Source organism: Natator depressus, chromosome 9 (genome assembly GCF_965152275.1).
Source record: "Natator depressus isolate rNatDep1 chromosome 9, rNatDep2.hap1, whole genome shotgun sequence".
Classification (NCBI taxonomy): domain Eukaryota; kingdom Metazoa; phylum Chordata; order Testudines; family Cheloniidae; genus Natator; species Natator depressus.
The window spans coordinates 75,060,233-75,132,321 of record NC_134242.1 but is presented as its reverse complement, the minus strand read 5'-3'; the positions used below and the strand labels follow the sequence as shown (position 1 = coordinate 75,132,321).

At 41.7% G+C, this 72,089-nt stretch overlaps 1 protein-coding gene across 2 annotated transcripts; it reads left to right on the top strand.

Annotated features, from left to right (window-relative positions):
• Positions 1-28,930: 28,930 nt before the first annotated feature.
• TBX22 (T-box transcription factor 22) lies at positions 28,931-41,451 on the top strand. 2 transcript variants are annotated; one of them, XM_074963120.1, is made up of 9 exons: positions 28,931-28,997; positions 29,292-29,417; positions 30,154-30,307; positions 31,164-31,265; positions 32,834-33,008; positions 34,201-34,365; positions 35,211-35,275; positions 35,539-35,624; positions 40,642-41,451. In XM_074963120.1, exons 1-9 carry the CDS (start codon positions 28,931-28,933, stop codon positions 41,250-41,252), a joined length of 1,551 nt encoding a protein of 516 aa, XP_074819221.1. In that variant the 3' UTR covers positions 41,253-41,451. The 2 variants fall into 2 exon arrangements, with proteins under 2 accessions (XP_074819221.1, XP_074819222.1); XM_074963121.1 differs by lacking the exon at positions 28,931-28,997 and having other exon boundaries at positions 29,252-29,417.
• The last annotated feature ends 30,638 nt before the right edge of the window (positions 41,452-72,089 follow it).

Genomic DNA, 72,089 nt, shown 5'->3' with positions numbered 1-72,089 from the left:
TCATTTGTCTGACCCCCCACATGTCCAAAGGTTACTCACATCTCTGTCCGCTTTATGACAGCTAAACCTTCTGATAAAGAGCTGCTGCCACCAGTCTAATTGAGGTCATCCAGCAGCCCATCCAGTTGCCACTGAAGTCCCAAAGGAAGGCTTTCCATTGACTTTAATAGGAGTTGAATCAAACCCACCTAGACACCAGTCCCCATGAGCCATACTCAACGAAGATTGGTTTCTTCCTATCCCGCAGGTCTTTTCCTGGTCTGGATTAGGTTTAAGTCTGTTGTACATTTGTATTTAACCAATCAGTCAGTTAGACATGGACTAAAAATTCTCCATGCTATGGTCAAAATAATTATCAATGTAGGGCATCTGAAGAACACAAAGTGTAGAATAGAACTCAATGTCCATGAGTTGAATGCATCTGGTCATATTAGAGACATCGCATAAAAATTGTAAATATTGGAGAGATGGACATGAGCCATAAAGTTTGGTTTTGGATCCAAACATCCCGAGATTTGGGAGTTTTCAACACCATTCTGGCTTGCCCTGTTATAGAGAACAGGGTCAGCAGTGAAATGTGAGCCAGAGTTTTGTGGGAGGGAGAGATTAATTTGGATCTGGGGATTTGGTCAGAGACCATCTGAAAATAAAATAAAATGAAAAGAACTTTAGTAACTTTAAATTTCTGGATGTATAATAAAATAAGAGTTATTGCCACTGACAAGAATAATTTTCTGATCTCCAAAGCAAAATCTTGACTATACAGTGAAAGTCATACAGGCCAACCCACTAGAGATTTAAAGAGTTACAAGCATCACACATCATGTCCCAGAGGTCTCAAAAGATAAATGAGATATTCCAGAAAACAGGCAAGGGCATGAGAAGGGACAACACGCTAACCATTTGCCAGATAGATTCCAGAAAGCATAGAATATCAGGGTTGGAAGGGACCTCAGGAGATCACCTAGTCCAACCCCCTGACCTAGTCCAACCCCCTGCTCAAAGAAGGACCAATCCCCAATTTTTGCCCCAGATCCCTAAATGGCCCCCTCAAAGATTGAACTCACAACCCTGGGTTTAGCAGGCCAATGCTCAAACCACTAAGCTATCCTTCCCCTGCATCCCAGGTGTTATTTCCCAGTTAAAGTGAAATTCTGGAAGTGCTGGCAGCGTAAGCAACACGAATCTTCCACAAAAATCTTCCTCCTAGCAATTCTGAAAAAGTACCAAAGCACCAAAGCCGCAGCAGAAGAAATAGCTCCCTCTCAGCGTTACCCTTTTATTGGCTCCCATGGAAATCACAGCACGTTGGTCTCCCAAAGAAACAACATCAGCTGTCAAATTCTGTGATGAGTTAGTCTAACTTTCATGATGTCAAGGAACACGGACTCTGTGTTCATCATTACCCACAAAGGGCCTCATTACATTTGTGTAAATCAGGAGTGATTCTGCATCAATAAATGGAGCTATATTAGTGTAAAAGTGGTGTCAGTATTGAGAAGAAGAGGCATGAACTGAACACACCAATGAATTAAACTCACCAATTGAACAGTATGAATTGAACATACCACGTCAGATATTAATTTCTTTATTAACTCATTCTACATTGAATTAATGTACAATGAATGAACCCATTGAAAATGAATAGAAAACCTGTCTCCCACACCGGGTGGAAATTATTTTTCTCACTGCAAACCTTGAATAGCTGGAGAGTAATTCTAGACAAAATGTTTCCCTTTGGCCTCCATTAGGTGCTAAACCTTGATGGTTATGGTGCCTTCTCATGCCATAGGTTCCATGCATATGAATTCCTATTGTGTGCTATATTTATAGTTGCCTTGCATGCATTTCTCCCTATCTGCAGAAGGACACAAAATGACAGACCCAGCCATTGTTTCTTTAATACCAACTGCCAGGATTCAAAAGACACATACAAAAATGTCAGTCCTGTTCAGTGCCAGACCACATCAGTGACATTTTGATCCTGTTTTCCTTACTGTCTCATGAAACTGTTCCTGTTTGAGTCAGGAGCACCAGGATGATCATTTCTTTTGATTCACAAATACTCTGAAGTATTGTTGAACTATGGTAAAAAAATAAAATAAAAAATATCACCACCACCTAAACACTAAATATCATGGTCTATTAACAAATAGCAAAACGTATCTGAGTCTCCCCTAAGTGGTACACCAGGGTCCTACAAGCAATCAGATAAAGGCTAAGGGCTAGGTGGTGGCTTTACCAATCACTGTGTGTGTGGAGTTGAGTTGCAGCAGCAGGTCAGAGGCAGGCAGAATAAGGGAGCGCACACAGAAGAAACAGCTACGGCACCCTTTTCAGTGGTGCTGTCCCCAGATCATCAGCCAATGCCGGCAGGAGCAGAGAGGTCTTCAGCCACTCAGACCCCCCTTAAAATGCCTAGCACCATGGCAGTGCTCTAACTGCCATTCACCTTGTGCCTGGCGGGTGTACGCACCAAGAATTCTGCTGCCCCTGTGGAATCTCTGAAGGGCAAAGGGGCTCCCTACGCTTTCTCTTGCCCTTGTGCACTCATGCAAGAGCAGCCAGAATCTGGCCCAAAGACTCCAAAAACTAACCTACAGGACACATTGGTCTTCTCCTGGAGGAAGAGTTAAGCTTTCCTTCCCAGGGCTGGCCCCAAGTCAAAGATGGGAGTAGGCTCCTCATCCCCATTATTCCATACTCGCTTCTTTTCATAAACCCACCTCTCCATGCTGCTGCTTCCTCTCACAGGCATCTCTGTTTGCATAGCTGAGCCAAATATGCTCCAGAATCCTTTGCAATGACCACGATGGTGCCTCACAGTTGTTGCTGTTGCAGCTGATGCTCACAGTTCTGGGCACATTCCTGACAACCATGGGTGCCCATCACCGCGCATAGCGGTGCTGAAAGAGCCCTTTTGCATGAGGGAATAGGTGTGGAGAAACTTTGCAGATCAAAATGCAGCAGCTCAGGTAGTCATGTGAATGAAACAGGCGGTGCCAGGGCTGGTCTGGAAACATTCCCTTAGACCTGGTGACAGGTGGTTAGGGCCACAGAAAGCCTGAGGGCATAAGCAGCCTCCTATATTCTAAGTACATTAAAAACTAACCAAACAAATTGGCCCCTTCAGTATCTGGGGCCCATCTGTGAGACTGCAGACTTGTTTAGTTTTTACTTGAAAAGCTGAAATAACGGTTCACCTGATCAACTTTCCTTTAATCCGGTGTCAGATCAATAGAATTCAATTTGGTGGTGAGCACATCTAAACCCAGGTTGGAAGTGTAACAGGGAGTGCTCCCCTGCTCCTGTTTTCTCCCACAAGTTACTCTGACACCTCCAGTTTGTAGGTATCATCGTGCAGTTTATTTATAATGCTCTACCCTACCACCTTTACATACTAGTGCAGCAATGCTATTTACAGTCTGCTCAGCTTTCCATAGCAGGGGAGGGAAGAGATTTCTCCACCCAGACATCTCTCTCACTGGAGCACCTTTCCCTCTCTCTCCTGCTTCACTTTCTCTCTTTCTCTCACTTCCTTCCTGTGTGCTCATTAGCTCTCCTCAGCCAAGGCTGATTTGGAAATTAGCCACTCCTTTCCTCAATCAGGCCCTCACCAAGAGAACTAATTGGAGTTACAGGGACCAATGTGCTGACTCAACTACTGGTTCTCAGCACTTTGTCACTGGGAACCTGCGTGCCCAAAGTAAATGGCATATTTCTGGTGCATTATCCCATTTTGAGTGGTTTTCCGCTGGGCAGGGTGTGAGACAAGAGTATATTCTGTCCAAAAGCCTTTTCAACATCTACACAGAATTTATTATGAAACAAGCCCTGGAATGTTTTGACAAAATGCAAGGAGATGGGATTTCTATTAGTGGACACATCTTAACTGACCTCAGACCCACCACTGACACAATGCTTTTTTCTACAGGTACCAATGCAATGCAGCAAGTGTTGGAGATTGTAAAAAGAGTAATGGAGCAACATGGATTCCCCTCTGAATGTGGCAAAAATTGAATGCATGCACGTTAGCAGGAACAACAAAAAGAGGAAGCAGGTAGACATCATGATTAACAGTCAAGTTGTAGATGCAGTCGATGAATTCAGTTAACAGGGATCACACATATCCAACCAAGAAGGCTTTTCCAATGAAATCGGAAGATAGGTAGGGATGGTTTGCTTATCCATGGCCTCCCTTATGAAAGTTTGGAAATCCTGAAATATACAAAGGTCCAGCTGGTGAAAACTTATTTTTTTCCACAGGGACTTATTGATGTGAATCATGGGAAAATAGTGCTCTTGGCAAGAAAAAAAGCTGAAACCTTTAAAATGTGGTGCTGGTGAAGATTCTTGGGTAACTCCTAGATAGAAAAGAAGACCAATGCTTCTATTAGGAATATTGTTGGAGAGAAGCAGACCCTGCAGTCAGAACTCAACAGGAGCAAAGTTACATACTTTTGTCACAGCAGGCTTAGAGATGGAAATAACCTGGAGAAATGGATGAATGGTGGAGGGTCATTGTACCGGGGGATGACCAGCAAGGAGGTGCACACAGAGTGTGGCAGCTCAAAGGGAGGTCCAGCTGCTGCACGTGCAAATTTAGCGATGGATCAAGAGAGCTTCAGAAAATTCTGCTGTGATGTCACCAATATTCAGACAGGAATAAATGGATTTTCCTTATTTACTTATCTCATTTGGAGTCAGTGATAATCTCGCAGATCCTCAGCAACAAATACCTGTAAAAAATGCATCAGGTAAACTGCTTATCTGACATGTGTGCCTGGATCTTATGGAAGAATTTGTCCCCCTTTATATGCACAATGCAAATGATCTGTGGTTAACAATAACTGAGAAAGACACTTCACCTCTGTATTAACTACAGTTGGAGAGAGACTTGCTGAGGTATCTGATTACTACTTGAAGTGAACAAAATCAGAGCATATGCTATGTTCTGTGAACAGAGCATCATCTTTCCCTTTAAAATAGCCCTTACTCTCAGGTTTCCTAGTGTGAAAATATCAACTAATTTTAAACAATTATTTGAATTTAATGGAACATCCCAAATGGAAAATTAGAGTCATCAAGCCAAATTCTGATGTCACTTACACTTGTGTAAATCCAGAGTAATTCCACTGAAGCCAAGGAAGGTACTCTGGATTTATACACGGGTAACTTGGAGGAAAAACTGGCCTCAGGCCTGCTCTGTATCTCTCAGTTGGTGGGTATACAGAGTTACTTAAGATGGCTTTTTCTGGAACTGTATTTTTAATTTCACTTGCGCTAGGCAGTTTCTCTGGCAGCTAACTGGAGAAATGATAGATTTTTTTCCTCATTACATGTGACAGGTAAGAAAACCATCAAATGCCCTTAAAAATATTTTTCACTTTCAAAAATGGGGGATTAGGTTCATTTTTATTACACACATACACACAATGCCCTGCAGCATTGTCTGTCATTCCCAGCTTCACAACTCATCCCTGAGGTAATTCTGGACAGGATACAGTTTGGTGCCATTCAAAAAGTTTTTCCACTTTATCCCTGTGGTTAATTTTACGCCCTCTAAATCCCCTATTATTACACATTCTTTAAGTATTTTCTTTAAGAATTATGAGAAAAGTTCAACATATGTTGGAAATTTTTTCCTTTACTTAGTGAAGGAAGGGGAGTTTCTTATGTCTATTTTCTGCACTACAGAGAAATCTCTGTGAAAGAAAGGGTCTTTTATATGTGCTTTCAAATTGTCTCCCAGTAAAGGTTAGTGGGGTAGCTGCAAAAAGGTTGAGATTTGCTTCTGAGAGAGGCCAAACCGAAGAGGAATCGGGAGAATATTTGCATTAGAAATCGAGGCCCAAATTCAGCATTACTGTTAGCAGCTGCAGCTCCCATTGAAGCCAAAATGTAAAACACCCACTTGTGCCAAGGATGAATTTCCCCCTAAAGGGCTCATGGAGGTGACTTTAATTGAAGTAAAAGGACCTTAGTTTATGGCAAAGCTCCTCGAAGATCATGACCCATCCATTATTAATCATATCTGCCAGCATCAAGATGAACAATCTTTAATAAAGTTACTGTTTAGTCACACTAAGATTCAAGACACTTTTGCCTTTCATGACTATTTGGGCAAATAAAAATATTCACAAATAATAGTGAATAAAAGAAGCCACAAATATTAGTAAGTGAATCAGCAGGATTTATTTCTAAGAATATTCTCAAATACTCCTTTGCTGTATTTGTCCAGCTGTAGCGTGCAGTATGCAGACTAAAATCTTATTTAGATACAGAAGCACTGAATTGTTCTGTAATTTAGTAGTAGTGGAAAAGAATGGATGCTTGTTAGTCACAAGCAGTGCATATTCTACTCATGTACTTCTTGTTTGAGTTCCCCTCAAATATAAACTAGAATCAAGGAGCTAGTTCATGAAAGGAAATCTGGTAAAATGTATCAAGGTACTAATGGAGGTACTAACAGTATATGTATATAATAGTGACACAGTTCAATTTCGGTAGTCATATAAGATGTCTTGTGAAACCTCACAGTGGACTGAATTACTATAGTCAAGGGATGTTGTAAAGAGACACTTTAATGACACTGCATTATGGCTTGATAATGGCACCATTAATGTATGTACTTGGTGCGTCATTAACCTACCAACAGGTGTTGATTCTGGTCTTTACAATAATAAGTGACCTTCTCGATGTAATGGAGAACAGAAACACCAGTCTGATGAACTCTCCTTCCACAAAAATCAGGTTTTCTGAGTCACCTAATTTGATTTAGCTACCTCCAAATACTGTATACAACTGTTTTTGTTTCATTGAATCATTTCCTTAGAGTTTTATCCTATTCCCTGTATAGGCTTTTGTGTGCCTATGCATAAAATAACATAGTTGAGATTTATTTTAATATAATGTTAATATCATGCATCTGGCAGGTAACGGCACCCAAGAATCTCTTAAGAATCTTTGGACGTAATGAAGCTAATTAAAAACGAATTATCAGTGGTTTCTGTGGGAACTCTCAGGCCTAACTTTGAATATTCTTGATGTTAGGCCTCACAGTCTTGCCAGTGAAATCACTTGGGCTTTGCCATTTACATGTAAAGAAAGAACAAATACTCTAACCATTGCGGGTATGTACACGTACACACACACACACACACACACACACACACACACACACACACACACACACACACACACACACACACACACACACACACACACACACACCTAGTGCTTAATTTTAATGAAAGAGGTGCCGGGGCTCAAGCAGTTAGGTATCAGGACTCAAGCAATGTTTTTACTTTCATAACTGATGTGGCAAGCCCAGAGGTGCTGGGGCTATGAACTGCCAAGCTTAGAGGTGCCGGGGCTCCGCCCTGGCAAGCCCTGGCACAAATTAAGACTGCACTCCCCCCTTCAGTGTCCCCTGCCTACATTGGCCTATTTTGCTTGTTCAGTTACTCCTTGGGCACTTCAGACTGTATTTTCACATGCCAGTCTGGCTGTCTCTTATAGTCCAAGTTTGTGACATCAAAGTCCCTGCTAACAACTTGCCAGGAAACCAGTGGCTGCACCTGATTTGCAAAGGGATTTTTACATTTTTTTCCAATTAAAAATAAACTTACATAACCATGAGATTTGCCTCCAATTGTATCACTGTTGTGGAAGAACAGAAATTGCTTCTTTGGGTTAACCATTAACAAAAACCTACAGTCGATCAGTTTGGGCCTCATGATGCAGTTACAGAATGAGAAGAGCAGGGGAACATGTGCTCATTTTATGGCTGCAGTTGTGTTATGCTGTGTTATGGCTTTGAAAAGAAACCATTAACAAGTGTTAACTCAACTTTTTAGCTTGTTGTATATCCTACTACTTGTGGACTGAAGAATCCTGAGACATACACATTTGGGATTTCTTACTTAACTTCCATTTAAAGACAGACAGGTTTCCAAGTAACAGTCTAACAAGCTTAGACACCAACATCCTTCTACTAACAGCTCTGAAGCTGCTCTTCTGTCTAGTTCTAAATACTGGGGCGAGCTAGGACGTTAGAGGAAACAATGTGGCACCTTTTGCTGTTCCCATGCTTTTCAGGCCAAGAAGAGCGCGTGTGCAGTTCCTCTGAGTAATGGCCATGTAGGAACACTGCCATTAGGTATCTTGGTCCCTGCCTCTCGCTCCCAAGACCAGAGGCGGCTGCATTTGCTGCAGAGCGAGCTGGAACAGAATGAAAGAGAGAACCTCCTTCTGCTCCACAGCGATCCCTCTGTCTAATTAAGAAATCACATGGCTATGTTATGATTATCCTTGGCAGAATTCTAATTTTTTTTATATAATTTCAACAGATGATTATTGATGTTTATCTTTCAGCATCTTTTCCTGTTATTTAAAATGTCACAGTTGCACAAAATTATGAGTTTTAAGCATTTTTAAAATTATTTTTACATAAATTTTCAAGCTGTGGGAAATTAGAGGGAGTCAGACAATTATTTGATGACAGTGGATACTGAGAGTCACAAAATTAAAGCTTTATAACCATTAAAGGGTACGCTGTCAACATCACATGTCAAAATATACAAAGTAAATATCCTTAAACTCTAAGAAGGTCTCAAGCAGCATTTTTCTTACTTTGCCTATCTGTAAATTTCAACTATGATCGAGGGAAATATTTTTTCGGGGTGTGTGTGGGTGTGGGTGTGTGTGTGTGTGTGTACGGTGAAATTGATGTTTACCGACATTTATTGATAAAAGTCCAATCCTTCCAAGCCTAACTATGAGTAATGGAAATCCTATCCAGCTTTCCTCAGCTAGCAGGATGGTGATTCCAACACAAGGCCTCAACGCAGAGGAGAGGATTGAAGCAAGATTCTCTGGGATGAAGATCTGAACTAGAGAGGAACCCTGGGAAAAAGGAAATCTCATTTTAAAACCCAAGGTAGGACTCCCTTCTATAGTGTAAATAGCTAGAAGTATAATAAAACTTTGGGAACTTAATTCACTGGGGCCCAATTCCTGGTCCCTTAAAGTCAAGAGCAAAACTCCCTTTGTCTTCAATAAAACACATTGGCCATATACACAATCATTTTATGTGCATCAACACATGATTTCCACTTGCTTTCCAGGACAGAGTTCATCACAGTTTTTTATCTTGGTTTTGCTAAGTGCTACAGTACAGCCTTAGGGTACATTATACTGTACTTGAATAGAAGACCAGAGGTTTATAGAAGTTCATTATGGGCCAGATAAGACTGAGAATGAAATTCAAGCTATGTGGTGGGACTTGACATTTGAGAACATATGGGAAAATAAGCTTGTAAATACTGGAATAGGCTACTATGGCTGTTGTCTGCCAAGCTTTACTCAGTCTTTGGGGCTTTTTATGAAAAAAATGCTTTTTGAAAAAGAAACTTTTCATAGAATATCAGGGGTAGAAGGGAAAAGAAACATTTCATAGAATATCAGGGATAGAAGGGACCTCAGGAGGTCATCTAGTCCAACCCCCTACTCAAAGCAGGGCCAATCCCCAATTTTTTCCCCAGATCCCTAAATGGCCCCCTCAAGGATTGAGCTCACAACCCTGGGTTTAGCAGGCCAATGCTCAAACCACTGAGCTATCCCTTGTTAATGGGTTAATAAGCAATCAGTTAATAGTCCAGATAAACTGGTAGCAACATTTAGCAAAATAAAGGATTGGTATTTTCAAATTAAAGTCCCCCAAACTCTCCAAAGAATCCAGACTATAAGTGAGTTATACCAAGGCCTTTCACCACATAGAAGCGTTGTTCTGTTGCTTACTCTCACTTCAGTTGCACTCTGCCAACCATCTGAAAAGTTTAAAGGATATTCTTATTACCTTACAGCTCTAAAATTCCCTTGCATCAAACTTTCTGTCCCTCTGTTGATAGCGGCAGATATGCAAACTGTGTTGGATCATTTGTAACATTTATGTTTTATCAGCGAAAGGCCATTTGGTCCATGACAATAGCTTTTTCATTTATATTTCTTACAGTTATTAGGTTTAATCTTATCAATATTGAGGAATCACAACAAGTTGTATTAATTCAAAATCATTGCAAGTGAATGTACAGAATCTCTGAAAACATGTAGCTGAGTTATATTATTATTATTGAGTTTAGGAAGTTTGACAAATCGCAGTACATTGTGGAAATGATAAGAAAGGTCAAGTAAAATGTATAAATATGGTAGTATGAATAGACAGATTTGAAAATACTTTTTTTTTTTATTTTTTTTACAGAGACGGATATGTTTAACAGAAAATATTTTGAATAAATAACCTCTTCTTCATGGTGAGATTATTTTATTTCCAATTCCTCTAGCCATACTTTCGATTGTAAGAGTCCTTCACCAATTTAACCCAACAGCTACCAAAAACAAAAACCAAGAACTCTGCAAATCGCAGAGAAACATAGACCATTATCCCCAACGTGTCATCATCATTTATGTTCTGAAATTACATAATTCTGTGTAAAAAATGCATTTTCAAACCAAGACAGAAAATCTGTCCCCATGCAGGTTCCTAAACGCCAGTACTATTACAGAATTGCCTTATGTGTAATACTAACTGTGCGATTGGGTACCTCAGTCACATGGTATTGTTTCTGCCCCATCACTTCCTGGCTCCCAAAACCACAAAGACCTTTCAACATGGCTGCATGAACACATCTGGTACAAACACTGGTAAGAAATACATTTTGCATGCACGCTCGCACACTTCCTCTCCTCCAAACATGTTAGGTGAGGGAGAGGGTACATGGTTAGTGAATGGTGACCATTGAGTAATGGAGTCCCTAATGCCGTTGAAGTGAAGGTGTACTTACGTAGTCTATTATTGTTAGTTATTTAATCCTTACATAGTGTCAGTGATGGGCTTGCTGTTGTACAAGACACAAAATAAAGATATTCCCTCCCTGCCCTGAAGATCGTTCAATCTAAAAGACAGGCACAGTGAAGACAGGATGCACAGGAACCTCAAGTATGAAGGATCATTTTGGCGGGGCGGGGGAGGGAGGAGGTGTGTGACTGTTGTAGAGGTGAACACACACCTTGCAGGTGATGTGGTAGAAGTGTGTGTTTTAGTAGGGAGTTGAGTAAGAAGGTGATGACTTGATGAAGTGGGAACGGGGAGTTATTCTGCATGTAGGGCAGCATGACAAAAGGCAAGAAGATGGCAGTGTAAGGAGGAAATGAATGGGGCTTTGTGGCTTGCATCACTGATACAGCGGAGGGGCAGAGGAAAGTGATAAGAGATCAGAGAAATAGTCTGCAAGACCTTGAAGGCATGGCTAATATGTTGAAATAGTACCAGTGTGCCAGGGAAGCTAGTGGAGGGATACAAAGAGTGAGGTGACAGGGTCAGATCAACAGGTGAAGATGATAATTTTAGTGGCCATATTTTGGATGGGCCATGGGGGGGGATGCACCTACTTAAACAAGCGTTCATGGATTTTATTTATTTTTTGGTAGCATTTGCCCAGTTTCAGTCAAGGCTGTTTTTCTTGTATTAAATTCACCTTTTATGAGTTGTCAGTGGCTTCTCATGGCCCCAGTAAAGCAGAGCACTTAAGCTTGTACTTAGTCTTGAGCGTATGCCTAAGACTCATAGAAGTTAATGTTTAAACTTAAGCATGTGCTTAAGTGCTTTGCTGAATCGGGGCCCCTATCCTCAGTGGGACGCTTAAGAAAGAATTAAAACACTGGAACAAATTCCTCAGAGTGTCTCCCACATTACTGTGAACCCAATGAGCACCAATGATGGGTAATCACGGATTTGTAAGCCTACGAGGTCTGTTGCCAGGGTTTGAATATCTGGCAGACCGATTACTGATGCACTATTTATACACATCACAGCTAGTTTTTAATCTCTGATATACAGTGGACATCAGCACATATCTTGGAAAAGTCTCTGCTCCACTTGAGCACACAGTGCAATAGCAGATGTTTTAAAAGATACATGCTATTCCAGTGCCATGTATTTGTGATTAGAATCTGTCTGTAAGGATGCATCTAGTTGCACACAGAAAAGCAGAAAAGGATGCACCAGAGCTTTTTACTATAGGAAACAGCATCCATTGCCTATGAATACCAAAGGTATAAGTTTGAAATGATTAAAGAGACTATTTTGAAAAGGCTCATTTGTTATGATTAACCCAGAAGAGCAATATAATGTGGGGGCTGTAGTCTCCGAATATAGTCAAGATTAACTGAATTTGGACTCTCTTGTTTTTGTTGTCATGTCAAAAGATAGCAATATTTTATTTTGGTTTATATCCTGAAATATAATTTAAAATTTCTGATTCAGGCAAAGCTGTTTTTAGCTGAAAACATCTTTCTAATTAAGAGTATTGTAATCATATGGTATAAATTCTGCTGCATTAGGAAATCTTTCTGAAATGCTAAAAAAAGCGTTTCTTTGCTAACAAGTCTTCAAGCATGCAACAGTGTATGGACGTTACATCTTAGAACTAAAAATGTGTTAGTATCAAATTTATAACTGCAGCTTTGTATAAATCGATGACATTATATCAGATGTAGATATAAAAGATAAAAGTATTAGGTGCCTAATTGAGTGCAGGTGAATTGTAAATCTGAAGTATTAGCCATAAGCCGTAAATCTTTTTTTTTTAATGCAAAGTACTCTTGGCAGAACCAAATGCGGCTTGAACAAAATTAAATCTTCCAAGGGCTGGCTGGCAAATGTGCAGTAAAGCCTGTGTTTTAGACTTACCTGCATGCTTTAAGAGATCAATCAACAGTATTAACAGATCATTTTCAAGGTAAACAAAAAGTATGTGACTCTCTGGGCATAAATATAGAATTCGCTTTAAAATTAAGTTAGTTATTCCACACTTTAAGTCAATGATTATTTGTTCTACTTTCCGATGACGAGAGCACATATATACCCTCAAATAATTTGTTAAAGACAATAAAATTACCAACCCCAACAATGGTTTGAGTCAGTCTGACAAATTAAAGTTCCTCAAATCCATTGAAAAAAAAACTACACTAATGTATTAATTGGACCTAAACCTCCAAAATGTTCCTGATTATATCATCCCAATTGTGCTATATTTTTGTTTTATTTTTCACCCTAGGAAATTAAAAGGGTTTGGTTGATCCTTGTCCAAGTTTTTGAAATGTATGGCAATGGTAAGGAAATAAAAGATTACTTGAAATACTTTTTAATAATATGTCATCTCAACAAAGATAAAAGTTCATATGTAATGCCCTCAGCTGTCTTCTATCAGTATTGACACGAGAACAAAAAGTCAATCTTGTATTCACTGAGAGAAGGACCTATAGTTCACCATACTGTTAACTCGTGAGCTAATGTCATACTTATGACTGTGTTTCACTAAATTGGTTTAATTTCTGATTTTTAGGGAGAAATAAAGGATCATTGGCCCCACTGAAATTAATGGGAGTGCTCCCATTGGGGCACATCCTCAGTTGGTATAACAGAAGTCAGTGGAGCTGTGACAATTTACATTGCCAACGATCTGCCCTGTCAACTTTAATAGGGCAGGATTTCACCTCTAGACTTCAAAACTGGATCAACACTAAAACACAAGGGGGCTAGGACTTTCAAAAGTGCCTAAAGGATTTAGGTACCTAGCTCCCAATGCAAATAAGAATGCAACTCCTTCAGGAGCCTTTGAAAATCCCAGACTACATTAAGGTAGACTGTGTAAAAAGGAGCTGGGGGCTCTGCAGGTCCAGTTCCCACTGAACTCCAGGGCAGATGAGGATCCCAGAATAGAACTAAAGCAAATAAAGGAAACCAAAAAATGAAGAATTCTGATAAGAATACAAAACTTTCCATTCCTAGCTCTCAAGGTATGTTGCAAAGAAAGGAAAGTATCACTGTCCCCATATTACAGAGGGGGAAACCGAGGCACATAATCCCAACAGAAACAATCTCTCAATCAGACAGTTTAGAAATATTTGAAGAAAAGCCTCCAGGGGAAGAGTCTTTAAGGAATCTTTCTTTTTTTCTACTCAGGCAACTTATTTAGGGCCTGACCCAACTCCCATTGACATCACATTATTTCAAGAGGAGTTGGATTGAGCCTTTAAAACCAACATTTCCAAACCCGAATGCCTAATTTTTGGCACCTAAATCTATTTTCAGGCACCTAAATAAAAGTAGCCTGCCCGTCCGAGGTGATGAGCTCCCGAAACTAACTCCAGTGTGAATGGGAGCTGCGAGTGCTTAGCACCCATAGAAATCAGGCCACTTATATTCAGGTGCCTAATGGATTTAGGAGACTAACTTTAGATACCCAGGTCTGAAAATGTTGGCCTGTCAGTCTCACTCAGGGCCGTTTTGTCCATATGAATATGGACTTTTATAACTTGGTTAGCTATCTCAAGCTCACTGAGGTATGGCCAGCTTGTTTGTTGGATAATAAAAATCAATTTATTTAAAGTGAATTAACAGAGATGTAAACAATAGGAAACCTATTTGAAGCTGGGTAAGGAATTTCTTTTGCGTGCTCGATTTAAAAAGCCAGCAGCATGATACTGCAACATGTAAAATAGACATTATCAATAATAGCAACATTTCACCGAAACGTAAATATTTCACATACATGTCTGGGTCTCAAACTATATCATGGATTTCAATCTGCTGCCAGTGAACAATTACCTCTCATGTCTTACATACGACACTCCTGTTTATATGCCCCAGAATATTAGCCGTTTTCACAAGTTCATCACATTGTTGGCTCATATTCAATTTGTGATCCACTTTAACCCTCAGATCCATTCAGCAGTCCTACTGCCTAGCTAGTCATTCCCCATTTTGTAGTTGTGCCTTTGATTTTGCCTTCCTAAGTGAAGTACTTTGCACTTGTCTTTATTGGGTTTCTTCTTGTAGATTTCAGACCAATTCTCTAATTTCTCAAGGTTGCCTTGAATTCTAATCCTGTCCTTTAAGGTGTTTGCAACCCCTTCTACCTTGGTGTCAGGTGCAAATTTTATAAGTATATTCTCCAATCCATTATCCAAGTCATTAATGAAAATGTTAAATAGTACCATGCCTCGTACTAGGGTCCTGTGGGACCCTACTAGATACATCCTCCCAATTTGATGGCAAACCATTCGTAACTACTCTTTGAGTAGCCTTTCAACCACTTATGCACCCACTTTATAGTAATTTCATCTAGACCACGTCTCCCTAGTTTGTTTATGAGAATGCCATGTGAGAGTGTGTTAAAAGCCTTACTAAAAATCAAGATATATCACTTCTACAGCTTTCACCCGATCCACTACAAGAGTAACCCTGTCAAAGATGGAAATTGGTTTGGTTTGGCCTGATTTTTTCTTGACAGATCCATTCTGGCTATTTCTTATTACTGTATCATCCTCTAGGTGTTTACAAATTGATTGTTTAATAACTTGTTCCAGTCTCTTTCCAGGTATTGAAGTTAGGCTATCTGGTCTATAATTTCCTGGGTCCTCATTGTTCCCCTTTTTAAATGTAGATACAATGTTTGCCCTTCTCCAGTCCTCTGGGACCTCGCCCATCCTCCATGAGTTCTTGAAGATAATTGCTAGCGGTTCTGAGATTGCATCAGCTAGTTCCTTAAGTACCTAGGATGAATTTCATCAGGCCTTGCCGATCTGCATATCCTTAACTTATCTAAATATTGTTTAACCCGTTCTTTCCTAATTTTGGCTTGCCTTCTTCCCCCTTTTCGTTAATATTAATCGTGTTGAGTATCTGCTCACCATTAACTTTTTTAGTGAAGACTAAAGCTAATAGGCATTAAACACCCCAGCCTGCTTGATGTCATCAGCTATTAGCTCTTCTTCCCTGCTATGCAGAGTCTACTTGCCTTCATCTTTCTCTTGCTCCTAATGTATTTAAAGAGCCTCTTCTTCTTGCTTTTTATGTCCCTTACGATGTGTAATTCATTTTGTGCCATAGCCCTTCTAATTTTGTCTCCACATGCTTGTCCTGTTCTTGTATATTCCTCCTTAGAAATTCATCCATGTTTCCATTTTTTATAGAATTCTTTTTTGATTTTCAGGTCATTAAGGGTGATGGAGCCATACTGCCCTCTGACTATTCTTCCTGTCTTAGTGAACATTGAAATAAACCCTGAAATGTAAAGCACTTCTATAAATTAAATGATTCATCAGAAATTGTAGGTTTGCTTGGACATTTAGCATAAAGGAAAGACAACATAAGATTCAGCATAAAAGAAGTTCCACCTTTCCAAAATGTATCAGCAGCAAACAGTGCACAAAAAGGCCATTCCTGTATCCTACATCTTAACCATGCTTTTAGCTTAGCTGACCAGTGAACTTCATTCTCTCTTACCTTTGATTAAACTTCATCTAGTCTATCCAGATCCTGCTCCGTATTAGTGGTTTTAAATGGATAAAATATACTCTCATTTCAAAACAACATATTGGTCAACATCATAACTATTGGAATACATATCACCACTAGAAAATGCCACGTTTGCCAGTGTTAACAGATTGAGGGCCTAACTGACTTCAATTGGATTAATCTCCTGAATAAAGAGAGTAGGATTTTGCCATGTATGTTAATAACAACAGTGTTACCATCCTTTTGTTATAATGAAAGCCTACTTCAGCCTCCTTTGGACAGGAACAGGTGGGATGAAGGAGAGTGACTCAAATGATCAAAACAGGATATTTTTGCAGGTCCATTTAAACTAACTAATGCATTTAAAATTCAGCAGAAACACTATTAAACTCCACTGGGTTTTGTGACTGGCTCACAACCATCACTCAGCTTTCCTGGATTAAGCAGGAATCTGTAGTCTCCTGAGGACATAATCGTACACAATAGGATCAAAGGGAATTCTCAGTTGGGCTTGGAAAACCATACAAATGTACCAGCAATTCCAAATGTGAGTTCTGAGCTTCCACTCCTTATTCGGGCAAAATTGCCAGTGATTTTTAGGTCCCTAACTCCCACTGAAAATAATAGGAGTTAGGTGCCTAAATATCGTTGGGGATCTGGGCCTTCCTGTCTGGAACTGCTCCAAAGACTGGACAGTACAGTCACTGCCAGGCTCACATATTGTAATGTAAAATATAGTTATAAATAAATAGTAATAATACATCATAAAGTATTGATGGGAATTAATCATTTTACCTCCTGCTCCACACCCACCTATTCACAGCCATGGGCTGACATTGTTTTCAAAGGTTATTTGCCAGGGCCTCAGGTGCTGTGTCCTCTCAAGATGATCAGACAGAGTTTCTCTGAGAGCAGTAGCTCAATAGGGTCCTGTAAGCCCCAGTAGGCAGAGCAGAGCGGAGCCCTCTGTCTTTTCTGATCATTCTCTTTTCAGTTTGATTTTTATGTTGTTTTGAAATTATTGCCTGATTATTCTGCATCTCTAAGTATTAATAGGGAAAAATCCAGACAATTAGCAAATCTAGAATTCTCCCAGTAGTTATCATATCAGAATATTGTTAATATTTATTATGTAACCATGTACCTGCAGTAAGTAACATCTCCTATATGTAAAACCAAATAAAAATTCTCTTTCTCTCTGTCTGTGTGTGTATACAGATTATGTGTATGTGAACCACAGCCATGGTGTATATGTGAAAATCAAACACACCAGAGAAGGAAAGGGAAAAGAAGTGAAAGGAGATATTTTTTCACAAAAGTCCATTCTACTGCCATCTTAGATTCAGAAAATTGTGTTCCAAATGACAGAAAGCACAGACCAAATCAAAAGCCAGGGACTTTTAATTGCAAGGATAACCATACAGCCAGAGCTTCAGTAGAAAAAAATGAATCACTGATTGATTTCAACCTCAGGTCTGGTGATTAAATCGTGGGAGTGGGGAATGGGTGACAACATGGAAGTTCCGTTCGCCCATCAGCAACAGAAAGGGTCTCCTAAAATACTCCCAGGACTTCTGCTATTTGCATGGGCTGAGGAGTGTCCAATGAAACTTTGGGCTTCCTTTGTCTGCAGTCCTGAGGCCCACTCAGCACCATCAGCTGAGGACAGTGGTTGATTTCTCTCTCTAATGTTTTGGCTGGTAAAACTTTTCTCTGCAGATTTGATGTTTCATGCTCCAGCTTTGATCTTGCTTCTCTTGCCCAGCTGCCAGGAAGCTTTGCTATACCTCAGTAGGCCTCTGTGTTCCTCCTCTGATTGACTGAATAGGGGGATTGTCAGTTTCTTTCCAAAGCCATCTCAGGCCCCTTTTCTGCTTGGTAAGTGAGAACAGAATAGTGTCCTTTAAGGGGAAATTGAGCTATCTGATTGCTTCTGTATAGTTCCGGGATATTGCAGGTTTTCAGGAAACCTCCTTCCTGAAACAGAAATGGCTTGTGATTTGCTTGCCATTTAAAATAAAGAAGCAACCAGAAGATGTGGATGATACTCTTAATGGGACAAATCACAAAATAAAAATGGACAAGGGTTCAGATCACAAACCACCAGTCAAGCCAGGGAGCTCCTCCAGAAGTCTGCAGGGCCTCCTCTAGCCCCATTAAAGCCATGGCCTCTGGGTTCTTGTTGTTAATATTGTCGTTTGTGTTAACTCATTTCTTTTCCTTCTTCTGTCTCCTGCACTGGTCAGGCCTGGAAAAGTGGAGCTTTGAGAATGAGCCATAAGGAGAGACGGAGGGATGGCCCTGCACCCATGATGACTAACAGTTGGAAATTGTTTGCCACCAAATGCTCACCTTTAGGCCTAGGATCAACCTCACAGCTGCAGGATCGTGTCTCTGAAGTTACACGCCCAAAACATTACCGGGCAATGGCGCCTCTCCAGTTCTTCGCCCGTTTCTTTGGTAGCTGTTCTCATGCGCGGGCCGCCCCCGATGGAAATAATGCACAAACCATTGCCAGACGCGTTCCCACAGCAGGCCAGGGACGCGAGCCGATGTCTGGGGCAATCGCCTGGCTCTGCTCAGAAGCCGCTTCCTTCCCGGTGAACCAACCCGCCACCCGCTCCGCTTCTAAACCGCACCAAGCAGGGCGCAGCCCCAATGAGGACAGGAAACACATCGCCCACACGAAAGGGTGGGACTGACCCGGCCCGCTCCGCTGCCTTGTTCCACACTCGGCCGCACAACAGACCCCGCACATTGTTCCCTTTTGCAAATGTACCTGCTTCTGCCCCCTTTCTCCCCTCCCCCCCCCCCCCCCAGGCTTTCACTGGTTGATGACAGTCCCTTTGCTGACTTCTCGCCAAACCCCCATTGCAACCAGTACATTCAACTGGAGCTTTAAGACTCGGGGTTGGAAGTAAAGTGAAAAAGAAGCGTCTGACTTGGATAAAAACGAAACCCTTCTCCTCTGCTTTATGTTTAAGCAACGGAGGGCAACATGTTGCTGGTAGGGGAGAACGGACTCACTCCTGCCCCCCATTTACACTAACGCTGCTCCAGACGGACTCGGTGCAACCGAGGGAAGCAGCCGGCCCGTTTTCATGTGCAATGATTGTCCTTTGTCGGATCCGTTTGAACAAACCTCCTTGCAAACACCCCCTGGCTCCTACCTTCCCCTGGAATAAAATCCAGCAGCGGGGTGTCCAAATGCCGCTATCCAAAAGGCGAGGCAAGAGGCCTCTTGAGAGGTGCTGGCGATTTCTGGGGGCAAATAACCCCCCCTCCCGGCCACCCACGCGTACCGACCGATGGCGGGGGCGATGTCTTTGCTGGCATCCCAGCTCCTGCACCAAGCCATTAAACCATCCTTTAATTTAGAGTCCCTCCGGGTAAGATACCTGCATCCATTTCTTGTGGCAGGAGGCCGCTCTGTGTTTGTTCCATTCCCTCGGCTTCCAAACCGAGCAAGGGCTGAGAACTTGTTTCCACTTGTGGCTGGCTGGCGCTGGCCGGAGAACCGAAGGCGCCTGTTAACTCCTAGCGGTCGAGTTCCGCTCGGACAGGCACGGGAGGTTCGGTTTGCGCCCGTGCAGACGCGGCTCGATTGCGTTCATGCCAGTTCCGATCGCTCAGAGCTCGTCAGGACGAGTCACTGTGTAAATCAGCGTTTCCTTTACAGATTGGCTTGAAGCACGGGGCAATATTTCCACACCCAGGGATTATAACCCGACACAACGGTGACACCAGGAGGGAAAATGATTGGTAATTGGGTGGCTGTAGATCTGGAACTCTGGACCTGGCTGTGGACTAATTTTTGACCATTTGGGGGGGTTGGATGATGTGAGGTTGGTCTGTGAAATGAAAGTGTGTGTGTGTGTGTGTGTGTGTGTGTGTGTGTGTGTGTGTGTGTCGCATCGGGCCTGAGACAATGGGGGCTGAAATGAGGGAAAGCAACGGAGAGGTAATCAAATATCCGAAACAAGTGAAAATAAAAAGATCTGATACATAATCCCCCCATCCCAATAACTTCTTTGTAAAGAGTCTTGCAAACAGAACTTCTCCAGGACCCCAGAAGATTTCGGGGCGAGCCTGCAATGTCCTCCTGGGAGAAATGGCTTTGAGTTCAGTTTAAGAGTCTCGTGGAGATGTCTGAGTTTTGTGCGGGTTTAGGGGAAGTTTGCTACTGCCGCGATCGGAGGTTAGGTCAGGCGAGTTTCCTGGTAGAGAGAAACGGATTCGAAGTGGCTGAGAGACGCTGGAGGGTCGATTTTCAGGTCTGGTTCTAGCTGCAGCCCAGCCACGTTACAGAAAACAAGACGGCCCTGAAATGTAATCTCCTCTCTCCTCCATAATTCATTCGCTCCTCAGCCCCAGGCACCTGCTGCTGTGAGTCGAGGAGGGATTCTCGTTTACATGGACTTTGATCCCAGCCCCACAGGTCACATCTTCTGGGGAAAGCCACGTCTCCCCCAGAGGAACAGCAAAGATTTCAGCACCTGGATACCCCGGACTGCATCTAACTGGTGACATTTTACTGTCAGATCTCATCATGTGTGAGCAGCTGGATTACAGCAGGATTGTAAAGTCACTCCTTTTGCTTGAACCCTGGTCGAGAAAGAGGCAGGGAGGGGAGGTGTATGTTACAGGGACATTCTGAGACTAGAAGTGCAGCGACTCCCTGATTGTGATGCGTGGGTAGCGCTTCCTGCACATGCATTTCTCCCTGTCAGGAGGAAATCGCTAACAGAGTTTTGGGTGGTTACAAGCCGCCCACTTTTCAAAGGGAGACGGTGGAAGGATTCTCCGTAGCTCTGTTTACAGGGATTCAGAGGAAAGTTCAAGGCGTTTGTTTCCACGTGTTCTCAGGGTGAACGTGCTTTGCAATGCAAGGCAGATCTCCCAGTGCAGTGTGCCCCCCCCCCCCCAATGTTTAATCGGAAGCAGCTTTTCTAACTGTGGTTTCAGCGCTGTTTGCGCTCCTCGGTTCAGCTCCAAAGTATCGAGGTCAGCTGACCTTCCAGCGTCCGGGGAATGAATGAGAAAGTCCCGCTCTCCAGATGGCAGGCCCCTTTCCCTGCAAACACAGAGCGCAGCGCCTCAGCCGCCCCGTCCGGCTTCCCTTCCCAAGGCCTCGGGGTGGAGCTCACTGCTGAAGCCTGGCAGGGCTGGCCTGGGGGTTCCAGCGCCCCAGTCCACCCCTTCCCTGTGCGTCCCCGTTCACACACCATCCCCTCCCACCTCTTCACCGCCGGGGCTGTTTGCCACCAGGCGGGCTTCCGAGGGGCTCCCCGGCAGCCAGGAAATCAAAGCATTTTTCTTTTCTGTACGAGCATTTGCCACCCTCCTGCTCATCAAAAGGCAGAGAGACAGGCCCCTCACCTGGTACTCCAGGCCACTTCGGGGGATGTTTCTGGCTGGTGCAGGAGGGAGATGCCGGGGCATCCTAGAAGAAGAAGAGGGAAATAAATACAACGAACACCAGCAAAAAGGATGATACTCTTTGATCCAGCAGATTCAGTTAGTATTAAAGGCGTATATGGGTATCAAGAGTATCCAGAGTTATGAGTAAATGTTTGAATAATTTAACACCAGGAAGGAGGCAAAAATGGCCACTGATTAACTGACCCAATTAGAAACGCCTGGCACTGCGCATTGAAAACAGCCCCTAAATGACTCCGGATGGAGCTGTGCCTGTCATGCCCCTGAACCAAGAAGGCCCTGCCTTTAGGCTGATCCGTATGGGACCACAGGACAGACAGTAAGGGCAACCCCAACCCCTCTGATATCATTTGAAAAACAGAGTGGGAGAGGTGATCACTGCGTCAGCACATATCCAGATTCAGAACGGCCTTAAATAGCATCAGCCTGACTTTCAACTGATTCCTCTGATACACTAACAGCTAGTGTAGGCCTGCCCTATCTCCCAGGGTTGATGAGAGGGTAAAGACATTAAAGGCTCTAAAGCAGTTAAAGATCTGCTGATGAAGAGTGCTATATAAGAAATAGGTGTTGTATTATTAGAAGAAAGAAAGAAAGAAAGAAAGAAAGAAAGAAAGAAAGAAAGAAAGAAAGAAAGAAAGAAAGAAAGAAAGAAAGAAAGAAAAAGACTAGTGTAAGCCTGCCTGGCAACTAGCTAGTTGGCAACCAGTGCAGATCATTTAAATTTCCACCTTCAACATGCACTTCTTTAGTATTTTACTCAGCACTTCCTGTCACTTCAAAGTTATTTGGCCTGATTCTCTTCTCACTAATTCAATTTCTGTCAGTGAAACTCCCTTGATTTCAGTGGAGTCACTTCTGATTTACATTGGGATAAGTGAAAATATTAATAGACCCATTATGACCTTATGTTTTAGACAAAACAATTAAAACATTCTTTGAAATGCATTGTGGAATTTACATTGATATTATACTTCATACCACCTCCTGGATAGCTGATTTGAAGCTTCCCTTCTTCTGTTATAATTTCAAATAAATCTGAAATTTTCCTGTTCTTTCCCATTACAGCTAACAGTAATTCTTTCATGTCCTGATCTTGCACAGTATTCTCATTAATTCAAATGGGAATTCCATGTGTGGAGTACTTACAGTAACAGGCTTGCATATTGTAAGGATCTCTTAAGTAAAAATAGCAGAATTGAAATCTAAACCAGACATATCTGGTGTCAGGAAAAGAACCCAGGACCCTCAGTTCCCAAACCACAGGTCTCTGGCACCTGAGTTCTATCAGCTGTAAGGAGGTCTCTCATCTTCTCCATAGTGTGCAGCCAGCCACTGTAGGGTCTTGCAGCACTCCCCATTATATTAATATATAACATGTAACCTTCAGCAGGGGCTACATTACCAAGCACTAAATAACCTCAGATCCCTCCTAGCAGAGAAGGTCCTGACACATAGGAGATCTAGGTTTTGAACAGAGCTGAGTAAGTAATTGATTTTTTGGTTCAGGAGCTGACCTGAAAAATGTTTTAAAAAATCAGTTTGAACCTCTGCTGATTATTTTCATTATTTCTCACCATAATGAAATAAACAAAAACAAAAATCAGTTTTAGGTTGAATTAAATGTTTCATTTGACTTGAAATTAATTCTTTCAGTTTTTCATTTTGTTTTCAGGCATTTTCCAGGTGTTTTTCACCCCTTTTTTGTTTGGTTTTTTTCACAGCTAAATTTTGAAATGAAACATTGTTTCAACACAAATGATCAAAACAAACTTTCCCATTTTTCAAATAGGATTTTCCTTATTTGTTTGTTTGTTTGTTTATCACCAAAAGTATTCACCAAATTTGACTCAAATTTTCAAATGGTTTTGGTGTTCCCCCAAATGCATTTTCCAGCAGATTTATTATTTACTACTATTAAACTAATATTTATTATTTACTATTATTAGACTTACACTAGTCTTTCTTTCTTGCTTAATAATACACCTATTTCTTTTCCTTTTACAACGTTTCATCAGCAGACCTCTAACTGCTTCACACTGATTACTATTTACTTATTGATTTACTACTGGCTTCCTCACTGTAAATATGGGCCCTGATTGGCTGAGGAGCAGTATCTTGAAGTAGAGAGGGCTGCATTCTGCCCTCTGCCTCTCAGCTGGTGGGAGTTCTTTCCCAGGTCCCACTCATCTGCTGGAGCAAAGTGTGGTCAGTATAATTGTTAATTCACACTATTTATCAGGTTATATTTTTCACAGTGCGGTTCATTGTAATCCCACAAGCTATTTTTTTTTTTCATCCTGAGAATACCAATTTGTTAAACAGTCCCAGATAAATTATCTCTTCTGGTTCTAGTGATGAATTTGTTGTTGAAACTTTGTTTTTATTGGGCAGATAATGGGGAGCTGGGCAGGAGAGATAGGAGAGTTTTCACATAACAGGACACTTGTGAAACACATGGGTAAAGACAATGCATCTTACACTGTCTACTGCAGTGGAGCATTATTCAACACAACGCACAGTCAACCTGTGGAACTCCTTGCCAGAGGATGTTATGAAGGCCAATACTATAACAGGGTTCAAAAATAACTAGATAAGTTCATGGAGGATCGGTCCATCAATGGCTATTAGCCAGGATGGAGTCCTTACCCTCTGTTTGTCAGAAGCTGGAAATGGGCGATGGGACGGATCACTTGATGATTACCTGTTCTGTTCATTTCCTCTGGGGCCACTGTTGTAAAACAGGATACTGGGCTAGATGGATCTTTGGTTGGACCCAGTATGGTCATCTTATGTTCTTATGGTCTATCTGAGTCACATGCCTGGATCTGTGGTTCCCCATGGTCCCCCATCTTGACCCCTAATTTAGAACTCCATTTTGGTGTCTGGCTTCATAAGGGCTGGAGTCAGAAGCTGCTGCCCATTCCCTTGAACAAGAAATGTTCCCAGTTTGGATGAGACTGTTCCACATCCTGCAAAGGATTCAGACAGTCCTGAAATTTCTTTTCTGTTGATGCAGTGTCAGAATATGATACATTTATCCCAAACTCACTCTAGAAGTTGACAGTGACACCAGACTCTAATGTCCCAAACACAGGAGACACGATTAAAAGGCATATGAAAATAAAATTAGACTCTTACACCCTTTTAATCCACGAAGCCACTTCTATTGTGTATATTTAAGGCTGACACCAGAGGTAGAGTGGGAGGTGGTTATGTAAGAACACCCTTTACAACTGAATTACACTTCTTTGGGCAAATTGTTTAAGCTTTTCTATGCCTCAGTTTGCCCAGCTGTAAAATGGGTATGTTCAGCCTTTGTGCATAATATAATTATACAACCCTGGAAATGGCTGTGGATGGTACCTTTTATTCAGACTGCAGCATAAATCCTTGTTTGTGGCACATGAATGCACACACATGCGGCGTACCTCTGCTTTAGTTTCTTTACAGCCTTTTTGCCTTCTTGCTGTCTCCTTCCCTGTCTCTTTCTTTGCTTTGTGCTTTCCCCAGCAGGGGAAGGGGATGGATTTCCTATGACTGTTCCAAGAATGCTGTCCTTAAAAATACAGAGTGAGAGGCAGCAAGAAGATCTTTCCAGAGCGAGGACACCAACAAAGGCAAAAGTAACTCCCTGCCTGTCTAGGTCTTCTCTCAGGGAGGGTGATGGGCTTTCCACTCTGAGCTTTACTAGCTGGGGAAAGGAGAGGCATCAACAATTTATAATCTGCCCCTGGCCAGTGAGTCTTATGAGCCCTGCAGGAGTGGAGACTGTGTCCAGCTGAAGGGGTGGGGGAGCAAAAGCAGCAGTGACAATAGGGGCTGCAGTACTTGAGGGGATGTAGCAGAGGCAGTGGCTACTTGGGGATCTAGTTGCCAGATGGGGAACCTGTGTTCTAACAAGCCAAAGCTTTGCTCCCATAAATGGCTGCCCAATTCCCCTTTGCTGCATAATTAGGATACAGCTCTGCCTCATGAACCCTGTGTTGTACCTGTGTGTCTGTGTGTGAGCTGCTGTCTCATTTAGGCCTAAGGCTTCTATGCTTGGGATAGGGCAAAACCCCCAAATTAGGACTGACTCACTCTAAGGCCTATGTCCACGCAGGGATTCAGGGCATAGAAAGGCTGACCAGAGGCGCTTGCCCTGGTGCAAGGGGCCTGCAACTCCTGCTCTGGCAGGACCCCGGAGTCAGGCAGCACAGCTCCAAAAAGTGGGAAGGGTTTGGCCAAGCTGCTGGGGGCTGCTGATTCAATGCGGTCTCCAGGCAATCTCCATTGGTGGGGCTCCTATGGAGGCCTAGCCACAATATAGAGCAGCCCTCCTCTGGTAGAGCCCAAGGGAGGGCAGGAAGACAAACCCTGCCTGCCAGCAATTGCTGGGGAAGGGGAGTACAGTTTGCAGCCACTCTGCCAGCAGGGCTGAATCAGGCCAGTTGATTTCCATGAGTGGCTTGCCTGAAAATATTTGTGGCAATGAATCATAGAAATAGAAATGTTGGGCTAGAAGGGACCTTGACAGGCCATCAAGTCCAGCCCCCTGCACAGAGGCAGGACCAAATAAACCTAGACCATCCCTGACAGGTGTGTGTCCAACCTGTTCTTAAAAACCTCCAGTGTGGGGCATGCCACAACCTCCCTGGATGGCCTGTTCAAATGTCCATGAGTTTGCTCAAACATGAAATTACCACAGGAATTAGTACATCCGTTCCCAGTGTCTTCAGGAGAAATGTCTGGAAATCTCCCCATTACAGAGAGTGGCATCAGTCACGTCTGCTTCTACGCATTTTGTTTGTTTGTTTGTTTGTTTTTGTTTGTTTAAAGAGCAAGTGACACGTTGGGGAGGTGAAGACAGAGGTCCAGAACAAAATTTTTAATGTACCCCTGTTGAGCCAGTCAGGAGGCAGAGATTTACAGCAGGTTGGCATCAAAGGTGAATAATCTGTTTCACTGAATTCAGTGGCAGCCGACCAAGATGCACGTGCGGGCTTGGCCCCAGCTACCCGAGAAACTACCTGGCTTTGTGGCTGTTGAGATCAGTTGGAACACTCTTGCTAAAAGCCTCTGGATTTGACCATCTGGGAGCCCAAGCAAGGGGTCCGGGCTGGGAGACTCAGGTCGGGAACTCCCCTCTCCCGTTGGTCTGGGAGTGATCAAGGCCACAGGACGTGGTATAAAGGCCATCTGTTCACTCTTTGCCCTCGGTATGGAGCTCGCCCACAAAACACCCCTGCGCCATTTAAGATCCAGATGGAGGGCAAACGTGTGAGTGCACTCGCTGCTCCAGCCCACCGATAGTGACCGAGAACGGGCTCTACTACAACTTTGCACCCAGATCTCCGCTTGGAAAGTGGCTTCTGCCCTCTCTCCCCCAAACGCCTCTGTGCACATCGCCGGCCGAGGGCCGGATTGCTCAGTCTGCATGGGGCAACGTTCATTTCACCTCCCGAAGCTTTTGCTGGAGAGGGACTAAGCCTGAGTGAGTCTGTTCGTTGTTCAGCAGCTCATTTTGTCTCGTTTCTAAGAATGTGTGTCCATGCCCCAGGGACCAGTGTGATGGGTGCATAAAAAATAATCAATACATATTCGATCCGACGGACTGAACCCGCTGTGGTGTTGACCTCTGGAGAGGTTAAAAAATAGTAAAGTCCTGATTCATCCTCAGGACTTCCTTAGCCGATCAAGACCAGACTGTTCTTATCTTTTTACACTTACCTATCACCCAGGAGGTCTGGGAGGTTAATTCAATTAATGTCTGTAAAAGCGTTTTGAGATCCCCGGAATGTAAGTGGCGATTGGATTGCAGAAATTTGATTTATATAAATAAGAGCACGTGGATTTAGAGCAGAATGTAAATCCTACTGTTTGGTTTGATTTTGCTCTTGCTTTTTAAATTGAGGTTCTTTATGAATCAACTTTGCTGATTTTGCGAAGTATTATATTTATTATAAAATATACTGGCTGAAATATAAACAGTAGTATCCGATATCTACTTTCCCTAATTGTATAAATATTCTCAGTACCCGACACAGCGGTTTTATCCTGGGAAAGGAGGAATGATGCATCGACATTCTCAGTAGTCCTCAATAATGAGTGAATTATATTTGCATAAATTGGTTGGCAAGGATAAATTTACAGTTATTTCCTTTTCTGTCACATTTTAAACGGCATGGAAGTTGTTTCAGGGCACTTTTCGATAACATTTCCAAGCAGGAAGACGAGGTTTGTAATATTTGGAAACCTAGTCACTGGAGTTATGGCTGAAATCGTTTCAAAGGAAAGGAACGATATCCTCGAATGGCCGGGTTTGCAGGGCTCAGATTATATTTCTGTTCATCAGTAAATGAGGGGAAGATCTGTTCTGAGAATTGGTCATTTAATCGTTGCATTTTTATTATTTTAAATCTCTGAAGCTTTGTGTTGTAGCCTTGCCTTTGTCTGTTATATGGACATCTGCAACACGGCGAAGCTATTCGAATTAGTAACTGAAATGAATAATGTGAATCAAATATTTTGATTTTCCCCCTTCTAATCTGCTGCAGATGCTGGCTCCTGGGTGGCAGTGATGCAGTGTCCTTGTCCTGCCTTGGAAGTGAAAACGTGTAAATGTTACATCCTTGATCCTGTTAAAAAAAATCCTTCGTCTTGCCCTTACTGTTACATACTAAGGAGTCGCCTTCACCTGGGGGTAGGGGACTACAGTTTGACTCGATGTGCTTTAAAACCCCAAAAGACGTCGGTTTGCTTCAATAGCACCGTTTCGGTTTCCGAGGACGGAAAGCAAGGCAGCTGAAGTGAATCACACACCTTGTGTCTTAATTGGGGTAGCAAAAGCCTAGAGAGATTTTTGCTGGTTCTGGTTAAACATTATTTGCACTTTTGTTGGAAAAGTGGCCCCTAGTGTGCAATTATGTCACATTTCTTTGGCTTTTACAATTGAATGCAGAACAGTAACCTCTTTGATTTATCCTAGACGGGGCAGACTCCCTCTTTTCCCCACTCCCTCCCTCCTTTTCTGTCTTCCCCCTTGTTTTTTCTTTAGCCCTAGGAACTGTCACTCAATGTTTTTTACGCTCCCCACAGTTTCCAAAACAAACAGTGGTGCCTGCAGCCTTCTATTGATTCAGTTGGATGCAACAGTATCTCTCTCACGCGGCGGCTCCCCAATCGGAGCTGCTCCGTTTGCCAGTGAGGGCAGGTCTGTTCCCTAAAAATTCCTCCCCTTGCCAATCTCCTAGAACCACCAGGAGGAATAAATCGAGGGATTTAACCTGACGCGGGTGCCCGCATGCACGATGCGGAGACCGTGCGAAGGAAGGGGCTGTCAGGAGGAACCTTACCGCTCCTGCCCGAGGGGGCTTTTAGCTCTCTTTTAGGATTTGGGGGATTTCCTCCCCATTTTTAAAGGATCAGGCTTGAAGTTCCGCTCGGGAGGATCCAATTTGCTCCGGGATGGCTCTAAGCTCCCGAGCTCACGCTTTCTCCGTTGAAGCCTTAGTGGGGAAATCCGCAAAGAGGAAACTGCAGGACTTCAGAGATGAGAAACAACAGCACCGCGTGGAGAAGGGAGAGGCGGAAGGGACCGGCTGCAGAGGGACCGGGAAAAGCCAGGGACCTGGTTAGTATCCCCCGTTTTTTCTCTTTAAATAACGTCTGACAGGAGCCGGCGCGGAGAGTCCTTCGTGGCTAAAGGCTTCCCGAACTCCCGCGGTATCGGTTCCGCTCCTCAAACTCCGCAGCCCGTCCCCCAGCCAGGTCACGGGGAGAGGCTACGGGGAGCCTGAGATCCGCATACATGCAAAACAACAGCCATATGTTAAAGAAACCTCCCGAGCTCTCTGTCTGAGGTGCGGGAGCTGAGCCGCATCCACCAGCTGTTTCCCCAGCCCGGCAGACCGGCCGGTTTCATAGAAAGAGACCGAAGAACCTGCCCAGGTGGTGCACGCCAAACTTCCTGATCGTTTGAATCAGCTCCCCGAAGACCCTGTCTCACCTGAGCCGGTTCCCGTTTCCTTTGCCAACCCGTAACTAGAGAAGGGAGCGCGGCCCTCGGCTCACCTTTGACACAGAAGGATTTGTGCCGGCCACGGAAAATACCCTTTGCTTTCCTTTCCCACCCCCGGGCCCTGTTAATCTCCAGGCGCTCGCGGGGATGGTGAGCCTAGATTTTAGTAATCCGAAATATGCTGTATAATAGATTAGCTACTTCCACCTCGGATGCAGTCCGTATCCGGAGAGCCAGTGCCCAGGGTGGGGGCTCTGCAGGCTAATTCAGGGCCCGGGGGCATTTCTGTACATGTAAACTTGCTCTGAATAGGAACCGTGTAAATACTTCTCATTTCTGATCCTGGCAGAAAAGAGACCTAAAGCAGACACATCGGCTTCTTTCTCAGCGAGCGCCGAAAGCCGAGACGCGAAGGATGAGATCCACGTGGAACTGCAAGGCTCTGAACTCTGGAAAAGATTTCACGAGATCGGCACGGAAATGATTATTACCAAAGCCGGCAGGTATGGCAGAGCCAGGCACGCCTTGGGTGCTGTGTGGTTGTATGTAAATCATGGGTGATAGCCACAGGGTGTCTTCTGGCCCAAGAAAAACCCAGGTTCTTAAATACATTTGTTGTGCTTTCGATTGCTCGTGCTAACGATTCAAAAACTACGAGCAGCTCTGGAGAGCGTTGTAAAATATGAAACTTTCACTGAATCCCTGCATCAAATCCCTTTGTCAAAGATTTGGCAAGTGGACCAGAAGCAAACCATTCGGCAAGCGTTCAAAAAACGTGTAGTATGCAGTATGCATTTATGCATGTTAACTGGAATAGTGGCCTATACAATCTTCATACTTAATGTTCCAATATATCTCCTACAGACGATATATTTGGTGTATGTTTTCTCTTCAATATTTTAATCAACTCGAGTCTTATCAATATCGATATGAACAACGTTACAAAGGCGGGTACGTAACCTAATGTTAGAAACCACGATCAGTGGAATTCTGTTTTACTATAGCCATCATTTTTTCATGCATATACTTTAATGTTTCCCATATAGTAGATCTTACGGCAACTCTTTATATACAGCTAAATGTAACTTCCTTGTCTCTGCGATCACCCGCGCATAACAGATCGGTTCCCGCTCACGTTCTGTGTAGCGTTTTGTGCTAAGAGCGACAACCACCCAGAGGATTTCACTCCGAATATTTTCGGTACAATCCCGTTTCCCAGTCCCCGAAAGTGATTATTTTAAAAAAAATAATCGTTGTCGACTTTTAAAGTGGGAGCTTTGTCCTGAAACTTTTTACTCCCGCCTTACAAGCTTCAAAAGGAAAGAGGGAAAATAACGGGCTCCTTTCTGCATCCTGCAGGAGAATGTTTCCCTCTGTCAGGGTGAAAGTGAAGGGTCTGGAGCCAGCGAAGCAATATTACGTCGCCATTGACGTGGTCCCTGTGGACTCCAAAAGATACAGGTAAAGAACCGGATCCACGCAAATGCCGCGCTGCGTTTTACAGCGCAAACAAAGAAGCCTGCACCATGCCCATTCATTACAATAACTAGCTGATTACCCACGACAACCAAAGGATCCCACAGTCCGCCCGCTATCGCTGCTGAGTGGGATCTGAAAACAACCCCCCCCACACACACACTTGCAAATAGCGGAGCCCCCTCCCCACCTCATTGCGGGGAAACTCTCTAGCGCCCAGCCTCAGAGCGGCGGCTCTCCCACACTGGTGTCCTGCGTCAGTTTCACTCAAGCGTTTCAAAGCGCGCCTCGCTGCCTCTCCGCGCAGCAAACTCACCCGGGAGTGTTTGCTCGCCTCGGGCATCTCTGCGCTTGACCTAGCCCTCTTGCAGCTCCGTAGGATGCCCTTGACCATCCCTGCCCCGGGCGCGCCCCCCGCCCCTCCAGGTCAGGGCAATGCGTCCAGTCCCCAGCCCCTAGGCAGGTTCCTTGTGGCCTGGAGCCCCCGAGGGTGCTGGGGGGAGGAGAGGAGCCAGCTTCGCGGGTCTGTGCGGCTTGCCCAGCAGTCACCGAATGACAGGGGGTGTCAAAGGGACACGGGGCAGGGGGTGATCGCCGCCCGAAGGGGACAGGCTCTGGTTTCCGAGTAACAAGGGCAATTTCGCTGGGGGCGGGTGTATGTGCAAAGATTATCGGTATAAACTGGAGAGCGAGGTTCAGAGCCGGCCTTGCTTTGGGTGCAACAGCGAAATGACTCAACGAGAGTCACAACAAGCAGCCTTGCCCAGGGCACCCCCAGAGCAGTCAACCTGCAGGCACTGGGGGGCAATTAAACCAGCGCCCCCGGAGCTGTGTGCCGGCCGGCTGGAGGGGCTCCGGGCTCCCAGGGACTATCCCACCGCCCAGTAACAAGAGCTGAGAACGGGTTGGGAACCTAAGCCCAGGAAGGAAACTGGAGGGGGGGGGGTTGTTTCTTACCTAACCCTCCCCGCCCCCCCAGGTGACGAGGCAGACAAAGCAGCGGGAGCAACTGATAACTCCGATTGGTTGCTGTGGTGGTTGTTGTCTTATGATTTGCAGCCCTTCAGAAACACATTTGTTTTAGCGGGCGCACGTGCGCACAGGGCGAGTGTCTGTGCAGGGCGGAGAGCCCGCGGGGGTCCCGCTTCTCCTTGCCAGGCTTATTCCCCCCCCCCCCTTGCCCCGCGCCGCCAGCCCTGGAGGGATGGGTGAGGCAGGGAGGCTGGAAGCCGACCCAGCTGCTGGGTTTCCCTGTGCCGGGCCCGCACACATCCCTGCAATGGCCCGGCTCGGCACAGCCTGGCTTGGGAAACAAGCGCCACCGCTGGGGAGCTGGGCCCTGAGCGGTGCACGGCCCCGGCCGGGGGCAGGCAGAGCGCTCGGGCTCCGCGGATCTCGCTCAGCGGCTGGCGTCCGGAAACAGGGGCCAGCCCCACCGAACGCCCTGGCCCTGCCGCGCCCCCTGGGGCGGGAGCCACAGGCCTCCCTCGGCCGGGCTCCCGGCCCGGGGTCCTGCTATTGTCTGCTGACCCCGCGGTGCCCTCCCGTTCTAGGTATGTCTACCACAGCTCCCAGTGGATGGTGGCTGGGAACACAGACCACTCCTGTATAACGCCCAGGCTCTATATCCACCCGGATTCCCCCTGCTCCGGAGAGACCTGGATGAGGCAAATCATCAGCTTCGACCGGGTGAAACTCACCAACAATGAGATGGACGACAAAGGGCATGTAGGTGTGGATTTAGCCCGGTTCTCGTCCTGCAGGGGGAGGGAGGCGGGCAGGGGCAGCCCCCCGGGAGGCGGACACTCCCCCCGCCCCTTCAGCTCTTTTGGGGAGGGCCCCGGTGGATGCAGCCGCATTCCCGATCTACTCTCCCCCCACTGCCATGCACAGCCCGGTTTGGTCCCGTGCCTGCACCGCCTGGGGACTGAGCCCCTAAACCGGAGCTGGAGAGAATCGTCACTTGCCCCTGGACGGGAAGAGGGGGAAGGGGTGTATCCGGCCGCAGTGCCGGCTGTGGGATGAACGCACTTGAACAGTGTGTGTGTGTGGGGGGGGCGCTTTCTTTCGCTGTCCCTGGGCCTCCTTGTCCCTTGGGGATCCCGCTTCCAGTCTGTGGCTGGATTCGGGGCACATGCTGCCAGGGGAAGCTGAGGAAAGAGGGACCGATCAGGAACCGCGCTGGGAGCTCCAGGCCCCACCTAGGGCGAGGCCAAGACCCTAAAGACGCCACGCGTTTTTCAGGCGAGTCAGATGCCAGCCAGGGAAGCCCCATGCGGAATCAGCGTGTGTCCATAAGCACCAGGCTGAGTGAGACCCATTATTCCAAGTGCCCAGCACCTTGCAGAGATCGGGAAGGAGGGTTACAGCTGCACACAAGAGCCGTAACTTTACAGCCTGTCCACTGCAGTCTTTCGTGCCAGAAAGCGCCTAAATCCTAGGAAATATCCCGCACTCAGCTGCAATCTGTCCCTTTCTTCTTGAGTTAAACGAACTGGATTTTCGAGCCCACAGTTCCTATCCGGATGAGGGGGGGGTTGTTTCCTCCCCTAAATATTGCACGAAGATTGGGAGAGCAGTTTGGGTCACCAGAGAGCCGAGCTATTGATTTAAGCGGGGGGAAGGTTTGCCGGTATTTGCAAAATAAAATAAACGGGGCTTTAGGAAAGCAAAATGGACCCCCCCCCCATACACACACACCCGAATCTTCCAGAGGCGAACGCAAATTTGAGTTAACTAACGCGGTGTTTAGAGTCAGGACAGATTTCGAGGCAGTTGGCTCAGCTCGGAGAACGGGAGCAGGAGAGAACTACTTGGCTATTGCTAATGGGAGAAGCATTTCAGCCGGCGACAGGGGTTCTCTCGTCCCTTTCTGTGCAGAGGGGAGAGCTGCTCATCCTCTTTTCCTTGTAATTTACAGATTATCCTGCAGTCCATGCACAAATACAAACCGAGAGTGCACGTGATTCTGCAGGATTCCAGATTTGATCTGGCCCAGATCCAGTCTCTGCCAGCGGAAGGGGTTAAAACCTTTTCATTTAAGGAAACCGAATTCACCACTGTTACGGCTTATCAAAACCAGCAGGTAAAGCGGCCCCGGGGAACAGGGAGAGCGCCCGAGCTTTCCTGCACTGCAGCCCGGCTCGGAGCTTCACCTTTGCTGGGTTCCCGGGAAACAGAACCGTAGCTGGAAACCTGGATTTTTAACTTTGTTTTTTTTACTAATTTTGAGCATGTTCCACAACACACGCTAGGATATATTACGGCCTGTTACTGCCTGCTCACGCGGGGCTGCTACTTTCACTAAGAAATCTCTGGAGACTTGCTCTCCCCCGGGCCTTGACTACAATAATAATATAATAAATACTAATTGTATTTAGAAAAGTCCTGATGCTGCGAGGTGCTGAGTCCTATTCCTACTGACTTAAGCACCTTGTAGGACCTGGCACTGCCCTCACAGACTGCCACAGCGCCGGGGGAGCTGGGCGATGCTTTATAATAAACAACGCGGTACAGTGTTGTGGAAGTAGAATTAAAACATGTGCACAAAACTGCAGATAAAATAAATAGAAGGGAATCTTGTTTAGAAAATACCAAAGGGAAAGGAACTCAGTCTGCTTGAGATTAAGGAATCATCATCATCATCATCATAATTAATAAGTGCTGCTTTAAAGTGCATAGGGAGGGAGGGATATTTATAATAGAAACAACTGCAATATTGAGCTAAATCTTGCCCTTACATTCCATTGACGTCAACAGGGCTATCTGTAGGATTCAGGAAAGCAGATTTTAATCTAAACAATATAATTCAATATAACAATCAGCGGAAGTGAGGGTACTATACCCCTCTTATATCATTTTAATCCTACTTTCACCTGGCCTTATTTACTCACTACAATTATTTGATTATTTTAATTTTTTAATCTGTAGATTACCAAGCTGAAAATAGACAGGAATCCCTTTGCTAAAGGATTTAGAGACCCTGGGAGAAACAGGTAATTATTATAAATTGTCAGCTACAACTTCTGTACATTCTCATGTGTGTAAAAAGATCTACGCTCTATTTAATACTACTCTTAATTTACGATTTGAAATGACTCTGTTAACTAACTGGAAAGAAAGAAAAGAGAGAAGGCTTTAGAATATTTATGCATTCTTTCTTTATGAAAGATATCTAGAAAGGCAGGAAGTCCACAAATGTAATTCTCTGCAGGAGCCATATCCATCAAGTCACTGAATTCCACGTTCTACTTTATAGGGGAGTGCTGGATGGACTTTTGGAAACATATCCATGGAGGCCACCACTTACTCTGGATTTTAAGACCTTTGGTGCAGAAACCCAAGGTGAGTTTTGAATCTTCAAGTGGTTTCTAAGGTGTAAACAAAAGATTAAGTGTAAAACAGAAATAACCTAACTGTTGTGCATGTGTGAAATGACATGGAAATGACATGGAGATGTGGATGTGTGAAATTACATTAGGAGGATGCCATCCTGGGGAATGGCACTGTGATGAAAGGATTAGAATTCAAATTTACTGACTCAGTCCTTTCTTGCTGTTTATGCTTAATAACAACTATCTAGCTGATTGTTTCTGCGAGCAAGACAATATTTTTACATTAACTCTTTATTAATTTTCAAATCAAATGACATTGAAGAATAAACAAATATCTGAAAAGAAGAAAAAGGACAAGAAAGTAACTATATTAAGTCACTAATAACAACAACTCATTTAGGGACAGCTACTTCAGGCCCTGATCCTGCAAAGAGCTGTGCCCAGGAGGAGCCTTGCACCATTTCAGTGGGGCTCCATACAGGTGCAAAATCCTACCCTCCTGGAGCTTATTGTCCGTTTGAAGCCTTAAAGACCTTCTATCACATTATGTTTTATCTGTGACTAAAGGCAATCTTGAGATGCTTGAGTTAATGCCATCATATTTGAACATCTGGTGGTGGGGCATTTTCAGTGAAGGACCCTTTGCTATAAAATTCATTCCCTCTGCTGGTCTAATACAGGCTGAGCCCTTGGGTGTGAAGTCTGTATTCTTTCCATGATAGTGTGTCAATTAGTTAATTATTTAGGACTATAATTAATGTATTTTAGCATTGTGTATAAACTTAAAGATTTTGATAAGTTCATGTATTATATCTAAAAATAAGAGTACACACAATAAAATAAATATTACACAGAGGAAGTGGGTAGATACCAAACAACATTCTGTAGACCTAACTCTACATACCTTGTGCAAGGAAGACTCCTGTAGAAATCAATTTAAGGAATATGAAACTTGCCCCAGGAACATTGTAGTAATGCTTTAATGTACACTAACCATTCAACTGTAGCTGAGAATACTGAAACATGATTCACACCTATAACTTGTATGAAAAAATATTATTCAGCTGTTTTAAAGGGATATTTAGAATAGGTTTGTTATTTTGCTATCTTGTCACAAAATCCATAAATTTCTTGTGATTGTCCATTCCATTCTAGAATATTATCTTGAAATAGGATCATAATAATATTTAATGATATTTTCTATGGTTTGCTACTCTTCTTTTTTGGATAAACAAAATCCAATGTTTAAATAGTAAAGAAGATGATACAATATCTAGAAATTATCAATAATAAGACATTTAACTGCTGCAAAATTGCAAATAAGTGTTGCAAGATTTTTCAAATAATAATTATCTCCACTGAGACGAAGGTTTCTAACCATCAGAGGACTGAAGTTCTGGAACAGCCTTCCAAGGGAAGCAGTGGGGGCAAAAGACCTATCTTGCTTCAAGATTAAACTCGATAAGTTTATGGAGGAGATGGTATGATGGAATAACATGATTTTGGCAATTAATTGATCTTTAACTGTTCATGATAAATAAGCCCAATGGCCTGTGATGGGATGTTAGATGGGGTGGGATCTGAGTTACTACAGAGAATTCTTTCCTGGGTATCTGGCTGGTGAATCTTGCCCACATGCTCAGGGTTCAGCTGATCGCCATATTTGGGGTCGGGAAGGAATTTTCCTCCAGGGCAGATTGGAAGAGGCCCTGGGGGTTTTTCACCTTCCTCTGTAGCATGGGGCACGGGTCACTTGCTGGAGGATTCTCTGCACCTTGAAGTCTTTAAACCATGATTTGAGGACTTCAGTAGCTCAGACATAGGTTAGGGGTTTTTCAGGAGTGGGTGGGTGAGATTCTGTGGCCTGCGTTGTGCCGGAGGTCAGACTAGATGATCATAATGGTCCCTTCTGACCTTAATACCTATGAGTCTATGAGAAGTTATTTGTTTGGCGCCCAATCCTGCAGAATTTATACAGGAAAAATGTCCACTGGAAGTTTTGCTTGAAGAATGACTGCTTGTAGAGCCAGATGAAAAATTGTGACTCTACCATTGGAAAGCACTTTAAAAAAAAAAAAAAAGCTATGCTTACCAATTTAACACAGCCATTAACCTTAGGAAAAATTTGAAGATTTCTGTATTGTGGCATGTACATCCCATGTTATCTCAAAACGTGACTAGTTCCTATTTTATAAGATCAAGAAGTCAAGATAAATAGACATAGAGGCTACACACATAAATACTGTATAGAATTAATGATGGTGTGGGATGTTATAAAAGGTTTATCAGCATGAGTTTTGGAGGGCTGCATTACACATAAGCGGCCTTAAGCAAAAGATCGCTAATGTTGTTCAGAAGTTTGTAATGCTACAAATAGTCTTAGAGGAGATAGACTAGTGGGCAGAATGCACGCAAGATGGTAAAAGGTGCATGATGAATGCCATTTATGATGTGCATTTCATAGAAGTGCCAACTTTCATGGGTTTTATTGCTGGTCCCATGATATTTAGTATTTTTCTTAATGGCCAATTTCCTGGACTCATATGAACATATCAGAATCTCAGCTTTCATTTAAATCAAAATAAGTTTCTAGACATCATAGTGGTAGAGAAAAGGTTGAAAACACACATCCTAAGGGCTTAAAACCTAGAAGGCAAATGATTTATTTTAAATATCTCATGATTTTTTTAAGACAATTTCATGATCTTTTGGGGTCCAACTGACTTTTGAACACTGAGAATACGGATATCCCTTCACTTATATGATATGGGCACACACACATACATTGTGATACATGTACGCACAACTTGGTCTAAATACCCATTGTATTCAATGGGAATAAGATCAGGTCTAAATATCTGTATGGCAAAGAAAGCTAAATGACCCATGAAAAGTTCTTCAGTGACTTGTTGCAGTGATTTGCTATGCTCTGCTTGCATTTCTGAAACACCGACAATGTGTCCATTAGCTACTCCGAAACAGGACTTGGATTTTTTTTGTTAATAATTTAATTTAATAATTTCAGAACATGACAAGGCCATCTAGACTAAACATGCCTACATAGATCCATCTGAACTGTAGAGCAGCTTACGGATGGGCAAGAACTTTCACATTCCAAAAGTCAACAGACTTGCCAAGGAATGGTGCACAACTGATAGTGACACACAGAGAGCGTAGACGAAATGAATACTGTAGATGCTGAAAAATTCTCAGCAACAATCTATTTACAGTACTTAATAAAAATGCTTAACCAGATTTGCAGTATTATTTTATTCATTTCTCACCCCACAAAATCCAAAGATCTATTGGAAACCACTTTATGTACATTTTAAGGAGCATTTTAAGTTTATGATAATATTCTACACGCTGTCCACTATTTAGCCACATAGGGACTACTTTTGCAAGTTGAGATAATGATCTTGCCATCACAAATGTGATCTTACATTGCTTAAGTTGCCTCTAAAACACTATAATATTAATGAGAATTAGGGAGGAGGAGGAGAATAGGTCCTTTCTGTTGCCTGCTCCCTCTCCCATTGAAACCAATATTAAAACAGCAATTGACATCAGTGTGAAAAAGATGAAGCCCTTAATGTGCAAAAATATGCCATCATTCCTGCAAATACATACATGATATGGTCTGCAGTTAATCTGAGAACAAGAATAGTTTCTACATTGCATCACTTCTTAAACCTTCACATTGTATCAATCTCATATACTGACAGCAAAAAGTATAGAATATCAAAAGATTCCTGATAGACCATTACACATAAAACCTGACCAGATCGTGTCTTGCGTACATGACTTTGAATTATAGTGTAAATGAAGAAAGATCCTAAACATGTCAGAACCATTTTACAAATGTGACAAAAAGCAGCTGGGGATATTTTGTTTTTTTCCATGCCAGCATTAATACATATAAATAAATGAGAAAAAAGTAGACCCAAATTTTGTGATATAAGGTGCAATGGAGCTGTGCTAATACATCTGCAGGAGAAGAATGGGGCTTTTAAATGATGCCATCTTAAAACAGTGTCCGCTTAGTAACAGGAATACACATTGCTCTGCAATGTTTCACTGTCAAAGCAACCATCTCTCCTTAGCTTTTACCTTTGAACTTACATAGGAGGAGCTGAAAACTTGTGCTGAACAATGGCGTTACACACCAGTAACCTAATAAATATAAAATAAGTGGATGTTGTTTTTCTAATAAATTTATGAAAGCAATCATTAATCCACTTCAGAAAATAGGTTGTTAAATTGAAAAGAATGTTTAAAGTTGTTTGAGAAACAGTGATTAAAGGTGTCTTATAAACTGCAGTGGAAACTAAATAAAATGAGTCAATTCCTGTGATCGGGGTCCAAGGCAAAATTTCCATTAATGCTGACTAAGAAGTATTTCTATTGTTATATGCAAGGAAAACCCCTGGAAATCAGGAGGAAAATAGAGCACCTTAAACATGACACTGTTTGTTTATAAACAGAAGAAGGGAATTGATTATACATAGAGGCCTGATTCAACAAGGTATTTAAGCATGTGTGTGAGTTTCAGCACCTAAGAAGTTACAATCAAGTTATTGGGACAAAAAAAGAGAAATGTTAATGATATAACAAGATATGATCAATATACAGAATGTTGCTTAATATTGTTAATTCTGTACTAAGACATGTACCTATACATGTCAAGACAATGTAATTTAATGTCTTATTGTAAATGACCCAAATATCAATAAATAAAATCTTTCCCCGTTCCTGCCTCAAAAAAGTTTATGTGAGTAGTCACATACTTACACACACATGCATGACTACCTTGCTGCACTGGGGCCTAGATAACAAAGATATGATGCATAATTTATGGATGGATCTTGCAATAGTCTTGCTTGCAGAATTCCCTTTGGAGTCAGTAGATATTTAGATGAAAATGATAGCAGGCTACATTGACTTCAGTGTGGTCAGGATTCCACCCATAATTCTTATTCGTTAACATCCAATAGCATCATTTTGACGACTTTTGCTTTTATTTTTAGATGGGAGTTCTGGTTCTTCACCTACAACCTCAAGTGGTGGGACGCCATCTCCTCTGAACTCCTTGCTTTCTCCATCTTGCTCACCTCCTACGTTTCACTTGTCAGCAAGCAACATTGGAGGGTCATGCCCTGAAACATATCTACATAATCTCAATTTGCCCCTTTACTACAAGATTTGTCCGACAAGCCTTTTGAGACAACAGTCACTTGTATTTCCAAGCCACGAAAAACTAGGAGGCACCAATCCACATGTTTTACCCCACTTCATGGTGGATGTGCCTGTGCTATCTTCCCTTGGCATAACAAATCTGAAAAATGGTAAATCTGAAGACTTAACTGGGCAGTGTCTACAAGTACCCAATTCTGCTAATCAAATGTTGTATGGACTACATGCATCTGGAAACATTTTCCCATCAAGTCCCATTGCTCGGGAAGCACTTAATTGTTCTTTACATTCTCCATATGGCTTGTATGGTTATAACTTTTCTATGCCATCTAGACTGATGAACGCAACAAGCCATTTCAAAGTGAATGACAGCATTCCGACTTCTTTTAGAGATGGCAGATGTAATCATTCTAACTGGCACTCAGCAATTAACCATTGCCTCTAATGGAACTATAGAACATTTCTAACGCAGTGACATGTAAGCAAGGCTTTTCTTCAATCATTCCCAAAGGTTTGCTGATTATTGTATATAAAGTGCTTCATAATCCAGGAGTGACCTGCCTAGATATTTAACATTTCATGTGCAACTGGGTTGTAAAAAATGTTCTGAGCATGGGGGACAACAAAATAGCCAACAACAGAGAGATGCCTTTTGGTAAGAGTTATTTATGTAATGTTCATAGGATAGGTGCAAACTTTACATTCACCTTTTTAATATTTGCACTCTGCAGCAGGAATGAACCTCAGTGTTAAGGAGCAACTAAGTATAATAAATGTGCAGTACTTTAAACATTATTTTCATGAAACTCTTTATCTAGCTTCCTCTTCAGTTACCCTGAAGGTGAAGGGCTAGCTTCTGCTCACCTTACTTGAGTTGTCCTACTGATGTTAATGGGACTATCTGAGGCCCTGATTTAGCAAACCATCCCTATTCAGCTATGTGCTTAAGCCCATGCTTAAGACCTATTGACTTTATGGGGCATACTTAGAGTGAAGCAAGCATCTTGCTGACTCAGGACCTGAATGAACCAGCTTAGCAGGATGTGGTCCCAAATCTAAACATTAGATGTTGAAGGAAGCAAAGACTGACCAAACGTCCAAGGGCTTGATTATTCCTGGCCTCGAGTGGTGGGGAAAGGGTGTCTGATGAGAGGAGGGTACAAAGAGCCTTCCTGACCCTGTGCCCCTACACAGCACAGTCTGCTCATTATGCTTTCCTAAGGACTCCGCTAGATAATGCTGAAAGTGGCACTAGCCTGTCCCAAAGTGGGCAGGGAGGACAGGGCAGGGCCATGTCTGCCTTCATTTTGGCCAGCTGGTCCCCATAAGGGGAGCTCAGGAAGCAGATCTCAGAGCTCCAGGAAACATTGAGCCTAAGTGAGACAAAACTCTTCCTGAAGCACTTGCTGGGGCAGTGCTCATCTGCATCTCCTCCAACCCCTTGGGGCATGAAGGAAAATAGGAATTGCCAGACTGGATCAGACCCAGGGCCCATCTAGTCCATTATCTTCTCTCTAACAGGGGCCAGCATCAGGTGCTGCAGAGAAAGGTATAAAAACCTTACAGCAGGCAGATATGGGGTAATCTGACCGCCATAGAGATCTCATACTGATCCCTAAGAGCTAGCGACTGAAAAACTCTGAAGCATGAGGTTTTAATTCCCTCCCAATTTTTTTGTTAGCATTAACTGTTCTAACTCTGGATAGTCTTGTTACCCATGTAAATATTCTCCACCCTGCAAGGGCACAATATAACGCTAACAGTTATCCACAATTGGAGGCATGCTGTTTATTTTTCTTTACTTGATGTATGTTCAGGCCCTTCCTGAAGTCAGTTGATTTGTACGTCTAACTTGATATATAATAGACATTTGCAGAGAATATTTGACAGGAATTAGCCACATTGTGGAATTAAAATGAGAGAGAGAGAGAGAGAATCCTGAATTTACAAACATAAAAATGAAAAGGAGTACTTGTGGCACTTAGAGACTAACGAATTTATTTGAGCATAAGCTTTCATGAGCTACAGCTCACTTCATCAGATGAGCTGTAGCTCACGAAAGCTTATACTCAAATAAATTTGTTAGTCTCTAAGGTGCCACAAGTACTCCTGTTCTTTTTGTGGATACAGACTAACACGGCTGCTACTCTGAAACATAAAAATGGTACTACATTGCAAATACACATGGATTTAAGAATGAAAAGTTATTGGCAAAATTCTATTTTTACTCTCATTCATAAATTGTCGTGAAACTAGACCAAAACAGGAGCTGTTTAAATAACACAGTTTAAAGATTTACTGTCACAGGACTTTGTTAAAATGAAATTGCATTCCGGAGATTGGTAGCCTTAACTTTTCCTGCTGGTAGAGCTGCCTGTGACCTATTCACAAAACTCTCATATATATCAATAAGAGATGAGTACTTAGGGTATACATAACTCTGTTAAATTGATATCAAAACAGTTAGTAATATTGCAAAAAGGAGAATATCTGCGTTCTAATGTTATTTTTTTAGCAATGTCTAGGGGTTTTTTTTAATTAAAAGTGAAACATTGCAACAAAGCACTGTTTATAACCAAATGTCTTACAACCACCTTCACTCACAATGGGACAATTCCTGGCTGCTTTACTCATGTGAGTAGTTCCATTGAAGACAATGGACCAGATTTTGCACATTGGTATCACAGAGATCAGAATCTTGGTTCATCAGGAGTGCTCACGAGAATAACAGGAGCAAGACATGGTCCTAAAACTTGAATATATTACTGGGGGAGCAGGAGGAGGATCTTCTAGATAAGTCATTTTTTTCTGGGTGGATGCAAATGGTAAATCCCAAATTCCACAATAACAGTAGTGATTAAATAAAATATTACAATTGTGATAGATTTGAAGTTGTGGACCAAAACTGGTATTTTTCCACTTAAAAGAATAGATTGAAACCTAAGCTATAAATTTTTGGCATAGATGACTTTATGAAAAAGTATCATTTAAATCTGGATCAAATAAATTATATTTTTATTTCCTAGAGCTGAGCAAACAATTTATTTGACAAAATCACCCTCTTTTTCCATTCACAGAATGTATGATGTAAACAGAATATGATTTTCTCAAATGTATTTGTTAATTGATTAACTCTTCTCCACTTTTTTTTAAACTTTTAAAATTAGCAATCTAACATTTGAGTTGTATTGTTTAGTTACAATCATTCTTATAAGTCATGTTATATTGTTTATGGTTCCTGATTGGATATGGATAATTCAAGTTCCTGTTGTGAATACAAATGGAAAACAAATTTAAATGAAGTTTTTCATAAGCAGGCAAGCATAACTTTTGTGTTCTTGAGCATTCCAGGAAAACCCAATCATGCTATTATTTGCAGAGAGCAAAAAAGAGAATGCAAACATCACTAATCAATTGTTTAAAATGAATATTTGTAGAACATTTCTGTTGTGTTCATGCAGCTCTATGTGGTGGTGCAATTGTTGGCAAACGCTCAGTGGCTATAAGATATTTCAACTAAATTCAAATGTACGTTTCATTGTGAACTGGCAACATCTAGTATGAGCTAAAACTTATTCACCTTACTCCCTCCTAGAGTGACTTCAGTGGTATAGCGTGAGGAATTTGGCTCACAGAGTGAATATTCAATACAGTGAGCCAGATTTTGTTCTTGGCTACAAGTGTGGAACTCCACTGGCTTTACCCTTCAGGTCCGAGCTGAAAGAAAAAGTAGAGTTGTTAGATGTATAAAAGGATATAATAAGAATAAGAATAAACTCTGTAGGCAAGATTTTAGGCTCCAGATGATGTGAATGTATTTAACTGTTTTTTCTCTCCCCTTCCTTTAGCTCTGAATTTTATCATTTTAAACACCAGTTCTGCTCCCATTGAACTCAAATAGACTTTTACCAGTAATTTAAATGGGAACAGACTCAGGCCAGTTCACTGACTCATGAGACCTCCCAAAGGGGCATGGAGAATTCTCTACCATTTACTTGTTCTGGTGGTAGCACTGTAGAACATGGAAGGAGCGAGGCTCCTGATCTGGCTCCCGCTGAAGACAATGGAAAACCCCCATTGAATTCAATGGGAGGCCTATGAGTGGGCTTCACTGGTTCTAACTCACTGGGCCACAGGTATGAGGTACTTATAGAACCAGATATTGGTAGGAACAGTCTTATCCAAAAAGGAGTCAACACTTTGAGTGAAAGTGTCTGGAGAATATTATGCACTTTACGCATATTAGAAAGGTGAAGGAGAAAAGGCTTCTGACTGGTGTGATATTGAACTAATGATTCAAGAACCATATGAAGTACTTTTTAACCACCCCTGTTGAGCAGTTTCTAAATGTAATTCTGCTGCTGTCACTGTTCCACCAAAACGTTTTGTGGACGTTTGCAGATTTTGACTCTGCTGCTGGACAAGTGATTGATAATACATAGACAAGGCACAGGAGTGGGGGGAGGGGGATGCCACATTTTGACCCTTATATAGCAGGCATTATATAGGCAGAGAAGCCTTTCAAAACCCTAACAGCTGACCAGACTGGAATAAATGACCCAAGGTTTTCGACCTGTGGCTAGACATTTCTGCTTAGGTGGCAAAACTCTGGCTCACTATGCCAGGTCTGATTTTCTTCACTCTTACACCAGTTATACAGCATAGGCTTGAATGGGATTACTCTTGATTTACACTGGTATAAATGAGAGGAGAATCAGGTCCTTTGATTTTAGAACATATAATGTATCTTTCCCATTTCACTGAATGGCACCAAGGCCATTTTATTCACATTTCACTGTTCTCTCCAGCTCTATAATGATTCTTTCTAAGGATTCACCAGTTTATGACAAAGGCCTTGAGAATTCTGGCCCCATATCAATGAAGGAGCTTACTGAAGTCCACTAACATGGCACATGCTGGGCTTACTCCGTGTACAGTGTAGCTATTGGAAAGGATGTGATTTGAGCTTCCCTGTGAACAACTGGAGGACATTTCACAATGTGGAGTCCATGCAGGTCAGAAAACCAGAATTCCAATCAGGCTGTGAATACCTAGCCAAGGAGACACTATCCGGATGCAAACGGTCCAACTTTTGATAAATTGGGAGAGTGCCAAGTGGAACTAACAGCTACATTTGTAATAGCCATGATGGTATTTTTGCCAGAATTTTAACACCATTGTATATATGGTTTTGTTTATAGTAGAAAAGCCATGTCCAAATGATCAATGATGACTTACAAGTTTCCTTTTTGTCTTACTGTTTTAAACTGCTACTAGTGATAACTGAGTGACAGAACATGAGAAAATGAATTACCACCATTACTTCAAATATTCATAATAGTAAATCTTTTTTTTTAAAATGTGCAAACGGGATGAATGAAAGACAACTTCAAAAGGACCATATGTCCATAACATGCAGGTATATTCTATATACTGTACCAGTGAAGTTCTTTTCTTTACTATTATGTGGAAATATAGGACAAGTGCAAAACTTTCAACTTTCTAGCCTCGGCCAGTGGATTGAAAATAAACATAAAAATACTGTGTGGGTGAATAAAATAGGGAGGGAAATACATTTCTCAAAAGCTGAAACTTATTCCACAATTTAAAATGTTGTTAATTCAACCTTAGATTCAAAGCTATTCAGAAATATCTGATTATATTTACAGTACTCAGTGAACTGAATTCACAATACTGAAGCACTGTTTTTGTACTCCACTTTGGAATATGCTACATTTGTGTTTAGAAACCTCTTCTTCAATGAGACAAAATAACAACAGTGTTTGTGAATCCAACTGTAGTTTACCAATTGGTTTCACCAGAATTTAATATGTTTACTGGCTATGTTTAAAATAAGCCAAATGCATCATTTGAACATTGGTGGTAGTTGCTTTGATATAAGTGCCTTAGTATATATTTTATCTTCTAAGGTTTGGGCTGCAATTAGATGATAATTTGTATTAAAATTATATATACAAACCTGGATTGGATGGCAATATAAAACAGACAAATAAATATATAAAACACTTGAAACATATCCAGTATTAAACTTATTTACATGTGTGGTTTGGGCCATTTCAGACATGCTGTTCCAATAAAGTTATAGAAAGGAAAAGGGCTAGTATCACTTCCTCCAAAAGTTTCAGATGTTCATGTTTACAAATTTGTACTGCACATTAATATGTAAACATACTCTATTGGGAACAGATGGATATACAATATTTACATGTTCTTTCTCCTTACTTCATATATATATAGGCTGGTTTTGTCTCTTAAAGCACCTGAAAGATGTACTGACTATTTAAAAAAATATGGATGCAAAACCAGCCAAATCATACCACATTAAATTGTTATTTTAATTTTCTTGTTGTATTGCGGGCATTTATTTGTCTAATATGTGGCCTCGTTTTTTATTTTATTTTCATCAATATCAGTTTGAAGATAGTGTGTACTGACAAGGATAATGATCGCTACTGATGCTTTTCGCCAAACAGAAACAAAACCTTTGTATGGTGCATATGGGAAATGGCTCTGTAATTTGAACATTCTGAAAAAGATATCCATAAAACAAACCAAAATATTGTTATTTCACAAAACGAAATGGCATTTCTGACACTTAAATATGGAGGTACTATATATTGTTGTAATGATTAGTAATTATTTGGATTGCAGTATCATGAAGGAGTTCTAGTCATGGACCAGGACCTTGTTGTGCTAGGCGCTGTACTAATATAGAACAAAAAACGATGGTTCCTACCCCAAAAAGCTCAAAATATAAGTATAAGACAAGAGACAACAGGTGGATACAGACAGATGGGGAGCATCAGGAAACAATGAGACAATACTGAGCTACATGATTGACAGTGGTCTCAGGCTACCAACTGCTTAACCATTGCCCTGTTTTCCGTAGACATAACTGCAAAGGAGAGCTTTAAGAAGGGATTTGAAGAATAATGATGTAACTTTGGAGATTTTCAAGGGGAACCCATGTCTGACAGGCAGCATGGGAAAAAGTATGACGATGCTTGTTTGCATATTTAATAGGAGGTCAGTAATAGTTGGCTTTACTGGCTGAGCAAAGGCAGGGGCTGACATCTTATTAGTTTAGGAGATTATAGGTAGCATGCAGATAGGCTGGGGGTGGAGTGGATTTTTATTTCAATTTTAGGTTTTGTCTCTTTTGAAAAAGAATTTGTTTAAGAAACCTAGCCCTCTGATTAGCTCTGTTTATCTTTGTATAGCTGGGCATCTCCCTACGTGGTGGACCACTTTTTATTCTGGTGATACTGACATAACTGTGATGAGCAGAGGCTCTCCTTTGGTTTCCAAGAGATGAGGCTTCTGGAAAAGCTTACTCTGGGAGGAACCCCAACTCTGGAATTTGCTCCCCTATTGATGTGAAACAGCCTGTAAAGGGCATGCTGCAAAGCCCATTTTCCCCTGGGTTTTCAGGGTGGAAGCAATTTAATGAAGACTGGTACATATGAGTAGGGTGGTGTTTCGTTAGCTTAGATATTTATTATCTGGTTGGCAAGCTCTGGCTGGGGATGAGTGGAGGCTGCTGGTTTTATTTCTACTTTTAAATATTTGCTGTAAATATTTAAATATGTAAATATTTGCTGTGCTGTAAATATTTGCCAGAAATGCCTAGATCTTTGGGCCGATGCTGCCATTGTTTTGTATAAATTAAAAATTACATAAAATATAAAGTATATAAGATATGAACATTAATGTACGTAACACATAGGGCTTGGGTACTCAACACCCTGCTCATGGGTTGGGGAGAAGAAATCAGGCCATTTCAACCCCTTGTGTAATTTCATTTCACACCATCTATTTAGTCAGGCTGTGGGCAAGGATTGGGCCCAGTGTGCATGTTTTTGACAGGAATAGCACAAGTTAGAGCTGCTCAGAAGGAAATCAGACTTTACCTCTTAACCTGAGCCTCACATCTATTCTGATTTGCAGATCTGATAGCTAAAGGGCCAGCTAGGTATTCCACAGCAAATAAAATTTGTGAATGAACATGAATTAGATCCTTAAACTGCAAGCAAAGTGGATTTTAAATTGATTTCAAAGTGGATTAAGATTTAGGATCTTGTAGGTACCTTTTGTGAAGAAATCACTTCAATATACGATTCGAGGCAAACCTATTTTCAGAAGAACCTGTGATATTTGACGTACATCTCAGGGTCGCAGTGGGCTAATCATTCCATTTTGAAGAAAGGAGTTAAAATCCTGCGTTAGTTCATAAATGAAAATGAATTTGAGTGTATCATTTTATTCCCCATTTGTCCACTTCATAAAAACACTGACTGACGTCAGGCCAAAGGCCAAAGACCTGAATTACAGGGCTATTGCAGGTCATGACTGTCATGCCTTGCCACAGCAGTGAAGGAAATCTAGAACCTCAGCTCACAGTATGCCTGCCAGCCACCTCATGCCTGTGACAGTAACTTGCAGATTTCATCCCTGAACTTAACTATGAAAAAAAAGCATTGCTGGAGTTGAAAATGAAAGGCAGCTGTGAGACCTGAGCATGGGTCCCACGTTAAAGTAGTCTGATCATTTTAATAATGCTCTTTCTACTCTCTCTCTCTCTCCTAATGACATTCAGGTCATTCCTGAGAACTCTTTAGAGCACAATCACCTAAATAACTGTAATCCATTTTGGTCTTCTATGACGTCTGCAAAAGGTACTAACAGGCCAAAACCAGGTCCAGTCATGAAAAGATGTCCTTAGTCAGCAGATCTTAGACTAAGATGTCCTTAGTCAACCTCTTCTGCCGCGGTTTTCAAACTTTTTTTCTGGTGACCCAGTTGAAGAAAATTGTTGATGCCCGCGACCCAACGGAGCTGGGGATGAGGGGCTTGGGGTGTGGGAGGGGCTCAGGGCTGGGGCAGAGGGTTGGGGTGCAGGGGTGAGGGCTGCAGGGTGGGGCCAGGATGAGGGGTTTGGGGTGCAGGGTGGGGCTCAGGGCTGGAGCAGGGGGTTGGGGTGTGGGAGGGGGTCAGGGCTCTGGGCTGGGGGTGCGGGCTCTGGGCTGGGGCTGGGGATGAGGGGGTTGGGGTGCAGAAGGGGGCTCTGGGTTTGGGGGGGCTCAGGGCTGGGGCAGGGGATTGGGGTTGGGGCCCGGGCTTAGCTTGGGTGGCTCCTGGTAGGCGGGGCAGCAGGGGTGCAGAGGCCGGCTTCCTGCCTGTCCTGGCACCGCGGACCGTGCTGCACCCCGGAAGCAGCCAGTAGCAGGTCTGGCTCCTAGATAGAGGCGCACAAGTGGCTCCATGCGGCTCTCGCCTGCAGGCACCCCCCCCCCAGTTCCCATTGGCTGGAAAGCAGCCAATGGGAGAGTGGAGCCAGTGCTTGGGGTGGGGGCAGCGCGTGGAGCCCCGTGGCCCCCATGCCTAGGCACCAGACCTGCTGCTGGCTACTTCCAGGGCACAGCGCGGAGACAGGACAGGTACGGACTAGCCTGCCTTAGCCGGGCAGCACCACTTATGGGACTTTTAACGGCCTGGTTGGCAGTGCTGACCAGAGCCACCAGGACCCAGTGCCTTCCATTCCGCGACCCAGTTCTGGGTCACGACCCACAGTTTGAAAACCACTGCTCTACTGAATCACAACCCTCCTACTTCAGCTTTGCTACTTCGGCTTTGCTACTTTCACACAACTTTGCTACTTCGGCAACAGCCACACTACACTGATTCTGCAATTTCACAATTTTAAAAAATTACGTATTTTTTGTCTATGGTTTATAGTAATATAAACATGAATAGGAAAACAACTTCTTTGTGATTTGGAACTGTTTTATTAGCAAAGGAAATCACATTTTCTCCCTGCTAGGGCTGCCATTTCATGGTTAAACTCTGAGCCCAATTCTTTCCTCACTTACACTTGTGCAAATAATGAATAACGTTATTGAACTAAATGGAGCTACCTCAGTGAAAACTGGTATACGCGAGGTTGGATCTGACCCTATATATTCTTGAGGATAATTCTGGCGGGTAGGGTTTTTACAGATGTTGCTATTATATCAGTGTTCCTTAGCTTTCTGTTCATGTTTCATACAGCTGATTTCTCTTTGTGCCTGGGTAGTGTCTCATTTTTACAGCTATGTATTAATCTAAAGGTTCTCAAACTTCATTGCACTGCGACCCCCTTCTGACAACAAAAATGACTATACAACCCAGGAGTAGGGGGCCTGTAGCCTCAGCCCTGCTGCCCAGGGCTGGAGCTGAAGCCTGAGCTTTGCCGCCCAAGGTGGTGGAGCTTGGGCTTGGACTTAAGCCCTGGGCCCCAGAAAGTCTAACGCCAGCTCTGGTGACCCCATTAAAATGGGGTCACAACCCACTTTGGGGTTCTGACCCATAGTTTGAGAACTGCTGTATCCATCCTTTGCCATGTCCTTTCAGGAAGGAGCTACCCTCTACTTCTATATGTCAGACCAGTTTCCGTTCCCATGAAGTACATTTCACATCCTAAAGTGCTAGGTAAAGTTCCAAATTTTAAGTTTTTGTTGCAATTTAGGAAAGTAAGTGTTCCATATTTTGTACGGGACCCTTTATGTTTATAATCATAAAGCACAAAGCGGCAAATAAAATTTAAGACCTTCCTGTGGACTTGAAGGTAAATACTGCCTAGAAACAGCAAAATCCCCAGAAACAGCAATACTGGATATCTAAAGCAGATAGTTTGTTAACAACAGCAGAACCTGATGTGTTTTTTTAAAGAAAATTTCCAACTGAATGCACCATGAAGATATATTACATTCTTAAGGAGGGGTTCAGGTAGTTTCTAAGATTTTAAAAACCTTTTTCTTTAACATTTCAATAGTACAACTTCTCAGAGAAGTTCCATGTTTTTCTTTTTGGTGTTTGATCGAAATCTCATCTTTTAGTAGGGCATGGTCTTCAACAATTTCCTCAATGCCTCACTTTACAGCTGTTAGCTCTTAACAGCTAATCAGCTCAATTCAGCTCACCTGTGAGAGTGATCTTTGACAGATCCATCTGCTTTGAGTCAGGTTTGTGACTAAAAAGGGCTTAGACTCAAAAAGGAAGAAAATAGTAATGGACTGGCAAGATTACTTTCAGTTATTCTTACTATTACCCCAACCCGTGTTTCAAAGATATTCATTTTACTTTTGCTTTGGCCGTTGAGTGCATTAGAGTATTGCAACCACATTAATTCACCACCAGTCGAGTCGAATTTCTCATACTAGAACCTACAGAAATAACATTTTATGCAGAAGGCTGGAGATTATTCAGGAGATCAGATTAATTTCCATCATGTTTACCATGAATATTTCAAGCAACAAAACCAAAAGAGAGTCAAATGACATGTCAATAAATATAATATAGAGAAAAAATGGACTAGGCCTGTTTCACAGAATTGGGTACTATGACGGCAGCATCTGTCCATCCATGGGTCTTTTATTAACCTGCTTATTCCCCAGGGCCACATGTTGCATCTCTTTTTAGGAAAATTCCCATTGAAATGCACATGGCCATTTATTTCAGTGAGAAAGAAGCAGAGAGAAAAAAAGTCCTGCTGTACCTCTGTTGAATATACCTCACCTCTCATCACATGCTCCCATATAGGGCTTTGAGGGCCTTTCCCCTTTAACATCATGTTAAGTATGATGTTCCTAGGTTTAAATCGATTTGATGCACATTGAAAAAACTGGTTTCAGAGTAGCAGCCGTGTTAGTCTGTATCCGCAAAAAGAAGAGGAGTACTTGTGGCACCTTAGAGACTAACAAATTTATTGGAGCATAAGCTTTCGTGGGCTACAGCCCACTTGATCGGATGCCCAGAATGGAACATACAGTAAGAAGCTATATATATACACATACAGAGAAGATGGAAGTTACCATACAAACTGTGAGAGGCTAATTAATTAAGATGAGCTATTACCAGCAGGAGAAAAAAAAATTGTAGTGATAATCAAGATGGTCCATTTAGACAGTTGACAAGATGGTGTGAGGATACTTAACATGGGGAAATAAATTCAATATGTGTAATGACCCAGCCACTCCCAGTCTCTGTTCACACCCAAGTTAACAGAAAAGGAGTACTTGTGGCACCTTAGAGACTAACAAATTTATTTGAGCATAAGCTTTCGTGAGCTACAGCTTACTTCATCGGATGCATAGAATGGAACGTATAGTAAGAAGATATATATATATATACACATACACCAAAGCTTATGCTCAAATAAATTTGTTAGTCTCTAAGGTGCCACAAGTACTCCTTTTCTTTTTGCAGATACAGACTAACACGGCTGCAACTTTGAAACCCAAGTTAATGGTATCTTAATATTATGCAAACTAGATATTGAAGTATTATTAACCTGTAAGGCAAAGTAAGGGCTGGCATAGCCCAGAGATTATTTGGCCAGCTAAGAGGCTGGTGGTGTCAGGGAGATGAAATCCAGTTAAGTATAAGCAAGTATGTCTCTCACTGGAGGTGGGGGGAGGGGCGGTAACAGAGCAATTCACCATCCTGGGGATCCCAAGAAGCATCACAGTCCTACATTACTTTTCTGTTTTAATTACAAAATAATTTACCTTTAAGGCTAAGGAAATTATATGCACATTCATAGTGATTTTTGCTTAGGATAGGAGGTGACTACTAAACGTTTCTGAACCCAACTGAGGCATATTACAAATAAGCTTGAACATACAGATCTTTTCTCCACATTTCCATGCATAAAAATGAGTGCCAAAACTATTTAGGGAAAATTGCCTCCCCACAATTCTGGAGAAAAGATCCCATTGACACCTGCATATACAATGCTTCAACTGCAGGTTTAAAATCAGCTTTTTATATCAAAATCTGAGGTCATTTAAATATCAGCGGGGTTATAGAAGGAACTTCCACTTAAAGTTAAATCAAAACCTTGAACAAAACAACATTTGTTGAACGCATTTTAATGTAATATATAGTACCAGATGACCCTCAGAAGATAAAGAAGCCAGCACATTTCTCAACAAATAGGTTAAGGATCTCTAAACTACATCAAGACTTGGTCCCAACTGTGCAAATCAATAGACGTTGAAAGCACACATTGCTAGCTGCATCATGACCTTTGCTTGTTGTATACTCCCTTGTGCTCCAGTTGTTTCTGACCATCATTCATTGCTGTTAGATAACATATATGATATAGTGCATGGCTGGTAAACGTTCCGTGCAATAAACTATTATTGTTACGGTTGCAAAATTGAGCACATAGAGAGGTCAGAAAAATCAGTGTTAAGGTTGAAAACTCCACCCTAGTTCAGTCTCCTTGTGTTTATAATTTAAAATGGGATGAGAACCCTGTTAATTCAGACTGAGCTAATGTGCTTCATAGTGACCCCAGTAACAGCCATGTTAGATTGAGCTAAACAAACAACACAGCTAATTCTAAATGTTTCTGTTCATATGTGAAATCTATCAAAGAAAAAAACAAAACAACAAAATCACGTTTGGAGGAAATGAGGGATGTTACAATGGAAGCTGTAATTCAACTTTAACTAGCGCATGCTATAAAAACACATGCTAAAATAAAGCAAACTTCAGAGTGCAAATCCTGGAACTATATTTCACAAGGTAGGGGACTGTTCAAAAGTCAAACACTACTGAGATTTATTATTTATCAAGATTAGAATTCATTCTAAACATTGAGATCTTCAATTTTACATCATAGGTTATTTCTGAATAGTATTGCAAACAACTCAAGCTATTAATAGCTATTGTTGACCCAATCTTGTTACAGCTAAAGTTAATGACTGAAGGAAGTACCATTGACTTCACTGGAAGCAAGAACTCAAGGACTAACTAAAGAAGTGGATGTTGCCGGGGTCTCGTATAGATCTTTCTGTTTCTGGGATTCACAGCCTTTTCTCTTGCCTCACGGACACCTTAATGTGACCTAAATAATAAGAAATCTTGTCTTCTGACAGTATTTCACCTCCTACATGGTGGAAACATCAAAAGAAAAGATTCTATATTATTTTAGCCCTATAAATGGCTCCCTGTGGCATTAAAAAAAACCACACACATGCAAAAGCTATAAACACAACTGCACATGGAGAGATATTGGACTTTCTTCAGGTTTACCTGAATATCTTTATTCTAGCATCATTCAGGGACCGGAATGCAGAGAACTACTAAAAATGTTAATTATATTGAAGTGAAACTCAATACTTACTAAAGCTATAAACGACTAGACAACAAGTTTACTAATCTTGCTCCACTGGACAAAAATCATTACAAAATGCTTAACTGTAGCAATGTACAGATATCTGCTCTGAATTCCTCTCTCTGTTTTCATTCTCAGTAATTTATTGTCAAAAATGTTACATATAGCCATGCAAATTTGCATTTTTCTTCCTTTATCCTCATTTAAAACCTTGTCATTTTGATAATTTTTGATTTAATATTATATTAAATACAAACCAGGAAATGGCTTATCAATATTGCAAATAAAAAATTAAATTGAAACAGGAAGTTCTAACATCCAGCATATAGGCCAGATCTGCTGGCATCCAGGTGAATGAGAATTCTGCCATTGGCTTTGCTAGATCCGGGATAGGCTATTGCTTAACAGATAATAGCTGCCCCATGTGCCTGGGTCCTGTCCCCCTCTGCACTGACCAGCACTCCCTTATGAGGTGTAGCAGCTGGCACGCTCCCCCTATGCTCTAGGAAGCTCACAATGCAGCTTCCTGATGGTCCTGCTGGGGCAGTGCAGCTCCCCACCTCGTCTAGCACAGGGCTGTGGGTTTCAAGGTAGGGTGGAGTGTAACATCTGTGCTCCAGACAGATAACGTTTCCCTCCTTAGCACTAGCAGCTATTTTTCTTTACCATACCCTCTGTGAGGCGAGAGGCCCCAGATTATGCACTGTTTGTATGCTGCCTCAGGCCCTGCAATAAGCCCAGAGACCTTCTGCTTCTGACCAATAAAGCTAGGCACTCTAGGTGTTGTGAGACTGAGCCTTCTTCTCCTCACGTCCTTGTCACAAACTAGACACTTTTCCAGAACTGTGCACAAGCGACGGCTCTTTCCATGGGTGCAGCGAGCTCCTCCTTTGTACAGGTCTCCCCGAGGAGACAACAAGGGACCAGATGCTCCATGGTCTGCACTTCACCACACTCACATCTATTTGTGTCATTAGAGTAGACCCGTTTGATCATATTAGTCTTTGATCTACCGGTTTGTGTACGTAGGCAAAGGACTGAGCCAAGATTTTTAAAAACTGAGTGCCTACAGATGGTTTCATAAATCTCTATCAAGTGTACTCTGACCTCAGCGACATCTATGGGGCACCCAACACCCCTGAGAATCCAGGCACTCATTTTAGCACCTATGTATTGTAACTCCTTTTGACCAGGGAAGCTAGCAAAAAAATGAGGATCTTGTAGATTTTTCCAGTTAGGAGGAGAAATTAGTGATAGTTAGGTATTTCTATCATGCAGTTTGGTTTATTTACATGCAAAAAGTCCTGTTTTCCTAAACACAGTAGGAAGCAAGCAGCTAGGAAACGGTTCCTTTGCTCACTGTTCCCAGCCTCTGTCAGCCAGAACGTGGTATCCAAAAAGCTTTCTCTCCTGGTCACATTTAACAGCCTTTGGTTACTTTTCGCTTGTCATTCCCTCGCTGCCTCTGTCTCTCTGTGGGACTTCAGCTTGTGTTCTCTCTCTCCCACTCGCACACATAGACCAAAATGGTTCCACCAATCAAAACTGCAGCTGCCCCTGCAACTGAAACCCCTTGGAGCACATAATTCAACTTCTATTCAGCTTTTACATCTGCCTGTGTTTGAGTGCTACAGCCAGTGTTTCAGCCACCTGATTACAATGGCTTCTCTACCCAAAACAAGACGTTTTAATTCAATCCATAATAATATGTATTTAGGTGTCTAACTTTAGGCTCCTATCTTGGCAAGTCTTGGCCTTGGCCTTTAGCACACTGTCCTGTGTTCCATCTGACCCAGCAGTGGGTCAACAGAGCTATTTAACGTGGAGACATTCTGCAGTGGTGTATTTAACATGTGGGGCGCTCTTTTGGGGATCCCCACTCTTCTAGCCACTCCCACCTCTTTTTGAAGCACAGCTGGTTTCAACAGAACATCCTCACAGAATTTTCTAGGCCAAGGATGCTGTCTTTGTATTTCCCTGCTTATTACCCACGTTTTCCAGCCTTGTTTCCTTGCTTTGGTCTTTTTTTCTTGCACCATTTCCCATAAGGAACAACTAAAACATTTCGCCTTCCAATTTTCGCCTGCATTCTTTCCCCTTACAGAATCAGAAAGAAAAATCCTAGCAGCACGTTAGCATGGAGATTAAATCCTGAGCACAACTGGGCTTGAAACATTTTTCTTTGATAGGCAGAAGAGGTTTGGTAATAATGATTCATTTTCTAATCACAGGAAAGGAATTTGGAGGCCTCCTGACCAAGAGGTTGAAAATGGATTTGCCTTGAAGCAGGTGAAAACATGAAAGAATGGTTTTAAAGTAATTTGTACTTAAAAAAAAAAATCAAAACATACATGGGGTGAAAGTAAAGCATTTTGCCTGCTTTATTTCCAGTAATTGTACTCGGTCAGTTTCAATCTAATAGTTTTTATTTTGACAGCCATATGCCAACATTAGATGCCTCTTCAGCCTATAGATTTTAATCCCGTCTATTTTCTTGAAATAGAATACACCTGTGTGAAAAGCACTTTTCTAAAAGACATTCCTAATCTGGACTGTATTAAACAGATATGTTTGTTTTGTATTTTTGATTATTTGTGCCAGTGATTACACAATGGCATGACATGTTGCCTGGGATTGATTAAAAAAGAATTTCTTTTCATCAGTGTAGTGGACTGAAACAGTTATTTATTACTGAACAAATCTTTAAGAAAAAGAGGTTTGGGATTCTTGTTGAGTCTGCTTTTGCCCAGACTATTTAATCCACTTTTGGAAACAGAGAAAAAAATTCAGTTTCCCTTGTGTCTATTCTTTGCCATTGAAATACTGTGATAAAACTACAGTACCAATCATACTAGCCTCACAATCAGATTATGCAGCCTGGTTTATATATGCATTGGCCTCAAAGCTGCCAACAAGAAATATTTTATTGATTAAATATAAGGTCACTAAGGTTGAACCCATGGGACCAGATCATCAGGTGATCTAAATTAGCATCGCACTGGAGCTGTCAATTTACTCCAGTTGAGGATTTGGCCCATTGACTTTAATGGGTACAGAATCAGGCCCTACATGATCAGTAGCATAAATATATGTAATTATTTTAATAAATGGAATTCCTTTGAATATCTTATATAAAGTTCTTAAAATTAGCTGGGTGTAGCACAAAGAAAGAAAAATGCTATTGTCTAACTCTCACATAGAAGATACAATTACACACAACCAACTGAAAAGGGATGTAAATTAGTTATTTGCTTTCAGTGTGCCATGTTTACTGTATGTAACAAAGTAATTTTTTAGTATCCCAGCACAGACTTTTATCAGAATTGTGACATTAATGATTTTTTATAACCAGATTTAATTGTATAGAGATTATAAATGGTGTTATTTTCCAGAAACATATTCTTATTAAACTGTTAAAAACCACTGCATATTCCAACCTTGCTACATTTAAAATATGTAAAACACCAGATAAGAACAGTTTATTAGTTTTATAATTTGACACCAACATTATCTTGTTACAAAAACTGGCAACCTTTGAATACAAATTTTTTATTCTTGTTTAGTCTCTTACTAAAAAGGCTTTCAAATATAGAGATTTTAATTGCATGAATATTTTTTAATAAAATCCTGTAATTAACTGTTGGCAAGATTGTAAGGGAAAACAATAATAACTGGCTCCGTATATTTGACAGCATAATTCTTTAGGTTACATTCAGCACATTCACACAGCTGTGACCAATAACTGTGCTGTCTTTATTATTCTCCTATGATATGAAATTAAAATGAACTGGAAATGTTTATGCCCTAAATGGCATGCAACAAATTAAACAGATAATGCAAGCTAAGGTTTTACTTTAAAACATAGTTTCCCATGCAGCAGAGCTGAACTGTAACTTAATACAAGCTTTTCCCAGTCAGCAGAGATTGCTGTTCTGTCGAAAGCCCCAGACACACAACAATATCTTCATTAAAGGGGAATTACTTCCATCTCACCATTCCCAGGTGCCACTGAAAATAAAGCTTTGTTTCATGTGGCCAGTTTCAATCACTAAGTTTACATCAGCAGATTCTTTTGCTCCCTGAAACTTTAGGGATAAATCTATTTTTTGTTTCTTGTTTGCTTCCTTTTTGAATTTTCCCTGCAGCATGTTTATAAGCTGCATATTAATTCTTTGGTCATGCCTTTGGTATATTTTACTGCTTTAAAAAAAGACCCCATCACATTTAATCATCTCAACGCAACATTCTTTTTGCTTGTTTGCAACAATCAATAAATTGAACTAAATCAAATTATCTAAGGTTGTTAATTCTGCAGCGTATAAGTGCCCTATTTCCACCATGTGCACCTGACATATATTTTCCTTGAAATAGGATACTTCGCCTTACAACAGACACATGCCAATCAACAGAGCTACATGAGGAAATACCATAACGGCATCAAGAAGACTTGCTGACATGTGTCTGCAAATTGATCTTCAAGATGTACTAAGTCTCTGGGGTAAAGCCATGTGGAAAAAAGAACAAGAATGGCCGGAGTTAAAATGTGTTAAATTTTATTTCAAACATCCCTAACAGATCAATATAGCACAGCCCATGCGCCACTGTTCTAGTTATGGGGCCAGGAGTATAAAGAAATAGTATGTAGTGAATGTATTAAATGTAGTAAGTTTGCAATAAAAAGTATTAATGAACTACATCCTCAGCTGGTGTAAATCAGCATGACACCATTGACTTTAGTGGACCAGTCCATTAGCACTGCTATTCAACTGTATGCCTGAACTAAAGGAATTAACACTTCATTGTCGTGGGGTGTTCACCGAATCTCTTGTACAGGAGAAGAGAGAGCATTAAAAAGGATTAGGGTATCCATAACATGTAGGAAGCTCAGATAAAACACTTAGATCAGCTATAGAATATTTGTAATTTAATTTGTATTACATTTTATTGACCAAAATCGCTGACACTTAATCATTTCCAATAACACTTGGTGGGTGCTAAACAGTTCTGTGTATATTCCCAGCATTAACTAATTAGTTCTGCACTCCCAAATTCAAACGTATAATGTACTATGCCCATTCCAGTCAAGTAGAATTTTTACTGCAGTTGTGCTCTAATCTCTTACCCAATCCTGCAGTCCACTCTCTTGTCTGCTGAAGTTTTGCCTGAGTAGTCCCAAGGGCTTCCTGGTTCCTTACTGCAGTTTGCCATTGTTATGTGATTTTTACCACATGCTGCTCTTTGACTATCACCACCAATACTTAGAAAAACCTGTCCTTTTTGTCCTTTTCCATTTGGCAAATTGTTTTTCCTCCCCCCTGCTCTAGTGTCTAATGAAGCTGGAACTAATAAGACTTTGCGCACTAGTATGATTTAAAATATATTAGCATGACTCTAAGAACAGTGTTTGTTAAGTAGCTGGTACAGAAGAACAAGCAATGGGCTTAAATAACAGGGTTTCTGTAATGATTTTACAAAACTGCCGACAATGGGCCAATGCTCTCATCAACCTGGATGGGGCTGTAGTGGAGTAAAAATAGATACAACGCAGGCTGGAGGAACAGGGACTCTGATGACAGCTCCTTCCGCTCCAGAACCAAACAGATGCCCCCTCTTTTATTATTATTTGTATTACAATGGTGTCAAGCAGCCCAACCAGGTCTGGACTCCCCTGTGCAGCATGATATACATACACGTAGTGAGAGACAACTTTTCAGTCACTCAGCACAATTAGAGCTTTAAGGGAATTAGAGGGCCTGATCCTCCACTACCATACAGCTTGTATAGTTATTTACAACTGTGTGAAGTGAGTGCAAAGCTTAGAGGAAAGATCCAGGTAGCAATATTAACAATATGTAGATTAGAAAAAAAGATGATTTTATTTTGAAATTAAGCCACAAAACAGTGTAGAGTTAAATCATTTTAAAGATCTTCTGCTGGTTGTATCATATATCTTTATGTATATGTAGATAAATGGCCAGTGGAATTGCCTGTTACTGGCAAAAACATGGGCCACAGGAAACATCATTCCACATGCTTCAAGAGGGCCTTCAGATTGTTTTCTGGGGGATAAAATAGGTCCCTTTTCCTAATAATGGAGCTGCACATGAATATCTAAACACATAATTTGGGCCTTAAGAATCCCAACAGATTTCTATACAGAATGGCTGGAGGGCCTGATGAAAACCGCTGTGTGTTAAAGACTCAGGCATAGGAAGATAAGTTTGAAAAATTTAATTCCATTTGGGAACTCTCTAAAAAAACAACCAAACCCAAAAACCTAGAGTCAGCTAGAATGAAATACACTCCCCATTAGTGGCAGGTGAACTGCTTGTCAGCCTGACTCAGGAGACTACCAATCTTGAGACAATGTGTTTTTTATTCCCCTACACAAACTAACCTCTCATGGCCTTTTAGCAAACTTCACATGGGAAAAAAAAATGTGGAGGGACTTGTGGGAGGAGGAAAAGATAGAGAAGAAAAACCAAGAACCAGCTATGGTAGAAAAGAAAGAGCTGGCTGGCTGGCTGGCTACCCTCAAGTGCCCCCCACTGCCCATCAGAAAATGCTAAATTACAGCCAGCCTCCAAAGGCTGCTTTTATACAACTGCACTAGGATCACCTGAGCCCCTAGCCCCTGAGAGGAACCAGGCCACAGGTGGAGGCATTTGTGAAAATCCTTTTCTCAGATCTCTCTCTTTTCCCTCACAAAGCTCCATCAAGTGGGTGAATTCAAAACACTAGCTAAAGTACCCTACACATCTGAGAATTACATGAGTCTAACAAACTGACCATGGACACTGACTGTGGCAAAGGCAGGTGAACCCCCTCACCCCTGAAAACATTTAAAATACAGCTACTGAAATATGCACAATTTTATTATGCAAATAGCTGGAGGGACATCATATTTATGGCCTTTTAAGAATACTGCTTGAAATGGACTTTTGTGTCATTTGCAGAGTTTTGTCTCATGCTATTATTATAAAATACATTAAATGTGTTTGATTGCATAGCTAACCTCTGGGGGGGTTTTCCTACTATCCCTTCAAAAGAAGATGTACACCTAGCATTCTGACTAAATTAATGTAAAGCTAAAAAAACAAAATATAGGGCCAGACTGTGTATCTTTTCCCCGTTACTGGTTGGTAAGTAACTCTCACAAGTCCCATTGAAATTGGCAGCTCCCCCCATACAATCTGGTCCCTGGGTGTATGAATATCTAATATATATTTCCCTTATGAATAAAATAAATATTTTTGTTCATAAGCACTTTTTGTTTTTTCCCAACTAAGTTAGGCATTTGTTATTAAAGTTTTCTGAAGGTAAACATTGAAGTAAGTTATCACTAAAATATTGCATGTATCAGAGAACAAGGATTATTAACAGTGATGGATAATGAGTATGGTATCATCTAACTCTACATCTGAAAAGTTATACAACAGCAAAATTCAATGTGTTTGTTAAAAGTGTTTAATTTGGATCTCAAGATTTGTAACTCTTTTCCTTGATCTTGAATAAAAAACTTGAAATAGCTGTCTATTGATTTAGCTTAAAAATGTTGATTTTTTCTTAGCAGGGTTGTCACTTCTCATGACACAGAAAACCAAAGATGTATATTTCTCTGATTTTGAATGCTTTTCAAATACAGATCTTGAGGCAGTTGGTAAGAAACATAATAGTCTCAAATTATAATTGTGGTGAAAGTAAGGATTGCCTGATGCAGACATGTAAAAGGGTTGGAACTTACACCACTGGATTTTGTTTATGTTTTTCACAGCTTATATTTTGGGATATTAGGCTAAGAAATATCAGAAAAAAATTAATATCAGATGTGCAAGCATAAAAACCCAAGTGAATGATTAGAGTGTCTTTCTCTGAGCTGTCTTTCATTTCTTTTATATAGTAGCTTGTGTATGATTAGAAAGGGGAACTCTCTACACTGTCTTGATAAGGCATCTTTGTGGGTAGCTTTTAGATCTGGAATTGAGATTTAAGCAAGAATTTTGTTTCCCCCTGTGCAGCGGGATTGCCACCTGCTTGTTCAGTCTCTAACCAAACAGTGTGGGTTTCAGGACTGCTCATTTGGAGGTCAACGACCTACAGTAAAGGATTGCCATTTGTTCAGTTTGTTTTTCCAGTAACCTATAGACACTGATAACTGGGGATCTCATTTTAAAAATGTTATCAAACATTTTCAGTGTAAAAATTTGTCTCTCTCTTTTTTTTAATCTTGGCTACAGGATGCAGTTCTGCTGCAACAGAAGCAACTCGGGTAGATACAATTAATACTGGAGAGCAGCTATTCTTATAAATTATAGTTCCTTTATAAATCATATCATCTCGTTTCCCCTCCTGAGCATGTGTTTGGTTTGGAAATAGCCATGGGCAATGCAGATGGTTCGATTTCAGCCTCTAGCCCAAATACAGATACATTTTCTGGTAATCCTACCTCACCAGCACCTGAATAACAAGTTAGGCATTCAGTATCAGCACTAAATACCTTGAAGTAACTCTCCAGGATATTCTTTTACTGTTCCAATTATGTTGCCAAAGTCACTGATAAATAACTGTATGAATAGCAACTACTCTTTACTGTATGTGCTACGTTTACACAATAAATCTAGGTCTTGGGCCATTCTTAACTAGTGCCTGCAGTAGGTTAAGTCCAATACTGTCAGAGTCTGTAAGTCCGGAGTGATCCAGTACTTGTTTCAGAGCCATGGAGGAGAAAGTTTTCAGACAGGACTATTGCTCAATATGCTATGTCTGGTGTGTGACTGAAAATGTTGACAACTGTCCAAAATATTTTTAATGTGGACATGACAGGCTTCCTCCTCTTTGTTTTTCTCCTTTCCATGAGCCTTCATGATAAACAATATCTAACACAATAAGTCCCCAGTCTAGCTGGCTTTATAGGCAGGCCTGTATTATAAATATTAAATAATAATAAGCATAACTGTCTTCTACAGGCAGGATGCTTCAGCACTTTCTCCTACTCTTCATGAAGCTGAGGGGTGCAATCTGATTCTATCCTGTGTTTCCTTCAGTTATGAGAGAGAAAAAGGAAAATATATGGTGGCAGTAATAAAAAAATATCATTACCCTTCTCCACAAGAGGTTCAGTGCTTGAACCAAGGCCACTCCCTTTATCTTCCCTTTGTCCTTGATTCTGTATTGGTCTGCTCCCTGTGCTATAAAGGGTTATGTTTCAGCAGGTTGCCACATGGCCTGCAGGCCTCTTTTCAGTGCCACACTTCCTGCTGACTCTCAAAGAGGCAGGAAGCAGTTGCAGAGACTGAGAATACAGCCAGGCTAGGTTACAGCAGCATCAGTACTATGCTTACTTTAGACTATATCTTTCATAGTTAAATAGATTATCCCGAACCCTGCCTCAGTCCTCAATTAAATATGCCGCTCCACAGCCGTGTAAAAGCTGGCTTTGGCTGGAAGTAGGCAGTCAAGTATAACACCTATGAAAGTTCTTTGTTTTTTGTTATATCTGAACCACCTTTCTGGTGTTTCAATAGTTTGGTGGAGCAGGAAGAATGGTCTTTAATACTGGGCGGTTATATTGGTGGGTTTTGTAGAATCGTGATCATCAACATTTTCCAAAAGAGGTTCTGTTTGTAAATATTATTTTTTTGTAAATATTATTAATATAATCTATTATTGGGAGTGGACTACATCCACCCTGGTCAAATTGGCCCTGTCAACACTGGTTCTCCACTTGTGAGGTAACTCCCTTCTCTTCATGTGTCAGTATAATAATGCCTGCATCTGTAATTTTCACTCCATGCATCCGATGAAGTGGGTTTTAGCCCACGAAAGCTTATGCCCAAATAAATCTGTTAGTCTTTAAGGTGCCACTGGACTCCTTGTTGTTTTTGTTTGTAAATAGTATCTTAAAATAAATATGCTAGAACTTAGGTATATTATCCCAAAGTCAGGGAAACCCCTGCTATGTTAGACATATATCTCCTATATATTGGTGACTTTTGGGCTTTTCCAGCTAGGAATAAATAGTCTTCTACGTGGAACAGTGTACACACACACACACACACACACCCACCCACCCACCTTTCAGGAGAGCTCATCAGCATGCTCTTCCATCTCTCACTCACCTCTCCAGATTTCAGCTACTTCTCCTTGCTTCTCCCCATAGGTAAAGAGGCCAAGTTTTTAATCAAACAAAAAACATTACCTTCGCTAAGTAACCTATTGGGTTAATGTACATGGAGAGCTGAAATAGGTGGACATGCTCATTTAAAAACAAAACTCTACCCTGGTTTGACTCTGAGAAGCCCAGACCTGTGGAACGGAAAGAACTTTTCATGGCTTTAGAGATAACAGGTCTGATTTTCTGTTCTGCCCTTGTCCCTTTATGCCACCAGGAAAGGTGGTTGGAAAAAGTCTCCAGAGAATGCTATGTAAGAGGGATTCTCCACACTGCCACGGAGCTGGTGCAGTAGCTTTGCACTGGTCCCCCATCATGGGCCCTGGCATACATAGTCTGCTAACTGTAGGCGCTCACTTTTGTAAATTTTCGTCGATGCCACCGCTTTCATTCTCAACCTCCCTAGATCATGTCAAATGCTTTGTAGGCCATTTCATGCAGATTATTTGGGAAACAATCAAACAATGGATACCTGCCACAAAACACACTAAATACTGTACTGATAGCAGCAACAAAGCAGGTAATTGTTTCTGAGGGGGCTCAGTGGTTGGCTAACTTAGTGATCAGTGCATAAAAGCTTAAAGCATGTAAGACACACAAAGATAGAACTGGGGCCAGATTTCCTTCTACAAGGAAATCTCAATATGTGTTTTGTTGGTTAAATTCCTGTTCTTTAAAGCCATCCCCTCTCTCATGTGAATGAATTAGGAATAAAGTTATAAAGTTCCTGGTTTGAAATTCTTCTGTTAATGAGGCTGCTGTACCCATTAGATCAGATCCCCATTATGAACTGGTTCTGTCAAGTGCTGCACACTCTTAACAGGGATTCATCTCTGACCCCTTTTCTCCTCTTTGCAGAAGATATTTTGGTTCATTTTCTGGGAAGCAAAGGCCTGAAAAATGGCTGACACTCCATATCAGACTGTGTGCTTTGGAAGCATTACCGTTTCAGTAGACTGTTATTAAATAGTCACCATCATACTTTGACACTTTAGAGAAAAAGTCTCAAGGGCTTCATGTGTTACTTGGCCTACTCTTTTAGTGGATTAAAGTAGCAGTAACAACACACCTTATTTAGCTCATGTGGATTTGTAACATGTACCACACAGAACTGAATTCAGAAAACAGGAACAGGACAGATCAATGAACAGTTTTGAGTATCAAATGTTAAAAGCACACCAGCTATACATTTGCCTAATGATTTTTATAATTTTCTTTGTTCTATTCTGTATAGTAGTGAGGATCTAGCTGGTAGTCTATTTTTACATAGTTTAGATATTTTTTTAGCTGGCTTTATTTATTTTACAGTTGAAATACATCCTAAACAGGAAATGCTAGATGAACAATTCAAACTGCATTCTCTGCTGTGTTAAATACAAATGATCCATGACTGGTTTGGAGAAGGTAATTCCTCTGTTTTGCCCAGACAGCAACAGGATATAATGGCCAGGCACAAACACTCTTGGCTTGATAGGCTGTTGTTATATTTTGACTAGGACAACGTCTAAAAGTTTTTTTGACCAGTCTAAAAGTTCTCACTTGTTAACTGCCTGAAATATCAGCTGAAAATCCTGAGGTCTGGTCAGTTTGAGGCAGACGGGATCTCCTAAATGGAATCCACATTGGAACCATCAGCCTGTTGGTAATGCTCTGCCCCTATGCAATCTGTTGAAAATCTGCTAACAAATTAATGGTCTGAAAGGTTAAGTGACAGTTTGGCAAACATGTGTCAGGGAGGGGAGGCACATGGCCAAAGAATGCCCTTCTGACACACAGCCTGCGGGGGGCAGTTAGAGCAGCATCAAATTGCAGGCTTTGGGGCCAGTTCAAGTAACGAAAAGAAAAACAGCTTAACATGTGGTAGACTGAGATCTACAAGGAGGGAAACAGCTAATAAAAAGTCTGTTGAGAATGAGCCGAAACACCTTTTCTGGTCAGATCTCGATATGATTACGATAATAAACAAATTCTGTTCTTGGTTTGCTGGTCATGCTACTTGAATTGCTGATGGTACACAGACATTTTTTGAGGAAAATCATTATGGAAGAAGTCATTAGGAATAAAGTATAATTTCAAAAAGTGCTTCCTGGAAAAGATTTCCTCTGAAATTTCCTGTTCAGAACTTTGCTCTGTGTCCATCTGTGCTTAGCCATGCCCTCTGCCAAAGATGGAGAATTTATGGTGCTCACAACTCACATAAGATATTTCACTTCCTGCTTAAATGAAAACATCTATCTGTTTACAAGACATCCTTTTGTTTACAAAGCATTTACACTGATTTGTAAGAAGGTTTTGGAAGATTGAGACTACTGAATAGAATACATGAAGAGAAAGAGAGTCAGGTCCTGCCGGGATGTTTTACTGGAGTAAGGACTGCAGGATTTGATCTATACATAATATTGGGCCTGATCCTGTTCCCATTTAAGAGAATGGCAAAATTCCCAATGACTTCAGTGAAAAAGCAGGATTTGATTTGACTGATCCTGCTTTAACTGAAACATCGATAAATAGAATACAAACTACAATTTACTTTAAGCTATTTATTGTGAAAATATATCGAATGTCATGGTTTGGTGCAAAGAAAACCATAGTAACTATCTAACTTGAGCTTTGGGAACATCCATCCTTTTTATGGGGATGCAGGAAAATGCTGTTATCACTTAATCTCATAAAAGCAAGACAACTGCCCAAAGCCATTTTCGCTAATTATTTTCATATTTTATTATTAGAAACACTCTATCCAATAATTTTATCTAAACCCCTGGACAATGGACAAGACTAAAACCATAATGGGGGTCTTTTGAAAGGCTCTGATCTTCCTTACTTCCTCTAAATTGGAGGCTATTCAAAGGCCAGAACCAAATGGTTCCTTCTGAAACTGGAAAGAGCTCCGTACTGCCTGCCAAATGTCCACAGCCTGTTTTGAAGGCAAATTATGTCTTGGCCACTTTCCATTTTAGAAACAAGCTGTGGGACTGAACTTTACCAAAGGGATTAAATGAATTCACTTCACAGAGGTGTCCAGACATAAAGAGGGGGAGTGATGAAAACTGACTGTCATTGTTTGAATCCTTATCTTTTTTCAGTTTGGCTTTCATTCATTCTGTAACTTCTTTCATCTTAGGAAGAGAGAGGAAAGGTTAACTCACCAAAGGAGAAAGGCCTCTGTATTACTCTACACTGTGATTTAAGTTAGAGATATTTGTAGAGTTTGGTTAATTTTATTGTCGATGAATCTGATTTTGTTTTAAAATAGAAGTACATTTGTTTTGATCTTAGCGTTCGTTAGTGATGTCTGAGCACTGATGTTCTCCGTTTATTCGCTGTAGAGATGGCAGCAGTGCAGGCTTCCCTCATGTTGCCCTATCACTGGGCCTCGACCCTGACCTGGAGATGTCACCACTAGTGGTGAAGTGAGACACAACTCTTTAGCTATGCACGCTCAGTCCTTGGCTTCTCTGCTCTGCCAGCAAGGGTGCCAATAGGGACGGTAGATTTTCTGTGATGAGAACATCTGTCCACTAGGATGTGATCTGAACCAAGACCATCAACACATATCACACTTCAGGTGGTAATGATGACTTTCAGTTACTATCAACTTGGGTCAAATTTAAAGCAGTATCCTAGTGGTGAGAAACTTCATTCCCTGCTATCAATCAACTTCTCCACAATATTCTCTCCAGGTTATTGTTAAGCAACATTGTGAACTAGACTCCATGCTTTTCTCTGCCCAATATAATTTTCATTATAATTTGCATATTAATCATCTTCAAAACTGCAATTGCTATACAACATATCACCAAGTTTTGGGTTGTTTTTTTAATGCTCAAAATAACTTTAAGGTGGTGGGAAATGTTTTTTTCCTCCCATAAATTAATCCTTTGAGGAGTAAGCTAAAGTGAACAAAGGCCACATTACTTTTGATTGAGAGCATCCACACAGGGATTTAATGTGCTTTAACGTCACACCTTTAGTTAATTTTTCTTGACTTTCCTGAGTGTTCCCATGTAGACCAGCCCTCAGTGTAACTGAGAAAAAGGCCCACAAACTGGCTACCCTTTCATGAAACTAAGACTTTGTCTATACTAGCACTTTTGTCGGTCAGGGAGTGTGAAAAAAACACACCCCTGATCGACACAAGTTTCACTGACAAAAGTGCTGGTATGGACAGCGCTATGTTGGCAAGAGAGGTTCTCCTATCAACATAGCTCACTGGTGGTGGTTTAATTATGCCAGCAGGAGAGCTCTCTCCCACTGGCAAAGAGCGGCTACATGGGAGACTGTACAGCAGCAGAGTTGTAACAGTACAGCTGTGCCACTATAGGGTCCATAGTGTAGACACAGCCTTAGTAGAGAAACTCAATAAGTTCTACATAAACACAGTCCTTTGGGAATTTCTGCTGAATGAAGATGGAGGAATGAAGTAGTAGTTTAGGTCCCAATCTATCTAGCACAGGGCCTACAAGCAATGGCTCTAGGCTGTTCCACACATTCATAAACAGTTTACATTAGCTCTTTGCTGGTGTAAATTGGCACAGCTCCATTAAAATCAGCTGAAATCAGTGGAGCACCATCAATGTACATCAGCTGAGGATCTGGCCCTAAATTCTTCCACAACATAATGTGGTAAAATAATAAAAACATCCCAAAAGTGATTTTTTTACATGAGAAAGTTAAGCAAATATATAATTTTAATTAAAAAATAGCTCACAAAAACACCCAACACAGAGCCATGTATCAATTTGTACATTTTTTCTGCATCATCAAATTTTTAGAGGAGCCTTGAACATATTTAAGGAACTTCCTCATGACTCATTGGTGCCCTTGTAAATAGCTATTCTGCAAAAACTAAATCCAAGACTTGACATTAGTCACTTTTCTACTATCATTTTATTGAAAGTATTTTCCTTATTTCCCCCCCGTTTTTCTTGCACTTCATAATCCCATTTAAAACGCCAACTAAGAGCATCGCTCTCCATTGTTATTACTTGGCCAGGCCAGCAGTGGCACAAGAGATGCAGCTGCTACCTACAGTACCTTTCAAATATCTCCTCTCCTGGTCGACAAGCAGACTTTCAGAGATGATCTTGAATTTTCTTCTGAGAAGTGCTATTTGCTGCTAAGATCACACTGGCATTAAAGAAGTCAGACTCTCAGTGTGTTGTATAAACTTTGTTTCAATATTTCAGAATATTGTGAATGATGTCAATTAAGGCAGTGGTCTTGTAATAGATTTAAACCCTGTCACTAGCTAAGTCCTATCAAATAAAGGTTATGTTTAATAAATACAGGTGGTAGGATTTTTTTCCAGGACAATTTAAACGACTACCCTATAAAGCAATGTTTAATTAGCACCTTCACAATTGCAGCATAAATCTCACTAGTGTGAGAAGGAAGCGAACTGTAGAGTAAGCTGTCACCAGCTCACTATGATCTGACAGAGCCCAACAAATGCTTTCCACATTCTGACCCTGGCCGTCAATCAACGTGCAGTAAGAAAACACACTTCTTACACAACTGTCATCTCTTCTGCAGACATCAGCATTTGGCTATAATTTTTACTCGCTGTCATTTATCATTATTTTGGAAATAAGAGACAGTGAGGCATTTTTCATACAGAACATTTTGCTGCATCCTGAATATTAATCTTACACGGTAAAGCAGAATGGAAGTTGATAGGAGGAGATTTCCAAAGGCACAAAATGGGAGTAAGGCTCCCAGCTTTCTATGCCATACTAAATATTCTATGGCTAAAATTGGTCCAGCTACTCCCAGGCACTCACCTGAATTCAAGGTGTAATACTATCTTTCACTTACAGTATACAATTCTACTTTTATGATTGAGAAATCATTTCAGTTTTATATGGTTAGTTAACAAATATCTGTCAGTGTATGAAGTAAAATAAACACAAAAACATCCATGTATAACTATGACTTGTCTATTGAGTGACTGACTCAATTATATGGTTACATGTGAGTAAAAATCATAGGCGCCGACTCCATGGGTGCTCCAGGGCTGGAGCACCGATGGAAAAATATTAGCAGGTGCTTAGCACCCATGGCAGGCAGCTCCCCAACAGCACCTCCCACCAGCGGCCTTGCCAATCAACTCTTCTCCGTCCCTCCCAGTGCCTCCTGCCTGCTGCAATCAGCTGTTCCGTAGCAGGAAGGAGACGGGAGGGGGGAGGGAGGAGCAGGGATAGGGCATGCTCAGGGGAGAGGGCAGAACTGGGCGGGAAGAGGTGGGGTGGGAGTGAGGGCTTGGGGGAAGGGCTAGAGTGGGGGCAGGGCCTGGGGCTGAGCAGGGGTTGAGCACCCCAGGCAAAGGAAAAAGTCGCCGCTGTGCATGGCATTGAATCTACATACTAGAGGGACCTATTTCATGTCAAGTGTACCCACAACTGCATGAAACATGTCCCCCACCCCCCTTTGAACAAGCATGCTTTCTCGTTTATGAATTCTGCAACTGCCAAAAAAAAAAGCCTACCGTGCGCCCAATTAAAATCTGTCTATCCAAATTAGAGTTGTAGTTCTCTTAAAGTGGCTTTAGCTTTAGATCACAACAGCTTACATAATTTCTTCACTATGAGAAAGGTTTAGAGTCAGCGCACTAATACTGTACTACAAAGAAACCTCTTCATTTGAACCGGTCTGAGAGACATACCCAACTCTACGGAAAGAGTTTAAGTAGTTGCCTCTCGAGTGGCATGCCACATAAATTTAAAGGACACCAACAGTGCAATTTAAAAAATATACTATTCTTAAATCAACCTCTGCTATGCAGTATGGACCGGATTCAGCAAAGCACTTGAGTAAATTTAAACAGGGCATGAGTTATCCCATTGACTGTAACGGGACAACTCTCCTACTTAAAGTTACACACTTACTTACGTGCGTTGTTGGATCCAAGGCTTAAGGGCAAATCCCAG

Coding starts and splice junctions, on each gene's coding strand:
- TBX22 (XM_074963120.1), top strand. CDS start 28,931: ATGCAACAGTATCTCTCTCACGCGGCGGCTCCCCAATCGGAGCTGCTC. Junction 28,998..29,291: donor CCGTTTGCCAGTGAGGGCAG/GTCTGTTCCCTA, acceptor TCTCCGTTGAAG/CCTTAGTGGGGAAATCCGCA. Junction 30,308..31,163: donor ATTATTACCAAAGCCGGCAG/GTATGGCAGAGC, acceptor TGCATCCTGCAG/GAGAATGTTTCCCTCTGTCA.